Source organism: Homalodisca vitripennis, chromosome 4, assembly GCF_021130785.1.
Source record: "Homalodisca vitripennis isolate AUS2020 chromosome 4, UT_GWSS_2.1, whole genome shotgun sequence".
Classification (NCBI taxonomy): Eukaryota; Metazoa; Arthropoda; class Insecta; order Hemiptera; family Cicadellidae; genus Homalodisca; species Homalodisca vitripennis.
This window is the reverse complement of record NC_060210.1, coordinates 22,226,087-22,298,175: the sequence shown is the minus strand read 5'-3', so window position 1 is coordinate 22,298,175 and position 72,089 is coordinate 22,226,087. Positions and strand designations below refer to the sequence as shown.

The window sequence follows — 72,089 nt, the reverse complement described above, 5'->3', positions numbered from 1 at the left end:
TAAATTTTTTAAGAACAAACCTGCCTACCCTCTTGGAAGATATTCCTGTTCAAAACAGAATAAATGCATGGTTTATGCACGACGGAGCACCTCCACATTTTTCTAATGATGTGAAAAACTATTTAAATGATACATACGGTAGACAATGGATTGGTCGAAATGGACCAGTAAAATGGCCACCACGTTCTCCTGACCTCACGCCAGCAGACTTTTTCTTATGGGGTTGGATGAAGTCAATTGTTTATTCAAAACGGATTAACACCATAGAGGAGTTACGTAATCGCATTACAGAGGCGGCAGAAACTATCAAGAATGCTCCAAACGTTATGAAACGCGCTAGAAAAGAGTGGATTCGTCGTCGTGCGAAAACGTGCATTGCTAACAACGGAGGACACTTTGAGCAACTATTATAGGTGATTATTACAGTTTTATAAAGTTAAATATATTTTATGTTAATGTTCAGTCTAGAATAAATGATCAGCTGTTACTCACAACCTAAACATTAGTTAATATTTTATGCAGATAAGAATATGCATTTTTGTGCGTCTGTTTTATTTTTAAATAAAGCTAAATTTCAATACCTATTATTAATTTTTTTCCTAAGTAATTCACATGAATCTTTTCAAAATTAAATGTTCTACAAATCTGTTTAAGAAAAAAATGACCTTTATTTAACATTTATGGAAGTAATCTTACGTTAAACACAAAAATGTGTTATTTCTTTGCACCAATTCTTGTGTTTTACGTAAGATATCTCTGAAAGTATTGCATTTACAGCTCTGGGACGAATTTTAATAAATTTGTCAGATATAAAAACATAAAAAAACAATCGTATTTGTATCTTTGTAACTACCTTTACCATTTTTATACGGCCTGACTTCACCAAGGGTTCTGAAATCCGGGCGAAATCTTTCGCTAGGCGTAACTCGCTAACGAAGCGTTTCCGGGCATATGGTTATATGAACTTTTTTACTTGTTTTTAGCTATAGAATAAGCTCCCGAGAGATTGCCGTTTAGTTTTGAATCACCCTGTTTGAATCATACAAATAATTATACAAAATTATTTGTATAATAAAACAAATAATTTACTAATTATAACTCGCCCGCACGCACACTCACGTGTGGCATTCACATGAACTGTTTTCAACCTCTTCCCCCTCCGCGATATCTTAAAAATCTGATTGTAGTTAGTAAATATCCATACTACACATGGTTGTACTTTTGTGTAGCTAGAAAACTACACATACATTTACAACAAATAAAGGTAGTTATTAAAAAATCACGTACTGATGTACGAGCTATGTTGTACAGACCCTGAAGTACAGTTTTCTAACGTGTTTCCGGTTATTGAATGCGGCACTCTTCGAGTCGAGTCTCATGCTTTAAAGTAATTTATATACTTTAAATATTATTCAATACATAAGGGATTTTTTCTAATCTTATGCTAGTTACTAATATTTAAATCCCAAATTTTATCATTTCAATTGAGGCCTAAACGAATTATTTTGAACAATAAGTGTTGATATCGTTTGGTCGCAGATTCATCATTCGAATATCTAAACAATTCTTTTTGTTCAGGTATATTCATGAAATAATTCTGCTGTTTCATAAAACTAATTGCCACTGTTGCTTGTAAAAAATACTTTTAAAATTCTGCCATTTTGACATAATGAATAGCAAATTGCCTTGATTTTTCTCAGCCAAATATTTGTATCAATGGCTAAAAAGGAATTTGTAATTATGTGGATTAATTTAATTTATTTCAGATTAAGGTTGTGATATCTAGTGTTCAGGTAATGGATAGAACAAAGATATAAAGTGAACGTTATCTATTTTTCTATTTAAAAGAAATGTATTTATCTCTAATTTTAGCTGTCCATTGATAAGGCTTTCTGAACAGCTGGATACAATGAAACGGCCTTGAGTTATCTCCATGAGAACAATATTATACCTCATGAACTTTCGCGCCCTTAAGTGTTTATTGTAGCCTAATGGGAGATGTCTAATTTTTAAAGATATAATTAATACGTTTTTATATTATATATTTCAACAATAATATAAAAAAGGTTAGAGAATTTTTCTGAATAACATACAAATATCGGGAAAACCAAAAAAGCGTTTGGATGTGTATTAATAGACAGATGTATCGTTAAAATAAGACATCTCTCACAACTTTACGTCCAAACATGAGGTCATAAGTTTGCATGAAGTTTAACATTGTTCTTATGGAGGAAACTCAAGTTCATTTCACTACAGCCAGCTGGCTCTAAAGTTTAAATACTGGATATATTTAGAATTTGGATGCCGTTAAAAATTATACATTGGAACATGCGCATCCAAATTTTCATTTAAAGAACTTATAAATAAATTTACACTTCAGAAAAAGATCATGAATTTGACCGTAAGTTTTTACGCAAATTATATAAAAATGTATTCAATTTATTAGAACAAGATGTGAAGGTGATAAGGCTTTAGCGAAGAGTATGGGTGCAAACTATTTCATCATTTGTAAAGGAAACAGGATTTTTCTGGACATTTGCCATCGTTTAGTGATACAAAAAATCAGTAACACTACGTTTCGAGATCTGCAATGTGATATCTTCTTCAGGTAAAAAAAACCTAATACATAATTACAAACTAGGTTAAAATAAACGAATCGTACCAGAAAGTTGTGACACGCGTAAGTCAGGAATTACAACCACCATGTTGTGTGTCAACTTCACTCAATAAAAAAACTAAATTCGACACTAATTTTTAAAACTGAACTACAGAATAGAGATCACAATACGTCTGCATTGACCAACCAACCACCTACTACTATCACCGTCGTCGGACCACAACGTTGCTAGGTTAGTTATTTACCTGAAGAAGAGATCAGATTGCAGATCTGGAAACGTAGTGTTACTGATTTTTTTGTATCACTGAACGATGGCAAACGTCCGGAAAAAATCCTTTTTCCTTCACAATAATTTCGTTGTCAAAAACAAACTACATCAATTGTCTATGGTTCTACAAATCAAGAGAAGAAAAGCACCCTGTTACTACAAGGAGTACGGGTAGAAATTGAGTGATAAAGGGAAATGTTTTCATTAACGAAAGCTCATCTTATTTTGCTCGTCTCACTTGCATATACTCGCTTCAAGAAAAGAGAACAAAAACGCAATTTCCTGTTTTACATAAGGTGACAAAAGATGTTTGTTATCAGCAGATGCCTTTGTTGCCCCAGGTGCAATAAACCCTGACAAAGCGGGGCTGAGCTGATCACACCTTCCAGTCGATTACACGAAGCACTAATAAAACCTTTTTAAGTGTTTTAAAACTTCAATCACTGAATTTAAAGAAGGCAATCCCTGCAAATCCTTTGTTCTGCTAATTTATAAAAAACGTAAAATATTTCAAGCTTAATTAAGTATAGTTTTTTTTAATGATTTCAATTTAAATAAAACTCTTCTCACAAATAAAAACAATTACGCATGTAATATATACTTGTATTTTTTTAAATTAATGTTTTCTTAGTGAATTAATTATATTGCATATTTTCTAATAAAATAAACCAACCAAACTGGAGTTTATAGAGCGTAGTTGTTTTCTTTCCTGCTAATTATGATTGAAAATAAAACAAAGACGTAGATACTACCTCAGGTTAAACAGGACTTTGGCATACTTAAAGGTTTACATTGTTACATTGTACCTATTTTTAATGGAAAAGACATTTCTTAGATACTTCCACAATCAATTTATTGTGGAAGTATCTAAGAAATGTCTTTTCCATTAAAACCCATCTACTTCCACCAAGGATACAAAGCAGAAAACATTGTACCTAGGCGAATGAATATCTCAAAATACTTAATCGCTACTTTCTGGTGAGTCCATGAAAAGAGCTGGGAAATAAATGTTCAATTTGAAAAATAAAAATGTTTTGTTGGGAATTTTGAAGTCTTTATCTTAATTATTTTTTTTTACATTCCAGATAAAATATTGATCTGATATAATATATAATATTGAAAGATTTAACATGTTACAAGAAGATATGATGAAAAGCTACAAACCTACAAACCTTCTCTTGGAAATGTTCAAAGAGTGTCATGTATTTTCAGCACTAGGGTGTAGAGGGAAGTACCAAAGGACTTTACCGAATGTTAAATGTGAATTGATATTTTTCTCTCCGAAAACTACACATACATTTACAACAAATAAAGGTAGTTATTAAAAAATCACGTACTGATGTACGAGCTATGTTGTACAGACCCTGAAGTACAGTTTTCTAACGTGTTTCCGGTTATTGAATGCGGCACTCTTCGAGTCGAGTCTCATGCTTTAAAGTAATTTATATACTTTAAATATTATTCAATACATAAGGGATTTTTTCTAATCTTATGCTAGTTACTAATATTTAAATCCCAAATTTTATCATTTCAATTGAGGCCTAAACGAATTATTTTGAACAATAAGTGTTGATATCGTTTGGTCGCAGATTCATCATGATCTTCACATCTCAACAATTAATACACAGAAATATATCAAGTTACAGCCATTATTTGGTTTTTCATTTATTTGGGTACCGATGGCCGCACGGTCTAATATGTCGGACTTTGGTTCTGGGTTAGAGATAGTGCAAATTCAAATCCTGTCTGTTAAGATATATTCACAATGGCACAACCAACAGATTTAATATATAATAATTACATTCTTTCAAGTTATGGCAGTCTACTAGCTGTTATAAACGAAGCAAAGACATGGCTTTTTATAAAAAAGCACACTACTGCACGACAACTTTATAACAAATTAACAAATTATAAAAAGACCCAATATTATTTTTTAACTTAATACATTGCATACACTGCACATTGATTACGTCAAATATTTGTATTCTCTGATGTTCAATTGACAAGGTACTTAAATTTTTAATCTGTTTAATACTGATTGATAAATAATTTTTAATTGGCTTCAGTTTACTCTCCACCGAACCGACAGAGACTGAAGAGTATGGAATATTTCGAGTTTCGTTGTGATGTTTGGGGTAACCTTCGCCTAAGTGTTTCGAAATGGATAATTCTCTGATATTTTTAGGTTACGGAAGTCATAAAAATATGCCAAGACAAAAAATGTACTTATTTATTTATAAGCAAAGATTACTCACTCAACAATATTAATTTTGTTAGCGACAAGTACAACTAATCTACGATCACTACAACCAACCAGGGATAAAATGCATTTTTATCATACATTGCCAACTTTGTAATAATAAAGTGATGTCTTCTTTAAGGACTAGACAGGGCCCTATTGAAATCCCTCACTAGCCGTCTTCGTACTATCACCACGATATCTCGTCAGAAGGGAACCACGACCCCCATAATTACACATACTGGAAATAAGTAAAGTCCTTACTGTGTCAGAGTCTCGTCACTTTAATCAGGACATCCTCTTACTCCATCCTTCTTAAAACGGAGTTGGACTTCTCTGAATTTCTTTAAAAGATCTGCATGTTATAAAGTCCTTATTTTAATCAGGACTTCGTCTTCCTTCATCGCCTTTTTAACATCAAGTTGGAATGCTCTGAGTTCCTTTGAATGATCTGCATGGTGTACATTCCTTATCGTGTTACAATCTCTTAAATCTTAAACCAAGACATCTTCTTACCCCAGCGCCTTCTTAACACCGAGCAATCCAGTCTGAATTCCTCTGAAACAGACCTTGTTGCAGATTTAATACTACAGTCATTGATAATATTTGCGCTATTGTTGTTATTATAATATTATTTTTAATTCCAGTATCTAGTTTATTATTGTTTTTGTCCTAGAAATGTATATTTCTGTAGTTAATGTTGAATTTATGGTTATGTTATTCGTGACAATATATTATTATTCCTTTATCACTATATTAAAAATAATATGTTACATATCTGTAGTTTTAATATTTATATGCATATACATTATATAGCAAAATGATCTGTTTGAAATAAAAATAAGTGCTGGAACCCAATTACCCAGCTATAAAATTTAGCTCAGATACTTTAAACTTCATGTTAATGGGTTGTCAGGCGTCCCTAATAATGTTAGATGGTCTTTGATCGTCTGTGATTGGAGCTTGCAGCTACCTAAGAACTAAAGAGAAGATGCCACGAGTAAAAGATTCCACAACTGTTAAAGATTCAAGACAGACCAGCGCCATGAAAGAATATTCTTGCAGCGTCTTAACAGTGATTAATTAATATTGGAAGGAAACAGCTGTGTTGACTTGATTTTGTGAAGAAAGGGGAGAGGAAAGGTACTGATTGTTGGGACAAATTACTTAAAACTTCCCTGACAGAAGACGGGACGACGTGATTCGGTTACCAATTAATGGTTCAAAGGAAAAAGAGGAGAAAAACCCGGAATTTGCTGAATTAATTGGATTTTTAAATAGAACTCTTCCGTTTAAAGATACACAGCTGTTTCGTTTATTTGGTTCATTACAATTTACTCGTTGGACGTGAAAGGATCTTCAGTTTGGGTTTTGTTCTCTTTTCAATGCGATTAGTATTTTATTTAACCCGTGTCAGGTTACATTTTAGTAGAGTTAATAATTTATTGTTTCTAATGTCGCAGTTCTATTTGCTGTGGATTTCTTCTGGTAAACGCCTTCAATGACCGATGTGGTACGCTCAGCTGGCCGATGTCACCAGAACAAAAAAACAAAACAAAAAAACGCCACAACATAGGTCAGTGGCATTGTATGCTTTATAAACCAGCTGATAAATTCCAAGATAAAAATTAATGTACAAACTAATCTAGATAGGAATAATAAAACGCTGTAAAAACAACTAAGATAGGTTTCATTTAAATGTATAGTAAAAGTTAGAATACTTGGTTTTTTATATCCTTTTTACCCGCTGCTTTTAACGCAATTTAGTAGACGTTGCACTGTGACACCAATGATGAGTTTCCCTTGGTTCCACTGTCAAGAGAATACGTCGAAAAGTGCATATTTGTGGCTATTTTAATTTACTTCGTTCTTACTATTTTGTATTCCATAGTTGATTTTGTTTTGTTTCCCAATCAAGAAAATATATATATCACATATTAGAGAGGCCTACTTCTGTCAAAATACAACTAAGATGGTTTTATAAAAGTCCTTAAATGTATAGTAAAGGTTAGATTACATAGTAACTATCTTTTATGTGTAATGCTTAATATTTGCTAAAACTGTATAGTTAAAATTACATCAACAATGACACTATTTATGTGTTTGTTTCTATATAAACTGGATTTTTTTAATTGCAGAACGTTAGAGCTGGAATTGGTACATTAGTTCAAAAGCGCATTCCAATTTCGAATTAAAAATTTCCAAACAGTAAGAATATCCATGTAAAATTTCAGTACAATCGGTTGAATAGTTTACACGTGAAAGCAAATCAAACAAAGGCACTTTCGCATTTATAATAAATATTATTAGGATGTATACAGGGTGTTCACAAAAGGGTGTTACAAACTTCTGTGGCTGATTGAACTCATACTTTAAAAACGAAAAATATTGTTTTATTGTTTGACTTTAACAATTTTCAACTGACAACTTTTGTTGATATTAAATACAATAACTCAATTATTTTTTATTAATTTTTCTTTTATCTATTGTACCATATGTGTCAAATTTAGTTTCTTCAGCATAACTAGTTTGAGAGATAACATCTGTTTATACAAAATACAATATGGCGGCTAGCGGCTAAACGAGACTTTTCTCGAATATGACATTTTTCAATACATACAGTTCAATATAAAAAAAACAAAGCAACTAACTTTATTTAAGAAAAATGTCTCGGAATGTAAAAAAAAAAAACAATTATCAATAAATCAATAGAATTAAAGACACACCTACTGAGGGATATAATTAATATAGTTATTATAGTTTTTTATAATATACTTGGATATTGCTTTAAGTACAGGAAATCAAAACTCAAATCAAAAATCAGTTTTGAGTTTGTATCTTATTAGTTTTCTAACTTCCCAAATGTTCTTCACAACATTCACAAATTAAACATGCATTAGACAAACCCCAATGTCATCAGTTAACACATATACACAACTCTTTAAATTTCGATAGATAGGAGTTCTCTACAGTAATAAAAATAATATAATTGATTAGCTCGTGCAAGATTTTATCAAGATGTCCAAATCAGGATTGATTAATCTCCTGCCTCTTTAAACATTTGCATTTTATTCTGATCAACATACAATTAATTTAGGAAATGAAGTCACAAGAAGCTTTAAAGAATTTTATTAGTTCTTGATTACAGACACTTGAAAGGCTTCTACCAGTTCATTTCCCGCTCTTTGTGCATCAGACCTGAGTTTAATTCACTTCAGTTCAAGGCAGAGGCATTCATAGTTTTTATGTCCTGTATTTTAAAATCTCAGCAAAAAGATTTTATATGATACAGTAAATCATCATGGAAAAAGTAAAAAAAATACTGAATTTAAAGTAATGCACAACTTTTCCCTACATCAGAGATGTAAATTCTCTAGAATAAATTCTATTGCAAACTTGCCTTATGATTTATCAAACATAACATAATAATTTTATTGTACAATCATATTATACAATTTACTTTGTAGCTGTGCTTTGTAAAATTAGCCACTTTTAAGTATAAAGTTGTTTGTGTTAAATTTTCAGGACAATTAAAATATACACGAACACTGATACAAAAATGTTTTTTCTCTAAATATCACCCAATAGCTATCCCTAGATTTTCCACCTGGCGCTCACATCAGGCAGTATAATTGACGATTTCAGTTACAGTCTTTTAAGATATCTGTCTTGAGGATAGAAAAACCAGAAACAGATATTTTGACCCAGGCGTTAATCGGATCCAAGTAAAATTGTTACAGTACTTCCATGAGTTAATTTTAGGGAGCGATTTGTTTTTTTACGATTTATGACTTTAAAATTACTTTTTAATGAAATGTAATGTTAAAAATCGTATATCTCTGAATTTAACCTGTTTTAAGGGAAAAAAGAAACATGTAATTTTCTCCAGTCATCTTTCATACATATACTGAAATATATTCATGTCCTTTTAAACCTACTTCACACCTCGTGCAAAGATCAAGATTTTCTTTTTCTTATGTCTTGTTATTTTGTCTTTTCAAAAATATATCAAGGTTTATAGCCAAAGCTTTGCACCACTATAAACTTCCACATTTAAGCTGACTCGTATTTTTATACAACTCACTGGAACCCATATGGCGTTAACACCAAGTTTTTGTTGTTATTTTTGTTTTAAAACCCATAAAAAGATAACCGAATTTCGTACTTTTGGACAAAATATTTTGTTTTCAGTAAGTTTGCATCACCACGAGCCTGCAGCGTATTTACGAAGACAGAGGTGCTGATAGAATTAATGAATTATCGATAAAAAAAATAAAATTACATGAAGAAAAATTAAAGTACTAGAAGATGAATTAATTCTGTAGCTAAATGATTATCAATTTTATATTAGTAGCTTCGTACTTGAATTCTAACTTGCAAACATTTAACTTCGTATTTTGCTATTTTGTATTGTTTTATTTTTTCAGAGACTATGAGAAACTTACCGTTATGACTTGAAGTGTTATTGAAACGTATTGCTTTCGATCAAATTACACTACACCTATTCTTCAATATCTTTGGAAATTCCTGGAATTTGGCCTAAAATACATGTAAATCTCAGGTAACCGTAAAGATTAATCATATATAACATTTTTCAGTAACTAATCAACATATGTAATGAAGTTACTTTGGTTGGTTTCATGCAAAGCTTGATTATTTTACGTTTTCAATGTTATTTTCATAACGAGCTAAATGGTGAAGGGATCTCTTACCGTGTTATATTTACTGGGACCACTGATGAGGGATGGACGGAGCATACATCTCATGTATGGTAGTTCAGAATGTTCTATTAACTCAACTTCAATTTTTTTAGGTTATTTAAATACAATATGTTTGTATTTATTTTAAACTGACTTTGCAAAGGCCAGAGTCTTGTAATATAGAACATAGATCAGAACTAAATAACATTGCAATAGTTAGCAATCTATTGCCAAAACCCCCTAATACGTAAACACGCATTTACAAACTAAAACGTATGGCAATGAACTGTGTCACTCAAAAAGGTTTTACATAGCACCTAACTGGTACTGGTACAGCAACAACAGGAAATCCAGGCTGGGGAGAATTAACCTAAGCGATGTCAGTGAACAGACTATAAGAGCACAAACATCATGTTACACACGCACAAGCGAAAGTGGAACCTGATGAAGTGTTATACTTTTTGTAACATATAACAATCGCAAGTGTTCGAAATACTATTAGTTTATTTTCTGGTGGAGGTAGTTTTTATCCCAAATATAATTACCAAAGTATCTTTATCCAGCTAACCTTTAAAAGGTATGTATGGATGTTAAACATAAATCAGTTGACAAGAAACATGGTTTACAAACTTTCTCTGTCATAAATTGTGTGTCAACGTTATATTTCTACGAGCAAGAGCTCTCGCAAATATAGATGATTTAATATTTCCTGCTTTCAAAACGTTTACTTAAGAGCGCTAGAATCCCTTTAATAAAGTTTCTCATTAAACTTACCGTGTTTATCCCAAGCACATTTTAATATTGTGAAAGTAAAAATGCAATCATAATACTTTGACGTGATTGTCTTTTACGCAAGTTACATTATTGTAGTAAACCTTTAGGTAACTACAATAATGAAAAAGACTTTTTCATATTACCTTACTCAGTCTCATTTTGTAATAATATTTCATTTCATAATAATAATCTGGTAATTAACATATAAACGGCCGGAGCGGCAAAATACGAGTTTTGCGTTATTAACTTATTGGAATCGTCCTATATAAAACAAAAAAATATAAGGTTTGATGGGGTGGAAAGTTCTACAACATAAAAAATGGAACAACTGTTCACGCGCGGAGTAATATTTCCATGTTGTACATCGACGTCGAACCTCACGTGACCTTTTTGTTATCGAAATGAGACGAGTGCCCCCGGCCATCAGCGCGGGGCAGGTGCTGCCCCGCGCTGATGTCAATTAAAGAAAAACATCCCTCGAGATAGTACCTATCAGTAAAATACAAAATTCTAGAGGGGCTGATCAGAAATATAAATTGAAATGTAATGCAAAGGCAATTATGTAAAGTTAAAAAACTTAATAAATCGTGAAAAACTCAAATATAAATATATAGATGGATATTAACAGAGAACGCTTACCATTAGTGTGTTGGCGGATATAGCTGAGTAGCAGCAACAAAAAAGTGGATTTTAAAAAATTGCAACATTTAAAACTTCTTTTCTTACTAATTTTGTCTAATTTTCCTATCGGAACGAAACAACAAAGTCTCCCGGTTTAAAAACAACACGCGACTGCACGACGAACAAATACACTCATTATTAAAAATTCCGGTATCAATTTAAATTAACGTGACCATGGAAAGGTATGTTCATTTTTTTCCTGAAAACTACAATTCTTCCTGAAAACAATATTGAAGAAAAAATTCGTCGGCAACGAAAATCAAAGGAGCTACGATTTTTTTAAATCCTCTGAAAACTCCGTTTTTGACAGTTTCCTATAACTCCGCGTCTGCTCAAACTCAGTATAACCAGATTTTATAAACAGATTATCATACCAACAACGAGAAATTATCGTACTTTCATATAAAATAATCGTACCAAACACATTTAATGAACAAGTATGTTATGTTCGTATAATAAATTATGTTATAATTCACTTTTGGTTTGTTACTTGTATAAATTTGTCAAAAATCTTTCATGGTACGATAATAACTACCCATCGTGTATCTTACCGGCGCATAAAATCAATGAAATTATCGTACCTTTACGATAATTATAGTACCTCTGGCAACACTATCCATATTTGACAGTTTGGTATTACTCAAATAAAGAAGGGACGCCATTTTGAACTACCGTTCTTCCTCCACGTCTATTCTTAACCTCCTAGTTCAGTAGTGGTAATGGCACACCTTTGTGTTGTATGTTCTTTATCTCACGTGGAAGCAATTCGTAAAGACGAGTCTGACTAATACGTTAATCCTGTCAACGATGCCTGCCCGCTGCGCACTGCTTGCTCTTTTAGAAAAAAATTAACTCGAGCTTGCAAAAGTCGAATCCCAGATCACGTGATGCCCCTGCTCCTTAAAGCAATAATGTCCGAAAGGCATCAATATAATACAATAATATACTTTCCCCCCAGTTCATATGCACCTGTGATAATAATACTTGGCTATAAATGCCCAACCCATGAAATAAAGTCCATTATCCATGGTCACGCTAATACCAAAATTCCATGTTCAATTAAAAAGGAAATAATTTCGTTTCGGTTAAAACGTAAACTCTTTACGTGCCCTACTAAACACTCCGACACACACAATTCACTAGGGTTGGTCGAACTAGTGGATGGATGATTCATGATTGCAACGCACTCACTCAATCCAATCTACTGAACACGATATCTTGTGAAGCACTGACTCTGCCCCGGAGAACTCAGATAACAGATACGTTATCAGATGCAGGGGCATACGTTTCCTACTACAGGGGCATGCATGTTGATAAAAACTGCTTCTTTATGATTTTTTGAATACTTTCAAGTCTCAAGCTGTCAAGTTCTTAAGCTGGAATTATAGATAATTTAAGCTACTCCCTGGCCATTAGTTTATTCGGATACTCAACATTTCCTATTGCACTCCAAAATATAACAAACTATACCTTCCATTACTTATTGAATTGACTCTTGTTAATAATTAGATTGCAGTTTAAAGAGCTCAGAAAGTTAACAAAGAATGTAGTCTAAAGTTTAATAATAAACAAGGAACTTTAAGTAATGCAGTATTAATTAAAAATGTCCTTAACTGCAAGAAAAGTAAACCTTGATCAACATCTTGCGGCATTCGAGAGCTTCCAATTAACAAGTTCACAAGCCAATTATCAACTAAATGCCAATGAAATGTTTGTATTACAGTTACAAGTTTGTTCCGGAACACAAATAAAGAGAGAAACATCGCGCAAATATAAATATAAACCCTTTCCACCCGCGGTAACAAACAGAATTGGAAATGTTGTTTAAAAGTTCTGTGTACCTCCCTCAGTCCAATACTCGTACAGAACTTTAAATAGACATTCTGTTAATTAAAGAATTTTATTTGTTTACTTCTTGACATGCAGCATAACGTATAGTGATAGATAGACATTTTTTATTTCAAGCTACTCAAGGTTATTATTGGGGAATAAGTATTGCTTGTGTGCAAATTTTTAAAAATTATTTTAAAATTGTTAGTTTTTAGACTATGATTTCCATCTTTTTTTCTACAAAGACTGTATTTCGGCTAAACATCCACATGTTTAACAAAAACATTGCTTTAACAATAATCTGTTGTTTTACTATTTGATAGTTATGAAACAAAACAACGCAAACGAAAGAGCTTCATAAAATATGAACTAAAATTAATATAAGGTTATGAGTGTTAACAATAATAACCAAAACATAAGACTTGTGAAAAATTAAAAACTGTGAATTTTGTTGTAAAGAATCTGGCTATGTTTATGCCTAAATTTCTAAACGATCGATTAAAACTGTAAATCATACTACATTCAACTATTGTCACAACAGAGAAAATTAATACTTTTTCCTTATCATATTACCCACTATTTGATTGCTACAAAAGACATTTTGATTTGTAATACATTACCTACATGTAATGTTAAACCACATAATTTTAACTTTTTCATTAAAACCATTTATTAAGGTCCGGTAAATTATTATTAAACATTTACATTTATTTAGTAAAGTTCTGAATAGTTAGATAAAGAGTCGGCTGCAGTAAAATGATCTTGAGTTCTTTACAATAAGAACAATGTTAAACGTCATGCAATTTTACACCTTTACTTTTAATCGTAGAATTATGAAAGATATCTCATTTTAAAGATATAATTAATACGCATCTAAACACTTTTTTAGTTTTTATCAATATATATACAGGGTGAGTTTTTTAAAGTGATCCAATAGCTAACTTTTTAATTACACGTCTTAGCACCACACTTTAAATTTGGAACTTGCTCAATTTTAAGTTTCACTCAGGGATACACTTTCAAATTTTTTGAAGATGGCTGCCATTTTCCAATATGGCGGTCAACTTTAAAATCTCTAATGGAACACCCTGTATTTTATGTTGTTTTTAGATTCTACTCAACAAAATAATACATTTTTGCTTTTGAGAGTTTTTCAATATCTCTAATGGTTCAGGAGCTACGTGGACTGGAAGTTTTCATAATTTTTGCCAATATGGCGGCCAACTTTAAAATATTTTATGGAAAACCCTGTATTTTATGTTGTTTTTATATTCTACACTACAAAATAAGACATTTTTGCTTCTAAAAGTTTTTCTATATCTCTAATGGTTCAGGAGCTACGTGGACTGGAAGTTTTCGGATTTTTTTCGGACTGATGGTGAAAACTTTCAGTCCACGTAGCTCCTGAACCATTAGAGATATAGAAAAACTTTCAGAAGCCAAAATGTCTTATTTTGTAGAGTAGAATCTAAAAACAACATAAAATACAGGGTGTTCCATAAAAGATTTTAAAGTTGGGCGCCATATTGGAAAAAATTATGAAAACTTCCAGTCCGCGTAGCTCCTGAACCATTAGAGATATGGAAAAACTCTCAAGTACAAAAAGGTTTTATTTTTTAGAGTAGAATCTAAAAACAACATAAAATACAGGGTGTTCCATTAAAGATTTTAAAGTTGGCCACCATATTGGAAAATGGCGGCCATCTTCAAAAAATTTGAAAGTGTATTCCTGAGGAAAACTTAAAATTGAGCAAGTTCCAAATTTAAAGTGTGGTGCTAAGTCATGTAATTAAAAAGTTAGCTATTGGATCACTTTAAAAAACTCACCCTGTATATATATATATATATATATATATATATATATATATATATATGGGTTATTCAGAAAAACTTCAAACGTCATTGTGTGAATATACAGAGTACACACATTAAAAAACAAGTGTTTGGATATGTATTAATCATATCTTTAAAAAGATACATTTTAAATAGTGCTAAGAGCATAGAACTGCATGAGGGTTAACACTGGTTTATTGTAAAAACTGTTATTTTACTACTTCGGCTCTTAAATAAAATTTTTGAGCTTCAAAAACAACATTACTGGTTAAATGTATCAAGTTTATCATTAGTATAAAAAGTATTCCCATTGACGTTTCTTGTTCAAAAACGTGCTGTACTAAAACTAGACGGATTGGAAACATCGCATTGGCCACTTATTCCATGTTTTAACAAGTCCAATGTTGACTTATTTTATTTATGGAACTTCAATAGAGTTTTTTTTATGATTAGTAAATACCTTCTACCTTTCTTTAGTGAATATAATTTCTCTCAATCGTCAAATTAATTTAAAATAAAACAAAAGCGAATCCGAGCTGTAGTACAATCACAACACAAATAGAGGAGACTGATAAAGACTAAGCGATGAATAAGAAATTCAATCAATGAGGGAGAGCTTTGTTGTACGAAGAAAAGATCTGTGCTTGGCTCCCAACAAAAACTAATTGTACCTGAGTCGAATAACAAGGGGTAATTAGGAGTGGTATTTTGTGCCCTTGGATTCATCTGCATTTGTTATCAATCACAATCATCTGTGAAACACAAATATCTTTCCAGGCTACCACCAGTATCACTGGAAATGATTAATGTGTAATTTATTTATAAAATATACACAAGACGGTACAAATAGTACTTCCGGCTCAGTCAGAAGAAGTAGAAGGTGGATTTTGTGACAGCTGAAACAGTATTGATTTATTCTCATGGGATTTAAATGGGCCCAATATCTCGAAAATCGTTTGAGATAACAACACGTAAGCGGTCGCGGTACTGGCCAACAGGTGTCACTACTCTCTTAAATTATCTGGAAACGGTACTTGAATCCATTGTAAACTGATAAAGTAGGATTTATTTGTTTTTTTATTGATTAAAAACAAGTTTTGTATATCTTGAATAATATTCTAAGTAGGCTAGTGTTCCGATAAACTGTATATTGTTAGTCGAATACACCATATTTTTAAACTTTCAAGTCATGTTTAAATCATAGCCTATCACAAACATCACAATGATGATCAAAACCGTTGTCAATGAACTTTATGAACTTTTTAGTAACCAAACTCTGAATGTGCTCAACTATGTGTATTATACCGCCGTGTATGTGTATATCGCTTCCGAGAATGACAATGTTGGGACTGTGGATTATTAGCAAACGATTGAATTTGTAAAGCAGCGTTTGGTGTATCTGTTTGAGGCATTTCCAAATTACTATTGGCATTTCCTTGTTTAATTATTTCTAAATTATCTAAATTTTGTGATTTGAATGTAAATCAAAATCGTTTTGAAGAGGTATGCGATTCTATATATTGAGCGCCAGGCTTTTTAGTTTGCACAAGTAGAATATTTAACTAGGATGGGCCTACAATTTGCGAATTGTGTTTTGATTGGACATTGACAGATGATTTCTTTATTTGTAGGAATATCAGCATTGTTCAAGCGATCTGCTCTTCTATTGTCTCTATGTATTAACGCTGTATAAAACATTCACTGCTGAAAAAATGTGACAATTGTTGTCAGCCGCACCTGGCGCCGGTTCCCGCTTAGTCAGTACCGCAGGACACTGGGTATATTACTCCCAGACATTGTCAACTGCAAAAATAGTGAATAAAATTGAAAACAGTCCATAAATATGTAAAAATATATCTTGAATCTGAATCGTCCTGTTCACTCATAAAGTCTTCCAATAGTTTTATTGTCGTCCTCCATATTGCATAAATACAATAATAAACACACATACACAGTCACCTTACACCATACACTGCACACAATAAACAATAAGCACAGCCAGCGAACCACGAACGGATTGCGAATAAACAACGTATGAAACAGGCACAACACGCGGCAACTGGGCGCGTGCAAAACGTACATCCATAGCCCGCCAAAAGAAATAATCACTTAAATTATTTCCAACAATAAACTTAGAACTCTTTTCCTCCTTTTCTTTAGGTTCATTAAGTAGCTATGAATATTTGTTTAAAGTTAGAATGGCCGTTTTATTGAAACAAAACAGCACACCAAGCTGGATAAACCTGTCAGAAATATTTATGAGATAAATCTTTCTATGATGTTTCTACTTATTTGGACTCTGTTTCGGTGTTACTGTTTCCATAAGCAATGTTATATAGCATACAAACGTTTTAACGGGTAGTGATTTTGAAACTCTTGGAGATTATGGTCTGTCAAGTTATACAGAAATTGTCAGTAAATATTACCATGACGACAACTGCAATGGACTGTTTTTTGTATACGAAATTGACCTGAAATAAAATTGGAAGTACAATGTATGTTCGTTAAACGTTGAAGTTTCTGTACCAGACAAAGGATTTCGATGAGAAAGGCCAAACATTTAACTCAGAATGCATAAACCAGTAATATTATATGAATTAAATTTCAAATATAGTTCTAGCTCTTGGCCATGGTTGACAAGTATTATCACAAATTAAGTTTAGCAATTTTCAAAATAACAACGTAATATTCATTGTTTCAATAATTAAGCCTTTCTACTCAAATAGAATGTATTGAGAAAAGAGTGTCAGTGTCCTCAGTACATTCACATTAGCATGGGGGGGGTGGGGGGGGGGGGGGGTGGGGGGGGGGGGGGGTGGGGGGGGGGGGGGGTGGGGGGGGGGGGGGGTGGGGGGGGGGGGGGGTGGGGGGGGGGGTATTAAAAATTAAAAAAAATACTTTCTCCTACTATGCTTAATTGCAAAATGGCCAAGATAGAAACTATGGAGCATGTTTTTGCTGGAATGCCTCAAATATTGTTATGCTATATAACTTAGCTTCAAGAGGTCAAAACAATCACAAAATTCTGTTAATCTACATACTTCAGAAAACATGCTCGTCGACTTGCTGAGAAAATAAGACACTTACATTTTTAAAGAGATAAATACATTTTTAATCAGATAAAAAAGAACCAAATATTCGTATAGGGTACGCTTAGATTACATTTAACTTAGGTACTCGTTCCGTTACCTTTCTTTTCGGGTTAGGTAAATCCCTGATGGATATCTGGTAGAAAAGAAGAGTTAGAAAAATCCTCCCTAAAAGTTCCTATCAAATATATACTCTTTATATTTTCTTTCTTTTTATATGTTTCATGTAACTTATTGATAAATATTGATTTTCAACTAACAATATTACACTTATGGGTTACAAAATTGTAGTTTGAGTTAATCTAGCAGCAAAGGAATAAAAACAACTAAACATAAACAATCTTAACAGATTAGGGAAACTTCTTTCTTTCTTCTTGTTTGCTGAGTTTCAGCAGGTTCTGCTTACTTTGAGCATGGAACCTCGATAAACATTCTTGTATGTAACGTCACTTTCAAGACTTAAGTTATGTTAGTTTGTGTTTTTATTTTTGTTATATTACCTTATTTATAGATTTAAGAAAACTTACAATTTCCAGTATTATTTCCATATCAAAGCTTGTTAAAAGATCTTTCAATATATAAGGTGGATCTATTTTCTTCGCTTTCTTTCAGTTTAGTGAGCAATTCATGTCTGAAGTCGTTATATTGCACACAATCAAAGATTAAATGTTGAAGACTTTCTATGGTACCTGCATTGCATTTGAGGCATAACGGAGTGAACTTCAATTTAACTGATTTACAAAATAATCACTCCATGGAGAAATACAAATCCTAACTGACAATTTTAATTATGTATTGTTGTGGTATGACCAGTTAACTGTCAACATATTAACCCACTCTGTATGCGACTAAATACGGCAATAATTTATCAATTTCAATTAATCAAATTCAATTCAAATCAAAGTATTTATTACTCAATTTATGAATAATTACATAAGTAATACAAACAGGTGCATGGTCAAGTATAACTAAAATACAAGTGTTGCAGTATTTATTGCATGTATTGTCTATATTGTATTATGTCTATAAAGAATAACAAATCATCCTTATTTTACACAGACTGAATCGATAATATGGTGTAATAATGAATACTTGCATGGTTTGGGATTTAAAAATTAATTAGTTATTTTTTTACTTATTGTTTTGAAAAATCTCTTTCAGCATTTAATTTACACTGTAATAAGCTTTTTCTCTGAGGTTTTTAATACTATTTTTAAAATTATTATTTTTAAGCTGAACTTTTTCAAATAATGAAGTTTCATGAATTGGAAAGGCAAGAATATTTTTGTGTCTAGTAATTAATGTTACAGGTAACTACAAGGCATCCAATTAATAATATTAAATTAAAAAGTAAAAGTATATAGACAAAAAGAAAGTGAAGCAAGTGTGCATTGAAACCGCATTATACAGTATTTTAAGCCGGCCAAAAGGCAAATCAGAAAAAAATAATTTTGAGGTTATGTTACTCGCCTGGCCGCCGACGACTGTTCTGTTTCCGAAGTTTCCGTGTGTATGTATGTTAGTTTTTTCCCCATCGTCTGTACATGCCTGGGCTGTTGCACGTGTTGTAAGTCAATTCGATAAAAACAGTGTTTTTCTTTCGGTTTTAAAGTAAATCTTCACAGTAGTACTTAGTATTCAACATATTAATCAGTAGTTAATGTTAATTCGAAATGGGGAAAAATCGTCATAGGCTGAAAGGTTCCAAGGGAAAGAAGTGGGCTAAAGGGCACAGTTCTAGTTCCAACCCATCAACATCAAAACATCGAGATGCTGCAAAATCAAGATTCTTTCAGGAGAATTTAGGTAAAGTATTTGTCAATGTTATAACTCAATTCTTTAGATAAATGTTTACTTTACTTCACATAAATTGCTCCATTTTTAGAAGGAAATTCTTAGTGGGCTAAATTAATAGAGAAAAATCTAAGAAGTGCAGAAAACCCGCTGGTATCAATTTACATTAACGTGACCATGGAAAGGTATGTTCATTTTTTTTTTTCCTGAAAACAATATTGAAGAAAAAATTCGTCTGCAACAAAAAATCAAAGGAGCTACGATTTTTTTTAAATCCTCTGAAAACTCTGTTTTTGACAGTTTCCCATAACTCTGCGTCTGCTCAAACTTAGTATAGCCAGATTTTAAAAACCGATGGTAAATCTTAAGCTCAGCGACTACCGCTCCGATCGCCGTAATTTTTTGCATTCTAACACAGGTTAACGTAATTTCACCGAAAAAAATAGTCCCGATTATAGCCGTAGCCGTTTACTCCCCCCCCCAAACAAAATTTTTTTGGAAAAAATAAAATTAAAAAAACCTGACTGACAGTGCATTTATTCGTTTTTTTGGTGTTATTAGTTCGTAGGGCACGTAATTTCACCGAAAAAAAGTAGTCCCGATTATCGCCGTAGGCCGTTTACGGTAATTCTAAGCAATATATGGGTCAACCTCGATTTTTCTCATATTACAATATAATGTTCCAATTTAGTCAATTAGAAAAGGAAATGACTAGAATTGCAGTTATAGGGAGCAGGCAACTCATATTACAATATAATGTTCCAATAGTCAATTAGAAAAGGAAATGACTAGAATTTCTTGCTGGAAAGCAGTTATAGGGAGTAGGCAACCGCGAGGAATTACCTATTAGTGATCAGGGGCACTGACGTGATCTGGGCTTCAAATTTGGAACTACTCGAGTTAATTTTTTTTCTAAAAGAGCAAGCAGCGGGCATTGGCGGGCAAGCATCGTGCGTGGTCTTCGTCTATACTGAATTGATTCAGGCCAAAGGAATGACACAGATTCCTTTACCAGATTTTTACGGAGATTATGTATTGGGCGGATTATATTGGTTTACTTTGCTTTCCAGCATGTAATTATGTGTTTTAAAATTGTTTTACATACATTACCTACAATTATATTGTAATATGTAATAACAATTTATCATAAATTTTTAATAAAAAAAGGATTACGCACGACGCCTGCCCGCTTCGCGCTGCTTGCTCTTTTAGATAGGTAAAAAATTAACTCGAGTAGTTCCAAATTTGAAGACCAGATCACGTCAGTGCCCCTGATCACTAATAGGTAACTCTAAGCAATATATGACCGTCTGGCGGTTGCCTGCTCCCTATAACGGCTTTCCGGCAAGAAATTCTAGTCATTTCCTTTTCTAATTGACTATTGGAACATTATATTGTAATATGAGAAAAATCGAGGTTGACCCATATATTGCTTAGAATTACCCCGTTTACTCCCCCCCCAAAAAAAAAAAATTTGGAAAAAATAAAATTTGAAAAACCTGACTGACAATGCATTTATTCGTTTTTTTGGTGTTATTAGTTCGTAGGGTAGTAGTCCATGTACTAATTCTAGTATAAACTCGTCTTATCTTATCAGTAATAAACGCGTGCCGCTTATCTTTTGCCTGTAATGAAACCTGCGTTAGTTCTGTCTGAGTGTTGTGTGTGTAAGCAGTCATGCGTGATCTGGGCTTGGACTTTGCAAGCTCGAGTTAATTTTTTTTTCTAAAAGAGCAAGCAGCGCGAAGCGCTGCGCAGCGGGCAAGCATCGCGTGATCTGAATTTTGAATAGGCAAGCTAGGGTCTTTTTAGCGTGTGACAAGAACCATTGCAAGCCATGTCAATAACTTCACTAATTATTCCTTGTCCATGTGGGTTTGTTTGTGTACGTCTGGCGGTCAATCGAAGCCGTCCTATAGGTCACGTGACCCGTCCGGCCAATCGGAAACCTTCCTGTTTGTCACGTGGCAACTGTCAATTCATCAAAACGTCCATGGTCGGCCATTGTTTTTTAGTTTGATAGTCGAAAATCTTGTTATTTATGTGTTTTGTATTGCCAACATTGTACTGCCGTAAAACTGGTTTTTATATGTTAGCGATAATCGGGACTATTTTTTTCGGTGAAATTACGTTAACCTGTGTTAGTACGAAAAACCTTACGGCGATCGGAGCGGTAGTCGCTGATCTTAATATTTACCAAACCGATTATCATACCAACAACGAGAAATTATCGTACTTTCATACAAAATAATCGTACCAAACACATTTAATGAAAAAGTATGTTATGTTCGTATAATAAATTATGTTATAATTAACTTTTGGTTTGTTACTTGTATAAATTTGTCAAAAATCTTTCATGGTAAATAACTACCCATCGTGTATCTTACTGGCGCATAAAATCAATGAAATTATCGTACCTTTACGATAATTATCGTACCTCTGGCAACACTATCCATATTTGACAGTTTGGTAATACTCCGCGCCTTCTCAAATAAAGAAAGGACGCCATTTTGAACTACCGTTGTTCCTTCACGTCTATTCTTAACCTCCTAGTTCAGTAGTGGTAATGGCACAGCTTTGTGTTGGATGTTCGGTATCTCACGTGGAAGCAATTTGTAAAGACGAGTCTGAGTAATACGTTAATCCTGTCAACGATGCCTGCCCGCTGCGCAGTGCTGCGCACTGCTTGCTCTTTTAGAAAAAAAATTGGTACTTTGGGATTATACCGACCACACTAGTATGAAGAACACAAAAATAGAAATTTATAGAAACAAACATGATAGAACGAAAAAAACAACTCTTCAATTACAAAATTACAAACTTACAAGCATTTCCAGGTATTGTGATCGCTGTTATCTTATCTTTCTCGAGAATCCTGATTACGGCAGGCCGCGCGGCATCACGTGATTTGCACGGTACATAATTGCCTTTCCATTACAATTCAATTTATATTTCTGATTAGCCCCTCTAGAATTTGATATTTTACTGATAGGTACTATCTCGAGGGATGTTTTTCTTTCGTCGACATCAGCGCGGGGCAGCACCGAAGGTGCTGTCAATGCCCGCGCTGATGGCCGGAGGCACTCGCATTTTGGGTGGCGGAATGTGATCAAGAATAAAAACAAGTTTTTAGTGTTTTTTTAATAAAGAGTTTAGTTTGGTAAATGATTGTTTTTGTTGAATTTTTGTGTTTGGAGAAATGTAGAGGTAAAACACGGAAGTACAACAAAGCGATGCACCAGCTGAACGGGCGGCGAGACTGCAATCACGTTATCTACTAGACGCTCGACTTTGACCTCTGTCTGAGGATGGGGAGGGGTTTGCGATAAGACAATTCCTGTTTTATATTGACGAAATATTGTTCTACGCTAATCTAGTAATCAGTAGAAACGAAATGTGAAATAACGATTCATGTCTGGGTGTGGTCGGTATAATCCCAAAGTACCAAAAAATTTACTCGAGCTTGCAAAAGTCGAATCCCAGATCACGTGATGCTCCTGCTCCTTAACGCAATAATGTCCGAAAGGCATAAATATAATACAATAATATACTTTCCCCCCAGTTCATATGCACCTGTGATAATAATACTTGGCTATAACTGCCCAACCCATGAAAAAAAAAGTCCATTTTCCGTGGTCACGCTAATGTAAATAAATACCGTAAAAACTGCTAAAAAGATACTGGTATCTGAATTGGCTGACTGTAATGCCTCTGACCATCAGTGATTTTTATGAATGGAAAACAAAACATCTTTACAGTGTAGCTTATAGTCAAATACCAAGATTGTACTGAATTACGAATGCTTGGGTGTCTCAAATGTGTATATAAAGTTTTATAAAAATCGATTCGTACGTTTTTTATGTACAGCTATCCATAAATTGGTTTTGTCAGCACATAGCCTGTAAAATCGGCGTGGCTCCGAAAATGACGCGGCCTAAGAATGAGGACTGTATTGTACTATAGTAGACCATGTATTGAATGTGTATAGAAAGTTTTATCAAAATTGGTTCATATATTTTTGAGGTACGGCCATCCATAGATTTGTTTTTTCAGCACATAGCCTGTAGAATCGGTTTGACTCCAAAAATAGATGCCGCCTAAGAATGAGGGTTGTATTGTAGTATAGTAGACTGTGTATATAAAGTTTTATCTAAATCGGCTCGTACGTTTTTGAGGTACAGCACCATCCATAGGGTTTCTCAGAACTTGTCTTGTTAAATGAGTATAGTCCTGAAAATGGCCGCTATAAATGGCGATTAATATCATAAAAGTAGTCTTTGTTCATTTAAAGTCTTTAGCTTATGTAGTATTTATCTTTATGTCATTAAATTATTATATATTTTGTATGGGTTAAGTTGATGAACTAGGTTAGGATTCAGTTAGGAACTAGGTCTGGCTACTCGTTCTTTCTATGGATGGAATCTGTGGCCAGTTTCATGTTGGTTGAAAATGGCAGGTGCATGGCTCCATGCCTATCACTGTTGATAAGCGAGTATTTATAGACGACCTTCACTCCATGGCAGGGAGAGGGGGTGTCTTTTGTCTAGCCTACTTGCTCCTGCATGTATGTTCTGTGTGTCCTACAGATCCACAACCAAATCTATCCCTTGTCTGCCCAAATGATAAGATAAGATGATAAATCTTATCTGTAAAACCTTAGATAATGACATGTTCTAATATAACTAGTAGTTTATATAACATCAGTTTTATTAGTTTGTACGAAGAATTTGAATTTATATAAAATTCACAGTATGGTAAATTGTTATTTTTAGATTTTTATTGTTAAATATGCTAATTTTAATTAAAATTCCCTATTTGATATTTTTTACGTTTAGGATACCTCTTATAGCAAATTTAAAATTCAAAAATAGCTTTGAACTTAAAGAAAAATATATTGTATAGATGTCTTGACGTTATAGGGAAATCAATGGATTTATTAGCGGCGTACGAAAGGTTAAAGTGTACCTTTAAAAAGTATTGAATAATTAAGGCAATGGCTGCAGTATAATAAGAATCCAACACATGAATGATCAATATTCATGAATAAAGAATCCTCAATATAAACTACTTAAACTAAATTAGGTTATAGGTATTTTAAATTCCAGTATAAAAAGTAATAATGTTATGGTGAATAAAATCAATCTAGGCTATATGTATTTATAAAATACAACAAACAAAACAGTATAGTATTAACTTACTTTTTTACTATTTTGAAGGAAACGTGTCGGACAAAAATAAAACCATGTATATATAACCATTGTACTTGCTGCCATTACAAATTTACAGTATTAGATTAGTGTCAGTAACAGGTAATTCAGTAATTTATTACCAGGATACTGTTGATTCAGTAATAGCTGGCCTGAATGATTTGGTGTTCTCATAATGATTTTCTGGTTTTAGGTTACTTGGTTAACAAGTAACAACTGAAGCAATTTCGTGCAAGTAATGAGGTTAGGAATGGAAATATTACACTATGGGATGTTGTGCGATATAAGTAGGTTTAAATGAAGTTATCGTAAATATGTCGTCCTTACAAGTATACAAAACCGAAAAGAAAAAAAGGAATTAGAGTGTTTGACGCGGAAGCTGACAATTTGAAGAATGAATTTCTAAGGGCTCAGTCATAATACATACTCACGGGATTGTTAGAACATAAGCAAGAAGCTGCTCTTAATAAGAAAGACTACGATGTCAAGTTGAAGGCCTTAAGGCGACATGCAACAGCTGAACAAATTGCCCTCTCTGAAAACAAATCTAAAGCTGTATGGACAGTAATAAACAGAGAAAGAAAATCCAAAACTTCACCCGGTCTCCATAAACTTATAGGCCCAATAGGAGAAGTGATTACTGATCCTCAGAAGATGGCAGATTTGATGAATATCACTTTTATAAAGCTGGCTGATAAAGCACTTGCAGCTAATCCCCAATCAAATCAAGTTGTAGCAACTAGTAGTTCCAACACTCCAGACCTCTACCTACAATCTACTACAGTTAGGGAAGTAAAACATATTATAATGTCCTTAAAAAGCAAGACATCTGCAGGAATAGACGACATATCCTCCAAACTTCTCAAGGCCTGCTGTAATGAGCTTGCACAGCCACTGACTCTTCTCATAAATTTGTCACTTAAGGAGGGTAAATTTCCCATGTTACCTAAAATTAGCCAAAGTAATACCTTTGTTCAAGGAAGGCAACTCTGCTGAAATTTGTAATTATCGCCCAATATCTTTAATATCAACATGGACCAAAGTTTTTGAAAAAATTGTGCTGTGCCGCTTCTTGGAACATTTGAAATACTACGATCTACTAACAGCACAGCAACATGGCTTTATAAAGGGCAGATATACAACAACAGCAATAGTAAGTCTAGTAGAATGTATTATTGACAAGCTTGAAGCTGGAGACACCACCACTTCAATTCTACTAGACTTCAGTAAGGCATTCGACTGCCTCGACCATCACCAATTATTAATGAAGATGGCATATTTTGGGATGAGAGGAATTACGGCTAGTTGGTTTCGAAGCTACTTAGAAGGCAGACAACAGATGGTTGAGCTGAAACACTTGGATAAGGGGTGTACAAGATTAGTGAGATCAAAGCCCTTAACAGTCACAAGAGGGGTACCACAGGGGTCCGTTCTTGGCCCTGTACTGTTTATTCTTGTCACCAGTGACCTCCCTGGATTTCTGGAACAATATTCAACTACCATCATGTATGCTGATGATACGGTGCTTCTACTAAGTGACAAAATGCCTAGTAGATTAGAGGTTTCATCACACATTGCCATGGAGATGGCAATTCAATACTGCCACAATAACAACCTGGTGGTAAATGAGGCTAAATCGAAACAACTAGTTATGGGTAGAAGGAAACACGAAGTAGGGCTATTACCCAATATTGTTCCTGTGGATGTAGCCAATTACCTAGGAGTGGTTATTGACAATGACCTCAGTTGGACTCAGCTCATAGACAACCTATGTAAAAAACTCAGTACTGGACTGTATGTGGTGAAAAGAATAAAAGAAATTAGTGACAAGAAAACAGCAACTGTTGCATATTATGCAGTTTTCGACTCCCATCTCCGATATGGTCTTTGTTTATGGGGAAATTCTAGTTTACGGAATTTGCAAAGACCTCTTGTTTTACAAAAGAGGTGCCTGCGAATTTTGGCTGGAATGCAACCAAGAGAGAGAGCTGTCGAACAGCTTTTGTCGAGTATGGTATCCTTACCGTAGTAGCACTCTACATTCTTCAATTGATAATGTATGCAATAGACAAAAACTTGACAAGAGGCAGTAATCTCCACAGTGCAAACTTCAATTTGCCAGCTCACAGGCTAGCATTGTTTGAAGAAAAACCTTCCTACATGGGAGCAAAGTTATTCAACATGCTGCCTGATAACATCAAATCTCAAGAAGGAAGCCTGAACTTTAAGAAGGAACTAAAAAGATGGCTGCTGAGTCATCCCTTCTACACCATTGAAGAATTTCTGAGCTGGAGAACTCAATGGACTACATAAACCATTATGAAAATCTTATTATTTTGTATTGACGCTAATGTAATTCTCTAAGAATGTACAAATAAAGAATATTGTCTAGTGTCTATTGTCTATTGTTGTTAGTAGTACAAATATTAAATATAGCCTGTACAAGTACTCATGTAATCTGAGCTTGAATTTAGGTACTATCTCAAGGGATGTTTTTCTTATTTTGCCAGAAGTGCAGGTGGTGCCAGGCGCAGAATCAAGCAATCAGCTGTGTTCTGTGTTACTAAATATAGTTTTATATTGTCAGCAAACACTGAGTATTTTACACTGGTGTTATTGACAGTCATTAATTAATAAATATATTAAATAAGAAGTGACTTAGACTAGAACCTTGGGGGACTCCCGGGCACACCTTGAAAGATTTGGGTAGAGCATTCATAAATTAATCCTTAAATTTTGTGTTTTGAAATAAGATTATAACCAACTTAATAGTCTTCTGACAAACCATACCATTGCAGCTTGAAAAACAGTTCATAACTAATACTGTTAAATGCCCTTGAATAGTCTATGGAAATGCAAAGAACCTCAAACTAAATTAATGCTGATGAGTGAATTAGTTCCTAACTTGGGATGAACCTACAGAAATTCCTTTATTGGCAGGCTGTTAAAATTTAACAACTTAAAGCATTCAAAATTTTTGAAACTTTATCATTCAGGATGTTTAACTTTTATATGAATAGCTTGATATTTGTACTATTGCAAAAAGTATTTTAGAATCCTAATATTAAACAGTGTTTAGGAAATTCTAACTGCCTACATTAATAACTAGTCTAACAATCATGTTAATTCATATAAAACTCTGCAAAATCTTTAAAACCATGATTGTAGTTTGAAGATTTGTGCTGGTAAAGGCCCGATGGTATGAGAACTAGTAGTAAGCAAATTGCCTGGCAGCAAGACAGTTAAACATTTTTTTCCGCAATATAAAAATTAACAGAATTGATCCAATGGTTTTAATTATGTATTTGTGGATTTGTATTAAGAATGCAGATTATTATGGTATAAATATATTTATAAAATACTATCATATCCAATATTGAAATTTTATAATGAAGTGTTGTGTAGGTTGTTTGCAATGTGAATAAGAGAAGATAAGTTTTAATCTAGGTTTTAACTACATTCCACTATGATGAGTTCATAATGTCCAGTAATTTCAGGTCTATCAAATCTAACGACTGATGCTCTCAAGAAACATGATGCTTTCACATTTGAGAAAAAACCGTCCGATGCCATGGACATGGAGGAAGACGCACAAAGCGCCAACGCTAGCACGTTTAAGACCTTCGACACCTTTGCCAGTGACTGGAGCGCTTGTTCCAATCAATCATTTGGCAAGTAAGTTAACGCTTGAATTTGTATTATCAAAGTAGACCTAGTGTAATACTCTACTGCAGGGGTTCTCAACCGGTGGGTCGCGACCCCCAGGGGGGTCGCGGGACTGGTCTGGGGGGGTCGCGAGATAGGTGATATAAATGAAAAAAAAAACTAATAATAAAACTCAGGCCATATATACCATATGAGCGGCGAATATCAAATGAAGCGACCATGTATTATTTAGAAACTGAGTTGAGTCCGCTTGTTAAATACAATACGTATATTTAATCAATTTACAATTAAAATTAATCAATACTATTTAAAATACAACTATAATTAACAAAAAGGAACAAATGGAGCTCTAAATGACTCAACATCGCTGCTAAAAAATGATGGTGCCTGCCGCGCCGCTTGTATCGTAACGTAGGCCTTATTGTTGTGAGACAAAATTTGTTTATTCTAAAAAAAGGCACCACTACACAAAATACATTGCAAAAAATACATTTTTTTAAAAGTCCAGCAGAAATGACTTAATGAGAAACTTGAACTTGCTTTGAATTAACTAACTGTAGAATGTGGGGGTTGATTTTTGTCAAAACACAAAATAATATCATTTTCCAGTGCCAAACGATTTCTTGAGTTGGTTTTTAAATTCACCATTGTGGAAAACCCTTTTTCACAATTGTAAGAAGTAGAAAAAGGTATCAAAAATCTTTAATGCTACTTTGGTCAATTCTCGGTGTTCCTTCTTTATACTTAGCCAAAACTTGTCGGGACAAAACATCGTCAAAAAGTTAGTTTCAATGACTGATCACTTGATATATCTATCAGTTCATCGTGGAGGCCAGCATTCAATTCTGCTTTTTGAACAGCTTTTTCGGGAAAAATGGTTTTGTTTATCCACACAGATCCACTTGTATCTTTAACAGGAATATAATCATTCAACTGCTTTATCAAGGCTTTCAAGGTGTGATGATATGAGTAATGAGAGAGATGATGTGTCAATGGATGTGTCACAATACTTGAGGCATTACTCCTTGAATTCTTGTGTAAGTTGGACATTTTCAAAGTCTTCATCTTTTATTCTTGTATTCCAAAGAGTAAGTTTTCTTACAAATGCATTTACTCGGTCTTGAGCATACAAAATAGCTGTTTCTGGTTCTTGTAGGGATGAGTTCAAAATGTTGAGATGAGAAAAAAATATCAGCTAAGTAAGCAAGCTTTATTAACCATTTTTCATCGCTGAAAAAATGGGAAAGTTCATGTTTAGTGTCCATTAAAAGAAGCAACATTTCTGATCTCAATGAAAACAGCGCTACTTCAACACGTTGCCCCGGACAGCCATCTCACTTCGGTGTGGAATAGCAAATGTTTGTGAAGGGCTCCTACCTCTTCACACAAGTTTTTAAGTAATATACTGTGCAATGGTCGACTCTTGACGTAGTTAACAACTTTGATAGCCTCAGCCAAAACTTGACGCAAGTCATCCTTTAGCTGCTAAAGCTTGTCTATGTAAAAAACAATGCACCCAGTTTGCATTTGGCATTGACGTTTTCAACATGGCAATCAATCCGCTGTTTTTACCCGAAAGGGGCTCTTGCACCATCACTACAAATTGAAACACATTTGTTCCAATCAATTTCAAATGGTTCAGTTGCCTCAATGAACACTTTAAAAAGACTTTCACCTGTGGCATGGTCTGGCAAAGATTTGCAAAAAAAAAATACATTTTCCTTAATAGAGTGACCGCAATCATACCTAATAAAACACAAAAGCTGAGCACAGTTAGCAATGTCAGTTGATTCGTCGCATTGAATCGAAAAAAAACGTGCTTTCTTTTATTTGCATCTTTAGCTGGTTCTGAACATCTTTCACCATGTCTTCATAGTCGTCGTGACACAGAGTCATTTGATAGTGGGATTTTTTTAGCTTGTCAGCTTCTTGAGGATTTAATCATATTTGAAACCATATCGATTGTGGCAGGAAGAATTAATTCCTCAGCAATGGTATGTGGCTTCCCCACTTTAGCAATCTTTAGCGCTACCTCGTACGAAGCTTTGAGGGCATTTTTGCTATCATCAGTATGACTTTTAATATTTACCTGTTGCTGCGAAAGGGACAGCAGTTTTCTCTGGAAAAACTCGACTGGTTTGTTTTTCAGCGCAGAATGCTTAGTTTCAAGATGACGCTTCATTTTTGAAGGTTTCATGCTTTCAACTGATAAAACTTCACTACAAATAACACACTGAGGTTTTGTTTTCAAGTTCAGTAAAACCAAACTGTAGATATGTATTATTATACTTTCGGCATTTTGGTTTTGAGACTTCGGAACTACTTTTGCTACATGAAGCTTCTCTTTTTAAAAAACTTATCCATTATTAATACTAAAACTTGAGTGTTCAATTTGAAGATCAAAGTACGGCACTATTTCTCAAGACGTCAGGCAGTCGACTGGCACACTGGCACAGTGGGCTTGTCGGAGGAACGAATTGCGCCGTGCGATGGCTGCGCGCGCAGCTCCATGTCAGGCTGTTCCTCCGCGGCTTTTTAAATACACCACGCGTCAGTTCTGTAAATACACTGCGCACAGTCTTTGCCTGCTTTGATATTGAAGAATTGAAAATGATTAAAATTACTTTCGTTACATTTATTACCGGAATCGTTTATTAATTATTAAGAAATTAGTGCTCACTAACGTTTTTTACATAGTTTTGAATAGTGTTTTTTTATGTTTTTTAAAACTAATTATTGCTGTCTTTTTGCATACAAAGGCTTACTTTACGATGTTACAAGAAGTGGGTCGCCAAAATTCTCAACCTAAAAAAGGGGGGTCGCAGCAGCGTTGAAAAGGTTGAGAACCACTGCTCTACTGTATTGCAAATTAAGTTAAATAGTTAAAAAACTAGTATAGGTCTGTTAGATTGAAGATGAGCTTATTAATTGTCCTCCAAATCTTTGTCTTGGAGGCCTCTTGGATTGTGTTTATCATACCAGATACAAACGTGGAGGAAGGTGCATACAGTAAGGAATGCTAGCATGTTTTAGACTACGTGGATTTAGGATACAATAGTACGTAATACTAAACTGTGAACTCGTTTATGATATTTTAAGTATTTTTTAAAAGTGGGCTGTGCAAGACTTGCTGTTTAATACCAACTGATACTCAGAAAGGATAGCTTATTAGTCAAATGATAAGAGAAAATTGGAATGGCTTGTATTAGAGAAAATTGTTATCACTGACATTAATTGTAAAGCTCTCTAAGACCTGAATGTGAATGATGCCCCTAAGTAATCAGGAGAAACCCGTATTGTAAGAGTGGTAAACCACTTAACCAGTGAGAGTGCTGACCGGGTAACTCAAATTTTCCAAATAATAGGGCTTTGTATTGTATTACCTCAATACATGGTTAGTGCAGTCCTGTGGTATTTCACTATTAAAGTTGAAAGTTCAGTGCTAGTTATCAAAGTTTTTATGTATCTAAAATGTGTTGGCAGGTTGATTAACAACTTCCGTTCGGATTCGGCCATACACAAGGAAATGCTGGCGGTGCTGGCAGCAGTAACGGAGGTTATCAAAGACCAAGGTGGAAAAGAAAGCAACACTGAGTACTTTGGAGCTTTGGTAAATTTGAAAAAATAAAAACACATTTTTATTATAAATTTGTTTGTTTTATCCTGGTTATTTCATTTCAGTGAACTTATAGGAAATGCAGTGTATTGTTACATTTTGAACAATTCATTGATTTAAAATGAAATCATTAACCATTTGATATATGCAAGTTATGTAGTAGGATTTAATGAAGAACACTAGTTTAAAATTATGATATCGTTTTATTAAATCTGGGGAAAAGAAAGTAATCAAAAAGACCCAAATGATCTAATAAGCATATCTATGAAAAAATCAATAAAATACAAGACTAAAATTTTAGTTTAATAATTTAAAAAACATGTGCAGCTAATTTTGAATGACATCCCTGATTTTTTACTTGTTAAGTTTTGTGTTGTATGGTAACACCCTGTTATAACATGACCTGCATATAACATTTTCAGCTTATAACTTGTATTTTAAGTTTCAACAATGAAAAATGGGTCCTATTAGTGAAAATAAGTCATAGACCTACCCATGCCATAGACGGATATATTATAGAATGGTAAACTTTGACCAAAACGCCAATACAGTTATATCCATAGATTATGTCTCTTGGTGAGTTTTTAGTTCACAAAAGGCCTTCAAAAATGCCCTGTTCACGCTTAATGCTTATTGCGGTTGCCAAGGAAGTATTTAAAACGTCCTCCACTTTATGACAGGGAGAGGGAGTGCCCTTTGTCTAACTCCAACCACTTGCTCGTCAGATCTGCGTCTCCTACAGAGCCAGAACCAAACATATCCGTGGCGTGTATTACTGCTTTCTCGGTTGTCACGAGCACCCGCATCTACTACGTATCTCGTTATTATGCTTTATCTTGTGGCAGTGTTGTGATGTAGTTTGAAATATTTATCCTGTTTTATAGTAAAATGTAATTAAAATTTTCAGCTTACTTGTATTTTACAATGAAATAAAAATTTATTGGAAATAAACAGTTTTTAAAATAGTACTTTTTTAATTTTTATCAATAAATACGCTAATTTTAAGTAAAATTCCCTGTTTTATTACTTTTTTGCTTTTACCTTTTATAATTTAGTTATAATAAAAATTATCTTTGAACGTAAAGAAACAAAAATTGTTTACTTGTTTTGGCGTTATAGGAAAGTTAATGGATTTATTAGAGGTGTATGAAGAGTTAACATTCCTTGCTTGTAACAATTGCCTGCTTATGTAGTCCATTTTTCAGTATACTGTGATCACTTATGACAGGTTTTGTTGTAGATGACAACCTTATCGGATGTTGACTTGGAAGAGACGTCAGTAGCTGCGGTTCTCAATCTACTGGGGATGGGTATCAAAGGGGTTCCTCAAGGGGTTCTGCAGGCCAGATTCTCACAGTGCAGCAAAATATTTCTTGACCTTCTTGCCAAATATGCAGAGTCTGACAATAATGTAATCATGAAAGGGGTGAGTTGCACTATTAATAATTAAAATTTTTCTTTTGTTTTCCTTCGACAGAAAGATTATGAGTGTTTTTGAAACTGATTTAATTTCAGATTAACTTAAATCTACGATGAAAAATGTATACCAACATGTTTTATATATATATATATATATATATATATATATATATATTAATATAATTTCTCTAAGTCCAAAGATCCATACAAATTTATCAACCATATTTGTTGTCAAAAACTAAGTTAATGAGTACAAATTCCAATTATTTTTACAAATGATGAGATTGTTACTATTGCAACCATAAACATTTCCTTTTTATAATAATGTAAAAGTGGTTTACCAACTTTAAACATATAATTAATGAAGCTAGTGTTAATAAGGATGAAAAAAGTGATTCAGGTTTGGCCCTGCAACACTTTGTTTATGTTAATTTATATTAGTATTCAGTTTATCATTTTAGCGAACATAGAATGTTTTGTTTATGTACCCATATTTTATCCCAAAATGTGAAAAATAAAAGTAAGTCCACGGTTTTAGAGTTGAATTCCCATATTTTGAACACTGAAGAGGAATTAATTTTCTTGTATCAAATCAATGGGCTTTTACTTGTAAATGGACCAATTAATTGATAAAATATGATTTGTGTGTTTCAGTTACTTGGTTGTATATCAGTCCTGCTGAGAGCGCAAGAATCAGCTGTGTGGAAAGAACCATCTACTAAAAATGTGCTTGACTCCTTACTAGTCTTTACTGTTCACTCAAAACCTAGAGTGAGTAAATTGTAGACTACAACATATTTGTTACACAAAATACAGCTGCAGTGTATGTATCTCAATTGAGTGGTTACTACTGTTCACTCCAAACCTAGAGTGAGTAGATTGTAGACTACAACATATTTGTTACACAAAATACAGCTGCAGTGTATGTATCTCAATTGAATGGTTACTACTGTTCACTCCAAACCTAGAGTGAGTAGATTGTAGACTACAACATATTTGTTACACAAAATACAGCTGCAGTGTATGTATCTCAATTGAATGGTTACTACTGTACACTCCAAACCTAGAGTGAGTAGATTGTAGACTACAACATATTTGTTACACAAAATACAGCTGCAGTGTATGTATCTCAATTGAATGGTTACTACTGTTCACTCCAAACCTAGAGTGAGTAGATTGTAGACTACAACATATTTGTTACACAAAATACAGCTGCAGTGTATGTATCTCAATTGAGTGGTTACTACTGTTCACTCCAAACCTAGAGTGAGTAGATTGTAGACTACAACGTATTTGTTACACAAAATACAGCTGCAGTGTATGTATCTCAATTGAGTGGTTACTACTGTTCACTCCAAACCTAGAGTGAGTAGATTGTAGACTACAACATATGTGTTACACGAAATACAGCTGCAGTGTATGTATCTCAATTGAATGGTTACTACTGTTCACTCCAAACCTAGAGTGAGTAGATTGTAGACTACAACATATTTGTTACACAAAATACAGCTGCAGTGTATGTATCTCAATTGAATGGTTACTACTGTTCAGTCCAAACCTAGAAACCTAGAGTGAGTAGATTGTAGACTACAACATATTTGTTACACGAAATACAGCTGCAGTGTATGTATCTCAATTGAGTGGTTACTACTGTTCACTCCAAACCTAGAGTGAGTAGATTGTAGACTACAACATATCTGTTACACAAAATACAGCTGCAGTGTATGTATCTCAATTGAGTGGTTACTACTGTTCAGTCCAAACCTAGTGTGAGTAGAATGTAGACTACAACATATTTGTTACACAAAATACAGCTGCAGTGTATGTATCTCAATTGAATGGTTACTACTGTTCACTCCAAACCTAGAGTGAGTAGATTGTAGACTACAACGTATTTGTTACACAAAATACAGCTGCAGTGTATATATCTCAATTGAGTGGTTACTACTGTTCACTCCAAACCTAGAGTGAGTCGATTGTAGACTACACAACATATTTGTTACACAAAATACAGCTGCAGTGTATGTATCTCAATTGAGTGGTTTACTACTGTTCACTCCAAACCTAGAGTGAGTAGATTGTAGACTACAACGTATTTGTTACACAAAATACAGCTGCAGTGTATGTATCTCAATTGAGTGGTTACTACTGTTCAGTCCAAACCTAGTGTGAGTAGATTGTAGACTACAACATATTTGTTACACAAAATACAGCTGCAGTGTATGTATCTCAATTGAATGGTTACTACTGTTCACTCCAAACCTAGAGTGAGTAGATTGTAGACTACAACATATTTGTTACACAAAATACAGCTGCAGTGTATGTATCTCAATTGAATGGTTACTACTGTTCACTCCAAACCTAGAGTGAGTAGATTGTAGACTACAACATATTTGTTACACAAAATACAGCTGCAGTGTATGTATCTCAATTGAATGGTTACTACTGTTCACTCCAAACCTAGAGTGAGTAGATTGTAGACTACAACATATTTGTTACACAAAATACAGCTGCAGTGTATGTATCTCAATTGAATGGTTACTACTGTTCACTCCAAACCTAGAGTGAGTAGATTGTAGACTACAACATATTTGTTACACAAAATACAGCTGCAGTGTATGTATCTCAATTGAGTGGTTAACGTTCTGATCAAAGGTTTTTTACCATTTAAGATAAAAATTTATTTGCATTAAATAAAATTAGCAAGCATAATTTGATCAAATTAAAAAAAATATATTAACACGGTAGGAGATTAAAATTTCAAAAAAGGTAAACAGTTTAATGTTTTAGTTTGTTTCTTTGACCTTTAACATTTTCATTTAATGTTTTTCAAACCATTTGCCTGCAACTCATTGATTTATAACTGTAGCCTAATTTGAAAAATGATTGCATATCATTTAGGTGGCAAGCGTTTTGTATAGGTAAGTAAAAATAATCTGTCTCCGCGTTTATTATAGGAATGTTTTTTCTTTCAGAAAGGTTTGATCTGTAAAAATCACTCGGCATAGAATGAGTGTTTGTTAATTCCAGCCCAAGTGGAAATAAATACACCACATGTAACATAGTTTATTGGTTTTGTTAAAATGTGACTTTTAACCCTTGGTACATAATAAGTGGACTAACACGTTCAATACTGATGGGGCCACTGTGGCATGGTGCACTTTTCACACCACCATTAAGTAGAAACTTCATCAGTCTCATGAAATAGTTGTTAAGTACTCAGTTATGTTGTAGTATAATTACATTTGTTGTGAAAGTGTTATGTTGTCATAACATAACATTTATAATTTTAAATAAATAAATTTGTTAATTAATTTTAGTAATACCTCGCTTACAATATCGTTTGGACCGGAAATGATCCAAATTTAAAAAGATCTGGATAAACTGTGATCCGGGCAAATTAGATTTAGATAAACAAAGTTTTACTGTACATTATAACAACGTGTTAATCTTACAATTTTCAAAATTTTAGTACAACATTTTTTATGTTTATTATATAGAAGTCAAATTTAATTCAGATTTTATATATATATATATATATATATATATATATATATATATTGTACTGTAATATATCGGACATTAAATTATACAACTAAAACTATTATCTACAAACATGATGGGGAACTGTACTTTGTTAAAATTCATTTAACTGAATTACTAAATAAAAGTTGACTAAATGATTTTAGTCGTAAATAAATACTTGTGATAAATTTTGTCAGATTAATAGTGGATACAAAAGTAACAGCCTTTCTTTAAAATAAAGAGAATTTCTTCATTTTATTCATACCGATCATATAACAGCAGTTTTGGCCGTAACGAAATCATTCAGTAGCACCACGACAAAATGACCTGCTCCGAACACAAATGCTTGCAGAAGAGTCTAGATGGTATTCAATATGATTTTCTGAAATCAACATAATCAAAGGGTAAAGGACTAATGTAAAAAATTTAAGATAAAGTTGTAGTGTTTATTTCACTGTTGTTGGTAGGTTCGGAAGGCAGCGCAACACGCGGTCACTGCCATTTTGAAGGGCAGTTTGATGATGCAGGAGGAGAATGCCCCCGCCCACCACCCTGCAGCACCTCTCACAGCGGACTTCTGTGTGCGACAGATGGAGAGCCACGGAGCTGGCACGACCACTCTACACGTCCTCGGGCTACTCAAGGAGATCCTCGCTACTTTTCCCAGAAGTCATCTTAAGGTAGGACTAATTTAGTGGTTTTAAAATATCAACAATTTCTTTTTTTATAAAAACATTCAAGTTTTGTCCTGAATAAAGTGACTAAATTAGAGACATGGTATAGTGTGTATGCTTCTAGTCAGCGGCTTTGAATGGTTGGCAATATGAGTGTCTTACTGAGAAATCAAAAACATAAATATAGTTATGCAACCGATATAAAGGAATTTTGTATCCAAATTACTGTACTTTAAAGAATTGTTTACGGTTTAAATATAAAAATATTAATAAGTGTGTAATACAAATACATTGTATTCTATTTTATTTGGGTGAAACATGTTCTTTCCTAATATTTATACAGTAAAACTCTGTTAACCGAAACGGTCCATGAGTGGTAATGTATATTTAATAACCGAACAAAATAGTTAAAAATCTATGGCACAACCTTCCATTTTTGGACAGAAAAGTGGGTATGTGTGCGTAATGCATCGCTGTAGCGATTAGCTGGGAAATTAATGTTTCCTTGAGATGATTCACCTTCTCCCTCCCTAATCAACCACCACTGCGCTTCACCGCGTTAGCGTCCACCACTAGCACCTGCAGACTCATGCCGCTGCTGTTACATTAGCCATCTTCTCCACTCCTGCCAACATTCCCGAAGTATAACTTACAGTACGTAAATCATGTTCCCTTATGCACCCATTCTAATTTAGGTTATTTTTAGATGTAATTTGGTTAATTGAAGTAATAGTTGTCCGAAATGGTTACCCCGCTTTTATTTTGTTTAACTGGGGTTGATCGGTAATACAAATTAGATTTACAAATCTAGAGTAATTGGGCGCAAGTGATTAAATTGCAAAATTAAAACCAATTCATCTTTGGCTGTATAGGTTAATTGCTAGGAGTTTTTTTTGTTATTAATCAAACTGGGCAACAAATTTCAACCTGTTTCAGAGATGTAGTAATAGTTTTCATCTTCAGTGCAAGTGATTAAAAGCGCACTCTTCTCTTTAATACATACAAACATGAGTACGAATGAGTAATGTAGAAAATTCATGCTGGTATATGTGGTATACTGTATATGACAGTTGAACTGTAACGTTATTTTTTAATTGTGTCATAAACGCTTCAAGGGTAATTCGGAAATTAAGTTACAAGTAAATAATTGCACGTAACCTTTACGGCTTTTTTATTATATACATTTGAAAGAAAAATTCTTAAACTATTATTATTAACCCATTGCGGATCGTATTGTTTTGGCGCGCGGGCACGAATTAATTTACGTTCAGCGGCCGCACGAACAGCAATGGTGCACCACATCGTATCGCTCACTATTGTATACTAGAAAATTCAGCTGTGCAGGTATTCGTTCAGATGGAACATGGGCCTGCTGGTGTATCCGTGATGTAGGAACGATAACACGCGAGCAAGGTTCCGGGGTGGCAGGGATGATGTCTGAATCATAGTCTAAATAAAGCGGCTCGGGCGAAGCGATTACAACATCCGGCCCATTGTCTAGACTAAACCCGCCAACATGTACGCCTGCGTCTCTTAGTTCTGTGTCACTAACCTCAAAAGTATTATAATAACAACTGAGAAAACACCCAATCAGAAGCGCTAAAAAGCAGAGTAAACTCATATGAATGATTTTTCAACTGCGATCTGTAGGATATTTATAAAACTTTTGAAAACTAAACATAGACCGTTGTTAAACAGTCTTAGTTGACAAGTGAAGACGATCGTCCGATCTATCAGACATTAATAGAACTATTTGGAGGGAAACTTAAAAGCAGACCGCTTTTGCAACCTGAGCTCGTCATCGTGCCATTAGGCCCGGCCGCTGCGTGACGAACCCAGCTCGTCAGTGATCCGCATTGGGTTAATATATAACATTTTTATTTATCATATCTAGGTAAAAGCTTTTGAATTGATTAAAATCTTGGTGCCTATGCACGTACTGCAACAATATGCAAGTTTCTCTATCACAATTTTATACACTAGATCTGTGAGGTGAACCTTCGATTTTCCTCAACGTGACTGATTTGTTTGGTCATCGGTAACCACTTCGCTTTTTGTCGTCAACATTAGTTATTGACGAAATAACTAGCAACACTTTTAACTGCACTCATAATGTCTTCTCCATCCACAGAACACATTTCACGATGAATTTCCACCGATTTCCAAAAGAGATTTAATGATGCTATGAACTTAACAGTTGGTGGGAGATTTGATTGTGGTGGCCATTTTTGAACACCAGTTTAGAGCATTGAAATGACATAGCGACATTCACTGTGACACTGCCACATGCTTACTGAATGTAACTACACGGGTCCACTCAGATTGCGTGAGTAATCCCACGTGATCAGTAACTTACTTTCCGAACGACCTTCGTAACTTTATCGTGGAGGCAAATGTTAAAATAATACACCTGGTTTGATGCAGACGACGTGCGAGACAATTCTGAAGGTTATGACTCTGGGCAACATCCTGATCAACAGCTGCGGTCTGCAAGCCCTGCACGGACTGTTTGTGTCACGACCGCCACTCGCAGTGCTGCCACCCGATCTCAACGCTAAACTGATTGCAGCGCTATACGACTACCAACCGTCGGCTGTGGATTCTCAGCCCACACAGGCCTGGCTGGCTGTCATGCAAGAAGCATTTATAAACCTCAACAAGTAAGAATGTCATTTAGTGAACCTAAGCTAAGTTATGGGATAACCTAATGTGGCAGACACAATGCTGGTTTCTGTCGTTCTCACCCAGAACGATTATCAATGTTTGAACTTGCACCATCTAATACCTTTAAATGAGCAATTGTTTTATATATATATATATATATATATATATATATATATATAATCTGAATTTCGGATACGGCTCCAACAAATGTAATGAAATTTAGTATGCGAGGGTTTTTTCGAGGGCGATAAATCAATCTAGCTAAGTTTCATTTTTATAAAACCTTTTTTCCGTGTTTTCAAGCAATGAAAAACAGCTACAAAGGCAATATTTAATTAATTTTTATTTCTTTGTTTATATTCCATAGTAAATGACATCCAACGTCATAACAAGAGTAGTAAGCCAATCCTCACAGCTGATGTTTCATCAGAAATGCTAAAGAGTAAAATATAAAAATAAACAATAATAAATAAACAAAAGAGAAACACAATATGTAATTTTTACAATAGTATATTTTTAGATGTATGTGACTGATTAATTTTCTTGTAGCCAGTTTGTTTTTACAAAAAAATATGAGCCTTCTGAAAAATATTTAACTAGCCTAGGTAATCAAAACAATGTCACCTATAAAAATAATAATGGTATCTATTTTGTTTTAAATTTTGTTAAATGGTTAAATTTATTTGTATTTTCAATCACAGTAAAGTTTGATTAACAGAGCTAATTGGAACCGTGAATTATCTTGGAAACGGAAAGCTTGGATAATACAAACTACAATAACATTTCTTAATTAACAAGGAAAAAAGTATTTTAGTATTATCCAGGGGTCACTCTGTTCCTATCTACTACTTATAAGTACACAGTATAAGTAGGTTTAGATTAGGTTATTGTAACTATGTTACTAGAAGTATAAAAGTTAAAATTAACCTTTACGAGCGGTCATGTGGTCTGATATTGCAAAGCGCTTGTAATTAATTGTTAACTTTTTCTACTTTATAATACTTGTATGTATTTACCTACTTATATAGCCTGATAACAAATAGTAGATATTTAACAAATTTTTGCTTTCAGTCATAACTGAAAGCAAAAATTTGTTAAATTGCTTTCCATAGAAAGCATGGGTTTTTTACACCTTAGTTTTACCAACAAGTTTCGTGTGATTGTTCCTTACATCAAAATAAGTTCCTTTGAAAATAATTTATAAAACTTCATTACATTTTGCTTGTAATAAAGAACCCGTGATCATCCTCAAAATGGTTTTAAATTAGAACATAGTATGGATTATTCAGGTACAGTAGTATTTTTACAAAACAATATATTTTCCGGTGGAATGGTCTGGAACTTAACTACCAAAATTAGTTTAAGTGCATGATGGAGCTAAAAGGTTTAAGATTTGAGCAAGGAGAAAAAGTATACTAAATATAAATTATATTTAAAATTATTTTAAAATTACAGTAATTTACAACGTTTTGTATAAAATTTCATGACAACTGCAATAAACACACAAAAAGGCAAGTGATACAAAAAACTGTAAAAACATGTCAACACTTTTTGTAATTTAAATGTTACAGATCAGATGAACAATAATTGAGATAACTTAGTTGTACTATTCTTATATTTTGTAATTAAATATTTAACCCCGAAGTTGGTAGTAGTTCAATTTTCAATGACATTAACCCCTGTTGTAGTGCAGTCAATGAACATTGAACCACATGATATCAACAAATGATTCATTTGTTACAACATTTAACATCAAATTCAACTATGATATTTAGGTACCATTGAAATGACAGAGAGTTGTTTTCTCAGCACAAAACAGTTTTTTGTTCTTATCCTCCCTTCTAAAAAGCTGTTATTTGTGATCATTTGTAGTTGCAGTTCTCGTCTGCTAACTGAGTGTACAAGTACTTTGTCCTTATTTTCTTTCTGTAAAACATTCATTTCAATGGTTGAATTTGATTTACAACGAAAAGAATGATAAATATAGTTGTTTGATTGTGTGAGTGATGAAATATTATTGTGTCATTGTTTATTTTTATTTCAAATTTATATAAGTGTTGGTGTTTTGCTGGTAAGCATATCAAAGAATTGTTTTGAACCGACCCATTTTTAAATAGGCCTAAGTTGTAGGCAGAAGTGTAAATAGCTTCTCCTCAAACTTTTTGTTGTACAAACCCTATAAAACTGTATATTTTCTGAAACTAGATATTTTTCCTATCTTTTGGCTATTTTGGAATTATTAGTTTCCGGCTATCTATTAGTTTGCTATGTATGATCTACGTTTAGTAAATTAATTTTTTTTTATTTCAAATTTTATATAACTTGAAAAATATGTATGTCAATGAATTATATTTATTAGTATGTTTTATTATTCTACAAATATTACGGAATAAAACAACAACTAATATTAAAAAAACACAGTATTTAAAGTGTAGAGATAAATTAAAATAATTGCTCGCAAACTGACCAAAAACAGTTTGCCACAACAGGATTTTTAGCTGCCAGCTCCAGGGTTAAAAATTATGTATCTTTCACTAAAGAGCATAAACAATCAGGTGTACTCGACTAATCAGTTCCACAAGCCCCATCATGTTTCATTGTAGCTGCTCCGTAGATCTGTCACCAGATATTACAGAAACCCTGAGTACACGTGTGATCTCTGACCGCAGGCAGGATGCAGAACAGAGTGTTGCGAACGTGCCGCACCTCTTCGTCCTGCTGACGACGCTGTGGCTGTCAGGCAAGCCTGAGGTGACCAGTGCTGCCACTCTCACCATGCGGGCTCTGGTGGAGGAGGTGGTGGGCCCGGCCTCGTGTCTACCTCAGCACAGGACCTCGGTCACCAAGGTCATCGTCACGGTACAAGCAGGTCTCAAGTACCAGTACCACGCCTCCTGGACGCACGTGCTACATATCATCGGTGTCATATTCAAGGTAGATGACCAACCTCATTCATTTTTTAAATTTTTTTATCTATTCAGGATTATTTGATCTTCTAACGCAGGTTATTCTTATAATTTTATCCACTTCCTTTATTCAGTTTTAATTCCAGTTTATGATGAATTTTGTTTCACTCTAGCATGAATACGCTAATCTGCAGTCTACATTTACCTCTGTTAGTATACTATATATATATATATATATAGAACAAGAGTTGAACAAATGGGCAAAAGTGGCGAAGAAATATGGTTTAGAGATGAACATCCAAAAATGTAAAGTAATGAAAATAGAGAGAAGGGAAGGAAATAACAAAGACGTGTTAGTTGAAGGAAAAAGACTTGAAAAGGTGAAGGAATTCTGTTATTTAGGAAGTATCATAACAGATAGGGGCACAATAAGAGAACAGAATAGAATAGAACAGAACAGAACAGAAACAGAATATGGAAGAGTGGAAAGTTTTTCAATATGGTGAAGAAGATTGTGTGGAGTTGGAACATTGGGAAAGAATCAAAAGTATTGATGTATAAATCTTATTTCCAACCAATTTTATTATATGGAGCAGAGACGTGGACGTGGACTAAAAATGATTTAAGCAGATTGCAAGCTGCAGAAATGAGATTTTTAAGAGGGATAGAAAAGACTACAAGAAGAGATAGAATAAGGAACGAAATAACCAGAGAAAGATTGAAGGTAGTTTCACTGCAAGAGACAATGGAAGGAAGAAGAATACAGTGGATGGGGCATGTGAAGAGGATGGAAGATAATAGAATGCCTAGAATAGCACTGGAGAAGGAGGAAGGAGGAAGAAGACCAAGAGGAAGACCGAGAGGAAGATGGGAGGACCAAGTGTGGAAAGACATAGAGAGAAGGGGACTACAGAAAATACAGGTGGAAGAAGAGGAGACCTGGAATGATAGACAAAAGTGGAGGAGGCTGTGTACGACGACCCGTGATAACGGAAACGTCTGATGATGATGATGACGATGATGAGTATACTATATAATTAATTACTGTTGAATTACAAGTTGTAGAAGTTGCTCTGTTTTGATATTCAATTATGAGTAATTTGATTTGAAATTGTTAATAAAACCATGCACATTAATAGCAGACTTGACTCCATAGCTACATTTTGTGTAGAAAAACTCGGTTGCTCCACCGTTCTTTGAGATCGTGTCTAATACATGATAGTGACCTCAATAATTGTGGACCTAATGAGACTATGAGAATACCTCTTCACCTAGATTACATTATATTTTGTAGTCTGGGTGTCTCTGATATTGAAATGATGTAAAGAACTCATTTTGAGCTTCTTTGTCGCTGACATTTTTTGGATCTCTTCAGGCGAACATGACTCCAGATTTCAGGGGTCAGGTTTGTGACAGCATCAGTTTCCAGAAGCTGCACTAAGAGGAAGGTGAAATGTTTCTAAACATGACATTCACGTTGAATCAACCCTTTCCACCATAGCTACGTTACACGTCATCAACTTATAACTTGGGTATAATCAAGTTTGGTTCAACCTAGTCGACATCATTGTCAAATAATTAATGATACAAATTTTTATTTGTTTGTGGACTGAAAAATGTCTATAGTGGAGATTCGATAGTCATATTTATCTGGTTAAATGTTGATTTGAAAATCGATCTTATGACCTATTGTAACTTACTTCCATATCAGATTTGAATTGTTAATACTGACAGCCAAGGGTTATTATTACTGGATAGGAAAACCATTGTGCTTACCTTGAAAACTTCCTTCTAGGGTCTACTGATTTGAAAGAAACACACACAAACACATCAGACTGGCATGCTCTCTACTAGTAGTTGAGAAAAGGTTGCAGTGCAATTGAAAGTGTTTAAATATGTGTTTTTTTTTTTCGTGTCTATGCGTTTCTTTCAAATAAGTGTACCCTAGAAGGAAGTTTTCAATAGCATAGAGTCTTCTTCTAAAGGTCAACATATTGCCATGCACTTAAGCCTCAAGGACCGTTTCGCACCCTGGAAGTATATACAATGAAGCGTAGCAGTTTATGCTTTTAGCAGTGTAACAAACCACTGAAAACAATCAACCAGGTCTTCCTAAGGAAATTCACCACCCTTGTTCAGACTACCAAAGATGGCGTAGTGCTCCCTTGCTATTGTAGGAACAGTCAAAGAGCAGATGTTCAGCAGTTTCCTCCTGTCTGTCACACATTCTACAGAGAGGATCCTCCCGAAGAATGCTGATTCTATGAAAATACTTCCTCCAGTGACCATGTTCCGTAATCAGACCCATAACCCAAAAAGACACCGATGTACTTAAGAAGAGAAGGTCAGGCACCCTTGTGAGAAGGTGACTGTAGGATCATTCTGCTCATTCTTAGACCCGGATGCAGTCTCCACCTTCTCTCATGTTCAGCATGACAGTCCCAAAGGATTGACACCTAGAAATACCGCAGAGTGGTTGGAGTCCCTTCATGTTAGACGTTGAGTCCAAGTTGGCCAGGGCATCAGCTCTTTCGTTCCCAGAGATCTCATGATCAGGAACCCAGCAAACAGTCGTATTGTTGATTTTGCCGAGGGAAGAAACGACTTTATGGCAATCCCAGACAAGTTTGGAACTGAACCAGACTGATTGGACTGTTTAACATGTCTGATGTGTGTGTGTAGGCTTGTGGGGAGAACTGCCTGGAGACACTGATTCCGTGTCTGGAGGCTCTGGCAGATCTTAGAGACTCTCATCAGTTTTGCTTCACCAGTGAGCTCGACTTCGCCGTGGGTCAGGCAGTTCGCTCAATGGGACCTGAAGCCGTCATCAAGGCCATACCTCTGCAGGTATGGTGATTAAATTTTAATTAAATTTAAATCACTTAAACTTAATTGGAGGAACAGGTTATAAATTAGCTATATATTAGTTCTTTCTTTATATTCCTTTTTATATTCAATTCAATTAATTGATTTATTCAAATTAAAATATTTATTGCACATGGCATTTGTACAGGCTGTTACAAAAGTGCCCACAAGCCTGTGCATCGTCATAGTACTTTGTGTCCTAATCCTCAAGTACACAAAACATCAAATTACATAAAACGGTTTAAAAATGATAAAATATTGTCATTGATACTTAATAGTTTGTTGTTAGTGATTTAATAGATTTTGTTTCTTATTCAGTGTAAATAATTTGTTTTAAAAGGATTGCTGTAATGCATGTATTTTTAAGAACTAACTGAAAACTTAAGTACAAGTTACGGTTATGTTTACACATTTTGATTCAGTATTTACAAGTTTGTAATGAAAAGAGCTAGGAAACAAATTACCCATCAATTTAGTAGGGGGAAAACCTATGTAATATTTTGTTACAATCGCATCTGCCTAAGGCTGGTCCTTGTGTTACTTTCTGTATGTACATTTCTGTTTCACTCTTTGTTTATGACAGTAGAGCATCAGATGAAAATAATAATGATAAGTCATTTAATTCCCCAAAATAACAAACTGAATATTACAACCAAATATTAATGCCAGTGCTTAAACATAAATAACACTATGACATAAATTATTTACAATAGTGCCCAAACAAAAAATACACAAAACATTTTATTCTACTTATTTTATTTCCAATTGGTATGTGTGCCTTAGAGTAATAAAATATAAAAATTATGTTAAATCCTTTTAGGTTTTTCTCTCTTTCTTTGATACTAATAATTAGGCCAACAAATTTTACACAATAAGGGAAATGTAGGTTCCCCATAAGACTGTGCCTGTGTTGGGGATACTGTATTCAAAAAGAGTCAAAAAATAAAAATATCAGAAACAAGCAAGAATTACATAATAAAAATTAGTGATTGTAGCTTATGTAGTAAATAATGTACTATTACATTTCAAAGTTCAAATTTAGTATAATTATCGTGCTGTATTAAATAAAAGGATTTATGCATTATTTACAATGAAAATATTAGGCTTAAAGCATGTGACCTTAAATATTATAAACAAGTATTTTATAATGTTCTAACGTGTCTATTTTAAATATTATTTTAACATAGCAGACTAGACAAACCATACTCTAATTTATCATCTTAAACATATACTCAATATCATCTTGACCGATCAACCATACTCTAATTTGTTTAGAAAATAGATTTATGTTCTTACTATTTTTGGCCAAGTCTGGCAATAAATTATATGTCCTCGGAGCTATAAAAGAAAAGAATTTGGTAAAATGTGATATTTAAGACTATAAGTTTTCATATTTTTAATCTGATAAAAATAAAGTAAGTTTACAAGGAAGAAAAATAAATATGTATTCAAGATCAATAAAAATATTTGTAATGTTGATGGTGATTGATTGAAACAGGTTTCCAGGAAGAAAAAATAATGTGTGTGTGTGTGTGTGTTTAGTTGAAAGGAAGTGCGGATTCTGCCCAGGAGTTCAAGCGTTCCTGGATCCTACCGATATTGAAGGAGAATATCCAGAAGTCAACACTGAAATGTTTTATTGACAATTGCATGCCACTGGCTGTGTTTTGCAAGTAAGTACTGTCAACAGATGTAACATCCTCTAGTTTTAACTCTTTTAGGAATTAGTATTCAGCAGCATGCAAGGAAGTAAGATTAATAAGAATGAAACTGGGAGTGAAGTGAAAGAAACAGGATTTTTCCGGACATTGCCTTTGTTCAATGATACAAAATATCAGTAACACTACGTTTCGAGATCTGCAATCTGATCTCTTCAGGTAAATAACTAACCTAACACATAATTACAAACTAGGTTAAAATAAACAAATCATACCAAAGCGTTGTGACATGTCTAAATCAGGAATCACAACCACCATGTTGTGTGTGAACTTCACTAACTCTAAAACATGCACTTAATAAAAAACTATACACAACACTAATCATTAAAACTGAACTACAGAATACAGGTCACAATAGGTCTGCATTCGCCGACCAACCACCCACAACTGACTAGAGGCCAATAGCAACTGGTGATCGTCACAGCAGAAACAAGATGGCGGCAAAAAAACGGAAGAGAACAGGAGTGGGCCTTTTTTATTATTGGTTCATGCTAGATGAACTTTTTAAAACCATACTAATACTCCGCATCGGTTTATTACAAATATCTAATCTGTTTGATGCCTTTGGTTTTCTTTTTACTTCATTTTCAGAATTGGCAACCAAAATGGCCTAGTCTCGACTGATGGTTGACTGATTGGTTAGTCTGCCAATTTAATGTATGTAGACTCGATTAATTCTCTTTTAAAGAAATGTGGTTCCTGATGTATTATGTTGGCTTCATCCCAATTCATATAATGGCTTTCGGACCAACAATAGTGTGCAATTTCTTTTTTTTCTGTGAGACCCTTTCTTCGTGTTTTCTTTGTGTTCTTTTTATCCATACGTTTAACGGTCTTTTCATCATGATTAGTGTTGTGTCTAGTTTTTTATTAAGTGCATGTTTTAGAGTTAGTGAAGTTGACACACAACATGGTGGTTGTGATTCCTGACTTACGTGTGTCACAACGCCATGGTATGATTTGTTTATTTTAACATAGTTTGTAGTTATGTGTTAGGTTAGTTATTTACCTGAAGAAGAGTTCAGATTGTAGATCTCAAAATGTAGTGTTACTGATTTTATTGTATTACTGAACGATGGGAAATGTCCGGAAAAATCCAGTTTCTTTCACAATCCTTCCAGCGTCAAAAATAAACTTCAAACAAAGGAATTAAGTTTTATCCTTTTTTATTAACAGATTGACTGGTTTACAAAGTAAATCAATTAAATGTAAAGTGTGTAATTTTTGTTACAAGTGGCACAGAATAAAAAGAAATAAATACCTTGTATTATATCACAGTGAAATAATGTTATAAGCACCAAATAATAGATTCCAAAAAAATATTTTTGTTAATATTGTTGCAGATATTTTGTACAGTCCAAAACATATTTATTAAACAAAAAGCAGAAGCATGCTGTACATGCTAGTTACAATGAAGTGCTAACCAATTAGCAAAAGCAGTCAACAACTTTGACAGAGCATTGCACAATTAGAGGATTGCAAAGTTGAATTGACAATGTGTATAAGCCACATTGTTGTGACGGCTTGATCACCACTCCACACTCTCCACTATTCAGCCTCATTAAAACTCTTGTTATTGTTCAATTCAAATAAAACAACGGCTGGTTTAAATTATATAAATAAGCATGCAAGTATTTATTTACTCTTTTGAGCCAAACAAATAACGTATTGGTTTAGTATGTTGCTATTAACATTCATTTCTTTGAAATACAGTACTCAAGTACACTCTTCAAAGGTTTAAACATTAATTTTGTGTTTTTATGAACTCAGTTTTTGGTTGAGATCTAAATTGGTCTTATCCTGCCTCCTGAATATACTTTAAAAATTGTTATGTAGTCTAAAATTATTTTCACTAAAATGGTGTATGCAATATTATTGCTGTATTTGTTTCTCTTTATGATATAATTTGTGTGCGTGCGTGCGTGTGTGTGTGTGTGTGTGTAGAAATAGTAATTTACATAAATAAACAGAAATTTTTGAACATGTGATTAACAGCTAAGAGAAATATCATGAACAGAGAAAACGTTTAGAAAAAATTAATACACAATCAATACAATTTATCAATTCATCTTTTATTCGGACCAAAGGGTACTTTTGATTATAATATTAACTGATTCCTGGTGCCTGTTTTAAATTTTCTAAGTAAATTTTGTTTCCATATTCGGGTACTTTGCAAATACCTTTCAATGAATAACATTGTTCAAAATTTTGTCGATGGCCTAATGCATGTTGGGAAACAAATTTTTCATCGTGTTTTTTAGACGAACAACGATGATTATTCATTTTATTCTTTTGTGCAATGGGTTTATTGTTGGCCTAATAATCTATTTCTGTTATTTATGTAAATTTCTATTTACTTATGTTAATTTTGTTTGTTTGCTGTATTATTTTGTACCGAATTTACAATACACATGAGGCTAGATACCGCTGAGGTCTTGGTAATGAATACTCGAAATTCGAAGTTTACGTATATGTTTAATATTGGCAAATAAACATAAAAGCACCACTTCTAGTTGGTAAAATAAAATAAAGTATTGCCACGTTGTTGCCAAATAGAGTATGAATGAACTAAAATATGATACCACGGGATGGGCCTAAATATTCTAATGTTCTATGGATTGTACCTTTAAAATTAATAATAATTATTAAAACTTTAAAAATAACTTCCCTTTACTATGAACTGATCTCACAAACGCGGGTGTCAGCATTCTTGGCTCGACAATGCAGCTGTAGACGGAAAAGGGGAAGTCTAAAACATGAAGTAATTGGGCTTGAACTCAAGAAGTGAGCTCGAAGAGCGAACTGCAACTCGCCTAAAACAAAATCACGACGGTATTAACCATTTATCAAGACAACTTATAATCACGACAATGTGGTCTCTTCAGAATGACATCGCCACAAATATTATCCAAGTTGATGTGGCAAATAAAACACATTCAAGGTAAGTTACTTTATAAGTTATAATTTTACTTTACATTACACTCAAATTAGATGTCTTGCATGAAAGGGTTAACTTATGATACGAAAATATAAAATTTTACCTACGGACAAGGCGTGCGAGATGTAGCTTTGGTAGCGAGGTTCGGCAGCTACAAAGTTCCTGAGAGAAATAATTAGGTGTCCCCCTAATACGCGTGCCAATTAGCTTATGAAACTGCCAAGAATATAGTACCAAGAACATCGGATGTAACTTATACTAACCAGTAACAAGTAACTGGGTTGCGAAAATATGTACTATATGAAGTAAAACTAATTAACGGTACAATTTTTATTATACCTTTTTGAAAACGGTAAATGCTGAAATATTGAAGTACCTTTGTACTGAGAAGTCTAACTAATGTTTATTTATATATATAGGATTTTGACAAAATCACCTTGGTTAGCAAAAAAGTTAGCCAGTGAAGATTCAAACATTTTATTATGTACTGCTGAAAACTATAACAATGTTTTTCCATATATTCTTTGAACAGATTCAAGCACTTGAATTTGAAATACGTTTTGCGTAAAAATCTGCTGCCTGTGAATGTAGCCAACAAGTAACAGCGTTTTGAACTTCTTCATCATTGGTAAACTGCTGAGATGCAAGCCACGGCTTCATGGTCGGGAATAGGTTAAAGTCGTTAGGAGCAAAGTGTCAAGGGCTGTAAGGGGAATGATAAAAAACTTTCTATTTGAACTTTGTTAAAAGTTTCTCCTTCAGTGTGAGGGCGAACTTTTGGAACCCAACGAGCTGAGAACTTGTGGTAGCCTTGTTTCTGTCACTATGTCGTGAGGAAGACTCAAAGAAATTTCAGGAAAATTATTGGAAAGTTTCAACATTGTAGAGTGACGGTTCTCACAAACGTTTTCATTAACCCCGTTGACGAAAAGACATACTGCTCCTTTCTTCATCATGTTTAACTTTTTCATAAAAAACTGCATCCATAGACAGACCACACCTTCTGTTATGATGTTGGGGCTATAAACCGTGCATAATTTTATGATGAATCTTGACTGCTGAGTGATTTTTTTTCCGAAAGAAATATTATAACATCAGGCAATTTTCATGGGGGATTTATATTACACCACTTGTGTTATAAGGTTATAAATTAACAGTGCGCCCAATAAAGGTATGATTCTCTGCCTTGCACAGTTAGAAGCTTACTAAAACTGTCACACCGAAGTGAACATGTGAGCGCTGCCTCCACTGCTATGCATAAACGGCAGTGGATCACCCCCGAATGTATGCACAAAATTTAGTGAAATAATTAGACTAAATAATTATTTTCATTACGCTGCAACACTGGTGTGCTAGAGAGGTTTTGTTGTCAGGAACCAGTCGGCGAAGTTGCGCGCAGAGAACAACCAGGTACGTTCTCTCAGCTATGACCTGATGCAGTCCCAGCTGTGGGCTCTACTGCCTAGCTTCTGTACACAGCCGTCCGACATTGCTGTCTCGTTTGCGGTAAGCACCTTATTTCCTAACATTCACATTTAGTTAAATTTTCCACATAAAAATTTAAGTACAGTACACAAAACTTGATAGGTCTGAAAGTACACATTTTTCTGAATTAAAACATTTCAGTTATTTTACTGAAATATTTAAAATTACGATTCAAACCCTTAATGTAGATTAGTGTTGTGCTTAGAGGTGTGTCAATAGTAAAATTATTAAAAGTGGATAAAGAATTGCAGAAAAATGAAAGTCTAAACACTATTAGTTATGAATTTTAATTGATATGTTACAATCTTAAGCAGGCTAACGTTTAACATATTTTAACATTATTCCTCTTTTTCTTCACATAGAAGCATTGAATTGAAGCAAGATGGATATTTCTTGCCCATCCACTCACTTTGCTACCCAAAGGGTTTTAGTGTTCAATTCAATGTTACTATGTCAAAAAGAGGAGAAAAAAAATCTTCCAATCTAGTAAAGGTACATCTGCTCTTTGTACCCAATCAAAATTTTCACACTAAAATATTGCCTTTATTAATCAACAAAACAAATACTGACTGTAATTGATGATATATTGGTGGATTCATATTAACCCGTCTACATGTTTACTTAATCAGTGAAAGTTGTCCTAAATTAAATCAAACTCTTTGTTGCCATTGACTACAACAAGGAACAAACAACAAGGGCATTGTTAATAAAATTAAATGTCTACAAATATATAGCCCAGTGAAGCCGAGTCAGATTACATTAGTATATGCATTTATTTTATCTATTTTTTTGTTTTTTAAGTATATATGAAGCCTAATGTGCGTTGCCATCAAAACTGAACATCCATTTTAGTGTCCAGAAATTGAATAGCATGGATTATTCTCAAACCAATAAAAATGTTGCTCTTATATGATTTGTTAGTAACATCTCCAACTATACTTGGAAGTATATTGGAAAAGTCTACGACAATTGATCTGAAATAAATTACCTATTTTGGAGTATAATTTAACGCTAAATAATATTAAAAAGTCTTATATCACAAAGAAATAAATCCATATATTGAAATAAAGAGAGAAATAAAAATAAAAATATATATACCTAATGAAAACAGCATTTATGATTCAGTTAATTTGCTACCTAATTTCTGTATAATTAAAAATAACATGGGAAAAGAGCTCACATGGGCCTTAATGGCCTGTGCGTAGACTCGAGTTGAACATTTTAGGATTAGAATTTTATCTTGAGCAGTGTGTAGATTAGTTTTATAAAAATTTTAACTAAAAGAAGTTGTCTGAAGTGGAATAACGTATGGATATGACTTAAGAATTTTGATAATTAGCAATATTTTAGAGAAAGTAAACAAAACAAATAAAAATACTGAGTGAACAAAAGTTAAGTTTAAAAGTTAATAAATATAGGATAATTACTTAGTGAAAACGGATTTTTGTATCTTTAGTGTGGAGAGAAGAGGAGACAATTCCGCCAGTCAGTTGTAGTTAGTCTTATGTCCGTGTGTAGTCAGCGGAGATAAGTGACTCAGCCTCCTCACTGCCGATGAGAATCAACAGTCTGTTGTGTGTACATGCAGGTAATCGCTAAACCACTGGGGAGTCTGCTCAGCAACCAGAAAGACCAGCGGTTGTCTGTGATGTCCGCACTGCGTCATCTGGTGACTTACGCAAGAGATAACAACCGGACCCAGGACGTGTCAGAGCTTGCGAGGTTCGCCAAGAATTACCTGCCTATCCTGTTCAACCTCTACACAACGCCTGTGAAGGGTTCTGATGAGGAGGGCATCAGGCTTGCCACCCTTGAAACAGTTAAGGTAGGAAAGTTTGAAGTTTATATAATTACAGCTATAGTATGCCAATGGCGCAGTGTAGTGGGTACAGCGGTTATCGCAAGATAACCAGATCAAGCAACGCCGAGCGTGGCTGCTGCTTGGACAGGTGACCGCTGAGCGATCCTGTCCTTGCAAGCGGCCCGTCTGCCCGGCCATTGGTGGTGGTTCGGAAGTCACCTTTAAGCCATTGGTCCCCAGGTTAAGTGTTAGAGAGGGCTTCTTAGCCCTAACTTCGCCTGGTAAAATAAGACATTCTTTACTTTTTTTTACTTTTAGTATTTGCAGTGAAATCAAATCACAGAAATATTATAAAATATTTGAGTTGTATATCATTAAGTCATTAAAGAACTCAAGAACTTAAATCATTTAAGAACTTAAATTCAACAGCTTTATTCAATTAGTATATATATAATACATACAACAAGAGTACATAACAGAAAATACGAGATATATATATTTCCTGTATATATATATATATATACAGGAAATAGAGAAAGTTTAGAATACAATTATTACAGTTGTTAAAAGGTTATAATTAAAACAGTTACAATTGAAATATAATTATTGAGTAATCTACCTCCAAAATCATCACAGGAATTCATTAACACATTCAGTGCTGCCGGGCCGAATATGTACAGGCTTTCCCCCATGTGCTGCACTCTTGATTAGTATTTATACATAATATATTTATATAATATCATGTATATATATTAAACTATGTCATTCTCACAATATATATACATTAATATATGATGGACGCACATGTGCGTCCATAGCACATGACCTAGAATTTTCATTGTCATATGCTGAAAGCGCACTTGTGCGTCCATGTTTATTTCACCATGACTACCAAAATTTCGTCTTTGGGATTTTCTATTATTAGCCAGTTTATGTAACAACTAATTACGATTGATAAAATGTTTGGTCAGTAATGTAAACTTTGTTCTCTTAATGAACAAAATCGTGGTATAGATTTTTTAAAATACGCGTAGTTTGACAAATGGGAAATCAAAATAAAACATTCTATAATTTACAAAAATCTATTTTATATATTTACAGTAAAATATATGTACAACAAATCCTTGAATTTGACATCTGAATTTAGGAACTGGCGCTTCATTTGTGGTATTCCGTAAAACATGCCAAACATTAGTCCGGGATAGCCGGGACAAGCTAGGCAGTGATAAATTGTATCCATCCTTTTGCCCTTGGATTTGCAGTTCCTACACTTCTTCCCTCATCGTTTTGCCATTATTTCCTGAAATTAAAGAGTTTATGCAACATTCTATAAAAAATGCTATCAAAGTTATGAACAAAGTGGGTTTATTTTCACTAATATGGTACTAATTTGCTTATTGCTAATTGTAAAATTATATAAATGTATCTTACCTTTTTGGCATTTAGATGGGAAATGATCCCTTTTCCTTGGGGCTTAGAGCTAAAGCTAAGCGGGGTTTATTGGCCAATAGAGCTTTGATAACAACAAGTCTGTAATCATACAGAGTCATTTTTGTGCCAATAGCATATTTATTGCAAAGCAAATATCCATTTATTATCATCATCTGCAGGTAGTGTACAAAAAGCTTTTTGTACCAACGTAATGTTTTTACGCTCACAGGGATAGTAGGCCATCAATTGATCCTTTCTATCTACCCCTGACATGGTATGTATTGTATTTAATTATGGGCAAAGGTTTTTGCACTCTAGCTCCACGTTTGTTTGTTGTAATCAGTAAGTTCATTGCTGTGTTCAGTAGAAATATAACATCACTGTCCTCTTGTCTTGCCATTTTCCTACCATAACATGGTCCTCGGAGTACTGAGCAATGGTTTCACCTTTCCGCAACTTCTTCTTTATAACAACAATTGATCTGTTTTCCAATAATCATTTATACGTGGAATGATGATATTTCCCATGTGAAGGAGTAATCCTAGAAAAACCTTGAATTCATTCATTGTCAAGTCCTTCCATTTATTTATACGGGAATGTACTGCCAAGTCTGCATTAGTAAAAAAAACTTCAGAGGCATAATTGTTTGTCATGTCAATAATCTTTTTGCATGAAATCCTCATCAGCTATCAAATTAAAATAATCAATAGGTGTGCCATCCCCTGGCAAAGGTACAAGTAGTTCATTTGGTCTGGTATGGTGTAAATTAACAAGATTGATTTGCTCATTCCATTTTACCTGAGGTAGCCTATCCGCACGTCTAGGCCTAGGCCTAGGTCGTACAGCTTGATTTTTCATTTTGGTTCTCATTACAAGCCTCATCTTGTATGTCATCATTAGTGTTAACATTACCAATATCAGGCTCTAAAATCTCTGATTCAATTTGTGGATCTTCAAAAAACCAAATGTTCAAAGTTTGTTTGCTCAAAGTCATCTTCAGATTTACTGTTTGAGTCTTGTTCTGGCACATATTCATCTTCCATTCTCTGAGTAAAAATCTTCATCGGAATCCACATACAACTCGTCCAATTCACTCACTGTAAGATTGTTTACATCAATGTACTTATTCACTGTACGAGACCGTTTGGGCCCGGTAGACGGACCCGCTTCTTCATCACTCATTTTCAATATTTGTACTGACACTGAATTATAAGCAAATTGCAAACGAATCACACAGTAGCACAGCCAACAACCTAACCAACAAGTTTGCATTACCCATAATCCCACGAACTGTCAGCTGGATATGAAAATGGCGGACAACCACGACGCTGCACGAAGCGCGCAAGTGCGCCTGCAGCACATCGGGCGAGCGTACGCCAAGCGCGCATGTGCGTCCGCAGCAGTGAACGTGTTAAAGGAATATATAGCCTTGTTGATGAGAAACTTTTTAAAATTGTATTCTAAATTACTGATTGTAACCTCTGACTTAATTTCAGTAGAAAGATTGTTGTAAAATTTTGATCCCATATTCTTCGCTTTTTTAATTTGTAAGGTATGGAGGCTTATTGCTGTATTATTACAATTTCTTGTGAAATGGTTGTGATTAACTCCTACCAATTCCAGTTCCTGAAGTTTACTTTTGATTGACAAAATAGTTTCAAAAATATACATCCCATAAACCGTCATAATATTTTCTTGTTCTTCTTTCTTCAAATACTTAACTTTCTTCTTTTTTAACTTTATTGAAACAATACATTTTGGTTTCTTTCATAAACATAAAATATTTGTAGCAGAATAGAAGACATCATTATGGTCATCATCTTTACGGATGGTGAAAAACTGCCTTAAAGTTGAACTGGTCATTGTATTTTTTATTTAATTAAACATAAAAGAGAGTGTGATCCCTTTTTGAGCCTTATTCTGGCCACCCTCATAGGCCACTGGCTGGGCTAAACAGAAGAAGGGGAAAGTTAACAATACTAAAAAAAGTGCTTCAACCACAGACAGGATTTGAACCTGTGCTATCTCTCAACTAAATCCAAATTCCTACGTCGTATACTGCTCAGCCATCTGCACTACATACCACACATGGGGGACATATGGGGTGAAGTGAATAAAACCTAGCATTTGCTAAGTCTAAGAGATTTTTAAGCTACTGCTTGGTTTGGTGTGAATAAAAAGCTAGCAGTTGCTAGGATTTTTCCGGAAACCTAGCACTTGCTTACAATACCGAGTGAATAAAAAACACAACTTCTCAATTTAAAAGCTAGCAACTGCTAGGCTTTTGTTAAGTCAGCACCGAGGCATGCTAGCTTTTTACTTAGTTGTTTGTTGGACATCAGCCATGGCGGGAGTTTATGCAAGTTCGACAGCATAAACATTATGGTGCTCGACGAGAGATAAATAAGTGTAAGGAACTGTTAAGGTTTGAGTCCGAAAGTATTGATTTTTTAGCCGCGGAGTTTTTTGAATGAAACTGACACTCGTGGCGGTGGACTTTCTCCAAGGAAACAAATGGAGGTTTTCTTTACGTTTCGTAGCCGATCCTGGTTTTCAGTCTGGCATAGCCGAGGACGTTGGCGTTCACAGAACTACAGCATGCAAAAACTGTAAGCTATGTTATGGATAAGATTATTGATAGAGCTAATTTTATGGATACATTTTCCAGCAACAGTCGAAGAAATTAATGAAGCAAAAATTCAATGGCAGAGAAATTTCCGTTTACCAACTGTGATCGGGGCGCTAGATTTGCACTCACGTACAAATTAAAAAGCCTAATCTGCATGGGGGACGAATATGTAAATAGAAAAGGGTGTATTACAATAAATGTACAGGGGTACATGTGACGCTCTTGAAAGATTTACTAGCATAAGTGCAGAGTGGCCAGGGAGTGTGCATGACGCACGAATTTGGCGCAGAAGTCCAGTTAGGGAGATCATGTCACGTTTTGATGGTTAGAGTATGTCTTCTTGGCGATTCCGGGTACGGAATATCACATGGTTAATAACCCTTTCAAACCACCAACAAATGAAGCAGAAAGGCGGTTTAATTTGTGTCATTCTAGGGAAAGAGTTGTGATCGAAAGGTGTTTTGGACAGATAAAAAGAAGATTTCCGATACTGGGTAACTGTGTTCGTGTGGCTTCGGAAAAAGTGCCTAAAGTAGTCGTCTGTTGTGCAGTCCTACATAATATTGCCAAAATATCTTGGTGATGTTTATGATGACAATTTTGAGATCAATGGTGACGATGAAATTGAAGAAATAGACGTACAACATGAGAATCCAGGAACTATGGTCGAGGTGCTGACAAGCGAAGAGAAATGATGTTTGTTTGTAAATCAATAAAGTGAGTATTTACTCGAATTACCCATGTCTTGTGGGACCGTTTTACAAAATACACAAATGGGAAAAAGTTGGGCCCAGTTAGCTGGTACTGTTTAATTTTTTTTGGTTTTTTTTTTGGTTTTTTTTTTTTTTTGTTTTTTTTTTAGGGATTAGGGATAAAAGGTTGAGTGGTATATTTATTTATTATTTCGATAACAATTTACTACTTAGCTAGGAAATATTAATTTATAAGTTTAGGTAAACATGAAAATCTTCATTATTCAGTTTGAGAAGCAACATCTTGAGAAGAACTTTTCTTCTCATTTTCAAGTTTATTTTTTTCTCTTTTCAGTTTCAATTTGTTCAAACTGCATTTGCTGCAGCAAAACAATCCGTTGAAGTTGAGGTATAGAGAGGTCCTTTGTTTCATCACTTTCATAGGCCATAACGGTTTTGGCACTTTTTCTCACTTTAGTCACAGTTTTTTTTTCCGCCACAAAAACAGTTCCTTCATTGCTAAGGTTCTCGTCGTCGGACTGCTCAACTTCAGCTAGGGTTTTCGTCGCTGATGTTGTAGGATTGCTTGATGTTCCAATAGAAATACTCCCTGGTACTTTAGAAAATACAGGGTTGTTTCCTTGACTTAAAAAAATCATGAAATTCGGTTTCCCATGATTTCATCTTTATTGGCTTGTTCCCAGTTTGTTTTTTGTCTGTTTTTATTTTGATATTTCGACTTCATATTACTCAACAGCTTATTTAGTTGAACAACTGTTACAACTTTCCCTGTAGCTGATGAGTAATCCTCACTGACAATTTTTCCAGGCATCTTTTTTGGCCTTAACAGCAGATGGAGTTTTGCATTTTTTCAATTATTACTGGGTGTTGAGTCACCAGTTTGACAAACAAAGCCCTGTCTAACATATTTATCGTCACCAACATCTTCGTCGCTGGATGACATGATGCTGTGATGGTAACTAATTTCCAATTCAAACAGTCGAACAGTCGAAATAATTATCCTGAACACAAAGCGAACTACAAGCGAACTGACTAGTGAGTAGTGACAAGAGACAAGACTGCATCGAAAACGGAGCGGCGCGGTGCGGCGCTGCGGCGGAGGAGAGAGGAGGGGGGAACAAGTCACAACATGAAACCTAGTTGTTGCTAGGCTTAGCAAGTGCTATGCCTAGCAGTTGCTCAAGTTTTTCCGGTTACTTCTTAAACTAGGGTAGATGTTTCTACCTAGACCTAGCATTTGTTTATTCACTCCGATTTGAGGAAAGAGCTAGGACTAGGGGCTAGGTGCTAACCAGTAGATTCTAGGTTTTATTCACTCCACCCATGGCTCAAAGTAAATGTTTAGGCGTATAGAAATTTGATTAAAATTATATTTTTATAATTATTAATGTAAGTACGGTACATAAGTCATATATTAGTTGAGTTTTTGGTATTTTAGCCTTAACTAGCACAGCTTCTTAACCTCTTGAACAGAGTTAAAAACATTTACTGCAAAATCAGTAACTGTGCAAAACATAGTTTTATGTATAATTTTATTCAGAAAAAGATGCAGCATATTATAACAGAAATAATAAAATTGGGTTTACTTTTATGTTCATGGATGTATGAAGTTATAACTTTTATTTTCTATGAACCATTTTTTTATTTTCTGCAGCCCAGAGAAATAACTAAACGCCTTCAATTTAAAAAATACAAATTATTTGGATTGTTACGCTGCAAGGAAATTTCTACTTATAATACAGAACGAAAAACAATGTAAAATTAAACAAAACAGAGTTCAGCTGATTCAAACAGCAACAGCTGTAGAGATTGCATCTTTAGTTTTTTAGCAGCCAGTAAAATATCAAGGAATCTGCCAATTACAATATAACTCCTATTACTATTTGAATGAAGATTGTTCATAAGATGACATAATTAGTAGATAATGTTTAATGCGTCGCAAATTACGACTCTGTACCAGTTCCAGTCAGGAAAAAATTGTTGTAAAATTACGATTCTGCCATTTCCAGAGTTAACTGAATTTAATATTTTCCCTTAGTCTATAGGTCTTTATTTCTTTAAAATTAGTTTTTTTTTAATAAATTCCAGGTGTACTTGTCGGTGTCACCCAGTGAGCTGTGCTCGGAGCTGTTTGATCGTGCTCTTGTAAAGCTAGACACATTGGAGAAAAACGAAAAACTTTGTCCGCGAGAGTGTTTTGGATCTGTTGCGATCGTTGGCCGTATACCAGGACATGGACAAGGTGAAGGATCTCTACACACGGACTGTTGCCAGACTCAAGGAAACCACAGACCACAAAGAACAGAAGAAATACTACAGGTAGGATTTAGTCTTGTTGTTACTCTACCTTAAAGTTACATTTTACTACAATTACAGGTTTAGTAATCTTTGTTATTGATCCCGTTAAAAAAGTTTTACAATATTAGGTATTCAAGCAAAAAAAATTATTTCTACACATTTTTATGATTTTATTTATTTTTGTTAAAATATTGTACAATATATTTTATGAATTGTTTAGAATTCCATCTCATCTCATGTACAAGTATGTTTTTTTTAGATAAGAGTAACTTCACACATTTATCTATTTTTTGTGCATAATTTTGATCAATAATAAAATACTTCAATATATAAAAACAACCTTTTCCATACCTTTGTCATAAAAGATTGCTGCCAGAATTAAAAGTGAGTACAATTTGATGTTTGATGCTGTTGTTGTTGCAAAACGGATCATCAAGATGTCTTTTCTGTTGAAAAAACAATTGGTACTCTCTGGGTGCTAAATTGTGGCTGTTGTGGGGATTATCAATTGTTTGTAGCAAAATGCTTGTAATGAGATCTTGAGTTTTTTTTTTTTTGCTGCATGTGAACAAAAATGTGCAAAACGTGTTTTTCAATAGATTAAACATTCAATAAAAAAATATCATAGAGAACAAACACTTCTTGAAACAATAGGAAACTCCATTGTCGTTGATTATTGGGGGTTTTCCACTCTACTCCTTATTATGAACATTATTTTGACCATATTTTACCCATTTGAATGCCATTCCATCACTTATAATATTTCGTCCATACACCTCACAATGTGAAATATGCATTAATTTGTGTACAAAGAAATGTGTTTATCTGTTGCTTGATAATAGATGAAGTTAGACAACACACAATTTCAAAGTTGTACACAAAAAGTACATCTCTTAAATATTATAAGCAAAATGATAAAAAATTCTTACCGTCTTATTAAAACAATATTTCTCCTGTCTTCATGAAATTTATGTAACTAAAACTTTTTTTTTTAAACAGATAAAAATTTGCAATTTCATCACCTTGATGGGGTTTCCTATTTGAAAAATTTGCAATTACATCACCTTGATGGGGTTTCCTATTTGAATAATTTGCAATTACATCACTTCGATGGAGTTTACTATTTGACAAATTTGCAATTACATCACCTCGATGGGGTTTCCTATTTGAATAATTTGCAATTACATCACCTTGATTGGGTTTCCTATTTGAATAATTTGCAATTACATCACCTTGATGGGGTTTCCTATTTTGAATAATATGCAATTACATCACCTTGATGGGGTTTCCTATTTGAATAATATGCAATTACATCACCTTGATGGAGTCTCCCATTTGAATAAGTAATCTTTTGCAGGATGCTAGAGGATCTGTGTTCGAGTGACACAAAGGGATGCAAACAGTTTCTGAACGAGTATCTGCCAGAGATTCGAGATCTTCTACTGGAGTCACTTTCGACTTCAGCTCCTAGCAGTAAAGGGGTGAGTTATTTTATTATATTTGCACTTGATGTAGCATGGCTTTTGTTAGCCATAAGTATGAAGTGAGTACAAATCTCTTACTGATAGACTGATTACTCTGTAAATCGTGTTTAAAGTTGAGATCTATAAATATTTATACTATGAGGAATGGGTAAAATGTACCATTAGTTTTAATTTGGGGAAGATCAAATTTAATTTCTTCGTGAATTAATTGCCAGTGGCGTGAAATAAATAGATATTTGCGTGTTAAATTGTTTGGCTATATGGTTTTCATCCAAAAACTTGAAATCTTTACATTTTTATTTATTTAATGTTTATATATTATTTTTATATGTATATAATTAATTTTGTTTTTTGATGAAAACGATATAACTAAAAAAAATTTCCAGACAAATATCTATTTATTTTATGTTAAATTTCATTCTTAATCCAAGGAAACAAAAAATTATAGGCCTACTTTATTCCCAAATTGAGTAATATAAATTTTTGTAAGGACGTGTCATTTCTCCTTGTCAGGGTTGTATATATATATATATATATATATATATATATAAAACAATTTCCAAGATATTATTTGCTTTTTTATATGTTTGTGGACTACATTTAATAAGAAGTAAACCTAAAAAAGAAATAGCTTGATATCTTAAAAAATAGCCTAGTAATGAGTTGTTTACAAAACTACATACATTTTCTCCGAAATGGCTTGGAATTTTAAATACATTACTTGATATAACGGTCGGGGATGAAAGTGTTAAGTATATAGATCAATTCATTTTTGAGATGTCTCGCGGACAGAGAGCCAGTTAAACAGAAAATACATTTTTACAGCCCCCTGGCAGACAGAAGACAATGTCTGGCAGCCTATTGAATGGTAGACTTCAATGATGCCCAGGGGAGGTACATGCACCATCATCGGGGCTCGATGTTCCTCATAAAGAAATGATGCTAAATACAAAATTTCAAGTCCATAGATCAGTTTGTTCTCAAGATATCGTGTAGACAGACAGACAGACAGATAGCAATTACATTTGTCCATACTCTTGAGTGATAGGCTTCACTAACGATCAACCAATGATACATCTCCAGTAATTCTGTTGTTAAAAATACACTTGTAAAAGTGCATGAGGTGGGGGGTGGGGGGGGGGGGGGGTGGGGGGGGGGGGGGGTGGGGGGGGGGGGGGGTGGGGGGGGGGGGGGGTGGGGGGGGGGGGGGGTGGGGGGGGGGGGGTGTGCCAAGTTGTACGAGCACTGCAGTGCATGTCTTGTTATCGATATTCATAACAAGTTACAAGACACAAAAGTATCATTGTCGACTGCAGTCAGATTGCTCTTTCTTAAAGAGGTGGAGTTGCCACGCGTCTGTTGGTTCTTTGAGAATGAGGAGGTGACCTACGAGCCTCGGCTATGTTTCCGGTGGAAAGAGCGCTAAAAAGCATCACAGCGGCCTGATACAAAAAGCTAGTAAATAAGAACCCAACTCGACAACCTAATTTTTCACTCCATATCTCAATCATGGAGGGGAGAGTCTTTATGATCTAATTATTCTCCTATTGATTAGATTAAAAAGGCTACGAAAGTAGTCTAGGAATAGCGGTACGATTTTGAGGAAGTACCTAATTATGGTTTTTTTTTAGCAGGCCGTTTCCAAGATTAACAGTACCTAGGGGTATTGGTAAAAGCAATCAATTCATCCAGTTAGGGACGACTTAATGCGTAATAATGCTCTATTTACTGAGAATACTTATATAACGTTATATCAGACATAAGATGACTAAAGTTTGCGATTTGTCTTTGACTAGGGCAAAGGAAGCTCGAGGCCATGATCTTGGAACCGTCCCGAGGAACCCTGCATTGGCAGGATCATTTATGCCTGAATAGTGCTTTTTCACGGTGTACGTTTGCCTTATACCGTAAGGAATCTAGATGAGACATAGTGTTCCAGCCTGCAACTAACAGGTAGAACGTAGGTTATATTTTTTTGGAAACCCTCCGTCATCAGGTTCAATTAGACCCAGGATAGACATCAAAACTGAAGAGTCAATCGTCGAATTTTAGACCCCTACGATACCCAATTTAGACAGGTGAAAGAAGGGCAAATCGTTTGACTAAAGCTGACACGAGATGTCGGAAATTTCCGTCACTTTAAACTTTATATTAATTCACACTGGTATTTCTTTTGGAAGATGCGGCATGTTATAAATTTTACCGATCATGGTGCCCATTCTGTTCGGAAGAGGACAGTTTATGGGGGAACCGCAGGGCTCACTCTTCCTGCAGCCCAAATACACAACTTGGAGGACTAAAGGAACGGCGACGGTAACAGGTAAGGTCGGTGAATACTCAGGTTGACGGGAGCCTGTAAGTAACGAAAACATCTACAGGAAAATATCTTTTACTGGTCATGACAATTTTGCCAGATCAATCCAAGTGAAACAAGTTCCTTATGAGGGCTGTATCACGACATCGCTAACCACACCTACTTGTCGGCAGGAAAACATTTAAATGATTTAAAACGTAGGCCTGCGCAGTGGATACTAAATTAAAGGTATTTTATTCATAAAGCCTGCATGCCCAAAATTTTTCGTCCCAAGAAATTCAATCTTCTACAAATAAAAACATCGCTTCCTTCAGACATCTTCCGTATACTAGTACATACTGTACAAACTTTATTTTATATAGTTTTTTTGTGGACCTGATTACAAGTACTACTTTGAATACCTTCCAGTCCAGTAGTTACAATACTACCTTCCAGTCCAGTAGTTACAATACTACCTTCCAGTCCCAGTACTTACAATACTACTTTCCAGTCCAGTAGTTACAATACTACTTTCCAGTCCTCTTGGAAGTAGGTAATTGTTTCTACGTTTCTTGGTTTTAAGAAACCTTAAAGGGCTGTAACTAATGTATTGAATTAAATACTAATTTAAAAGATTGCACTGTTTGTATTAGTTTCCTTTCTAGACTATATAATGAATGTTTATTTGAGCAAATGCAAGCATAATATTAAAATCTTTAGGTAAGCGTTATCGAAGCCACTCAAAGGGCTGAACAAAATTTCATTTATCACGATGAAAAATCAAAAATGAAATGACCATACACTTAAACGTTTGCATGAAGCCTTATTCCTATCTATGCATCACTGAGTTAGATGATGGTGGATCATTCCATCTGATTTGGCTGAGTGTTAGCAACCGTTTTTTATATTGGTTTATGATTAACCATGACACTAATAAATAAATCAGAAATCAATCAATTTGTAAGCAAACTGAGAACAACTATATGACATTTTAACATGAGATATTTTATTTATAGAGTAAAAAGAAAACAATTTTAGATTTGATTTCAGCGTATCCTTGTACCCTATTTAGCTAACCGGAAAAGTTATTATTTAAGTAAAATCTTTTTTTAATAAAACACGTTGTTATTATTACTATTCAAATAATCTTAATAGAAAAGTTAACTAACATGCGGCAAGGCATGTAGAGAAATATTTCATCTGAATTCTTCAAATTTCCATGAAAACCCTATGCGCATTTCCAATTGTGCAGTATGGCTGAGCGTTAACTGTAGCCGGTCACTCAGTTGGCTGACACAATTTCTCTTTTATCTGTCTGGGGGAAAAATCGATACGATTGTCAGTCTGTCTCTCTGTTAGTTGGACATCCAGAATGAAACGATCTCTAGATTTGAAATGTTGGATGTGACCACAGCGAAGCCTGTTATGCGACACTGTAACTAAAATAAATCTCCATAATTGATTAATAACAGGACTAAATCCATGGTCAATTACACTATGAGAAAGTTAACTTTGTACATATTTATTAAATTTGATTAAGTTGGTTCGACGAGTTTCCTACTTGATGGATAAACTGCATAGAGAAATTTTAATACTTAGATTTGGTTTGAAGTTGGTATTTGAATCGCCGATATTTCCAAGTTCTCCACACAGAGATTGTGCCGCGCACCTGTGTACACAGTGTATGTGCTCAGCTCGTGCCCCAGAGGCTAAACAGGTGCGCTGGGTAATGAAGGACTTGTTGGGTTCAACCCGAAGGTCACAAAGGTTTTGCCACCTCATTCTCCAGATTATGAATCCTTGTCTCAACATGTTTCATTGAAACTTCATGCGTAACACTTTGGTGCATGAGTATTTGGAAAAATCAATAGTATACCTTAGTCGGGAGGGGTGAGGTGGTTAGAATCCACCCCAAAAGACTTAAAAATAAAAAGTCAGTATACCGACCAACCGATTGGTTTGAAATACAGTATTTTACGTTTAAACATGACATATTCAAATTTATTTTAATTTATTCAGTTATAGCGTAACAGGTTCGTTGATGCAAAGTTGTAAAATTTCAAGTATATAGCAAATTATAATTCTTGAAATTTATACAGTCAGACAGACAATCTAACAGAAAAAATATCTTTAGATCTCGGCGATAAAGAGAAATTGTGTTAGCCTACTGAGTAATTGGCTCCAACGTCTCCCTCCCCCCCCCCCACATCAGTCGAAAGCAACGTTTTCATCACACCTGCACCTACCTAAGAAACTCCATTTCATCTTTGTTAAGGGCTAAATATCTACGTAATATAAAACAGCAATCATTTTAGACACAGTAAAAATTCATAAATAATTTTAAATTTGGATCATTAAGTTTTTGTAACATTCTATCTCACACAGGGGGTTTTTTAAATAAATCTTGAAAGAATTTTTTAACTCCTTCTTTTTGAAGTCGATTAAAACTATAATTTGTATACATAAAATTAACTAACAATTCAATTCAGTCACATATTTCTGTTTATATGTGTAAAATGGCATTATACATCAACACTTTATTTTCGCCATTGACTTATATTGGACTTATTTACATTGAATCAATAAGAATAAATCATTATCAATCGTTTTAAAATAAGCATTTAAAATACCCCAACGACAATCCCCATAACATGATAAAGTGTTTGGTACATTATCTGCTAGGGTAAACCTAATTTAGAAATAAAAATTAATTGTTTTGTGTTAAATATAGAACTACAATTATGTTGATATAATATTTTATGCAAACCCACAATCAAGTTAACAATTTTCAGTGAATATAATGAAATAATTAACGACAAAAGATAATATTTAATTTCTTAAGATATGTTGAGAAATTACTGAATTCTGTTTTTAACTTTTTACATAACCATTGTTAAAATTTATCTACATGTTTTGTATAACACCAAATATCATTATCTCGATCATTCTCAATGTGATCTAAAAATATATACAGTATTTATGTTTTGTTTCTAAGATATTATTAGAATTCTCGATATTTTAATGTTGTATTTGCTGCTTTCGTTAAATTTTAAAACCCCATATAGCTGAAACCAGCAGGTAGCTGGTTTACAAGCATTTCATTTTTGCCTAGACCAATTAAAAGTTTATCTTTTGTAAGTTACAGTTTGTAGATTGTTTTCCTTAACATCCTTTACAGGACAAATTGTACTAGGTTTTTAATATATTTGTTAATTTCGTAAAATTTAAAGACAAAGAGATAATTTTTATCAAGAAATCAAGAGAGTTCCGATACCTCTATTATATAATAGTTTGAAGATTAATAAGATCTGACTTAAAATTTAAAGTTTATAAAGAAATATTGGATCTAAATTTGTTTTTTCTGTAATCGCTTTCTTTGTATTCAATCTAATTTAAATGTATTCAAGTTAGGTTTTATGTAAATTAAGAGTGGTAAAATCTGATTTACTACTTTTAAAACAGTTTTCATAATTTTGTATTAAGATAATATAAACTAAAAATCTGCATAGCTATTGCGTTAAACGGTGTTCACATTGTCGTGACCAATTTACAAGGATAACAAGGCCTTAAGTAAGATTATCTTGTAAGTATTATCTTGAGGTCAGTAAGATTAGTTTATCACGTCCAAATTACTGGACTGTTTATGCACACTAAATTTGTTTAACTAAGTTTTTGCATAACTTCAAGTTCAACATGACATGTGACACAGCCTATTACCTATTTCATGTTAGTTACGGACAAAGCAATGAAATGTATTTTAAATATTCCATTAGTGAGCAGTGCCAACTGAGTACTTGTTTTAGGGAAAAATGTATCAATACGGAAATAAAGGTTTGCTTAGTAACGTTCGAAATTATACAGAATTAAAAAAAACGTGAGGAAACTTTTTGGAATATGGTTTAATAAGTACAAATAAATCGAACTGTTCCTCTAATCGCCCATTTTCGCTTCGTTTGTCTCAATGTTTTTTTAAATTTTTTACGTAATTAAAAACTGTGTATTTTACGGCGCTGTAATTTTTGAATTTTTTTAGTTCTATTATAACGCTACTGTGGCGATGAAAGAAAAATATACATCTTTTTAAAATGTTAACGCAAAATATCATGAATACCTTTACCAAGAGAAAAGGTTTTCAAAACACACTAAGGGTTATGGACGGATTATATAATACGAAATAAATTAATGTTTTCTATTAACGTGCATCTTCTCAGTCAGTAAATATTGCACGAGCGTCAGTTCGGCAGGTCATTTCGATCTAATATAACGACTTAAAAAAATTCACAACTCCATTACATTTGGGTTTAGAGAATAAATTAAAAGTGTTCTATAATGGTTAAAAAAAACTTTCTTAAAAGTTAGTATAATTATTATTTTTTTGTACCATTGCTCATGTAAATCCTATAAAGAAATATTTTTATGACCTTGAATTTAGTAACAGAAATACCAAAATAAGTACTACCTTGGTACAAAAATTGGTACACATAACTCGACCACCCTGGTACGCTATTTTATTTTTATGTGACGGCTGTTACAAACTGAACAAGAATTTATTGCTCCTAATAGACTAATTAAGGACCTAAAGAGTAAATCAAATGTTTTCTAAAATACTTATATTTCCTAAGCTTCTCGTAATGAACGAGTTGTCTTCGAGATGTTGATTATAATGCAAATCTCATAATAAAAATTATTAATATTTAAGTTGTTGCAAAATGTACCTGTTTCTTTTCGACTGAGTTGGAAGGATTATTATATTTAATAGTACTGCGTGTGGTTTCCTTTAATTATTATAAGTCTGATATTATAATTTGAATGGAATGGTAAAGAGCAGAGGTTTTGGGCCAAGATCCAGTCCGAACTAGTTAGTTCTATCCGTTTCCGGAACTGGTTACATGTCCCAGAGTCTAACTTATCACTCCGCGAGGTCAGTGGATTCCTCGGAACTAGTTCTCTTTCCTGAGGTCCGTTCCCAGTTTGACTGGTGCTGCCTTCATGCCATATTGTGTGTCAACATTTGGCCTATATCTCTGCTTAAACACTGACCTTCGAGTTGGGTTGGTAATTAGTTGTTTACCTCCTCAACAATTCAGTCAGTCCGACTGAACCTTCTGGGTGTGCGAGCGTGTGCGTGTGTGTGGTGTGTGTGTGTGTGGTGTGTGTGTGTTTTGTGTTTTATTGTTCTCAAATATATCTTATTTTGCTCAAGCAACGGCATATCCAGCGTACTGCACCATGTACTTCGTGTACATCGCCCGTCCATTTGTACTCTTAACCACCCATCCGCCCCTAATTTAAGCTTTTGAATTAATCTAGACACAAAATTTAAACGAACATTGGTAAAGTCTAAGGTATTCCATTTGAGGAAGGCATTTTAGTTCCTTTTCCCAAAACAAAAATGGGCGGAAGAACAGCTTGGAATAGTACAAGTGATAATTTGAAAGGATGATAACACATTCGCAAGATAACCGTATCAAGTACCGTCGAGCGTGACTGCTGCTTGGATAGCTGGCCGCTGAGCGATCCTCTCCTTGCAAACAGCACGCCTGCCCGGCCATTGGTGGTGGTTCGGGTCACCTTTAAGCCGTTGGTTCCCAGGTTAAGTTTGAGAGGGCTTGTTGGCCCTAACTTCGCCTGGTAAAACAACACTTTTTTATTTTACTTAAATTTACATTCGCCACGTTACACAAAGTATAACTGCATGAGATTTAACGTTTTCGTATGGAGAAAAACTTAAGATCGTTTTACTGCAGTTGACTCTTAAGACAAGCAATTTTCAAGTAAACGGTAGTATTTTCAGAAGTTTTCAGAAGAATCTAGAATTTAAATATGATGAAAACAAATAAGCAAATTTTTGTGATTTTGTGTAATTCGCTCAACAATTAAAATTAATTAGTTAGGTTCTAGGTTTAATTTGTCATGCCGAATTTTCTGAAAGGACCATTAGATACTTCTGGTATTTACCATATATCTTTATGAAAATTTTTGAAATCAGATTTATGAGTATATTTAATAACTTTAACCTTCTAAGTTTAATAGACTAAATATTTCTCCTTCCCACCAAACTTCAGTAGTTGTGTCCTATATTGTTAAAGAAAGTAAATTTTCTTTATGTGCTTTTCTAAAATTAAAAACCAGGATAGTAAGATCAACCGTATAGACTTAAGGTTTTATTACTACTTTACATCTTGTTTTGAAGGTTTTTCAAATTCAAATATTAATTTTTAACATGCCCTCTGGAGGTATAAGACTGAAAAATTCTGAAGCTGAATGGTGAAAACAAATGCAACCTTGTTCAAATTTTATTTGTTAGGTTTCAGTATTTTTATATTACCACATTTTCTCGCTTGACTAATCAATGAGGATTCAAAACATGCTAATGTGTTACAACTATACATAGACTCTGGCCTGGCCGGTAAACTATAGTCTGTCATGTAGGATTGCAAATGTGTTAGTTTACATTCCTCATCAGATTTAAATATGAATATGGACTAGACAATATTTGGGCGAATACCATTCTTTAATAATGTTTCTTCCATAGCCTTTCTTGCGTCACTAAGCTATTGACCTCCTCCCGACAAACGAGCCTGTTCCCCCTCGCGCCCTCCCAACCCATACATTCTCAGTGTTTTACCTCGCCTAAGATCATTAAACTCCAGTCACGCATTCGTTTTCCTTTACACAATTAAAACCGCTGCAGTGTGAAAATACAGACCAAGTTTGCCATATACATCATACTCTGAAGGGGGGTGGGTGAGGGGGGGGGGGGGTGGGGGGGGGGGGGGGTGGGGGGGGGGGGGGGTGGGGGGGGGGGGGGGTGGGGGGGGGGGGGGGTGGGACATACTAAAATAATAACAATCAAATAAAGTCAATAAAGGTCACAATAATGGTGCAATCTGAAATGAAAGCTTGTACAGAATATGGACGTTTCTATAGCA

At 34.2% G+C, this 72,089-nt stretch overlaps 1 protein-coding gene across 1 annotated transcript; it reads left to right on the top strand.

Moving 5' to 3' along the window:
* The first annotated feature begins 19,499 nt into the window (after nucleotides 1-19,499).
* On the top strand, nucleotides 19,500-62,942 carry LOC124359029 (RRP12-like protein). The gene is given in 15 exon segments (XM_046811377.1): nucleotides 19,500-19,837; nucleotides 28,530-28,707; nucleotides 32,182-32,308; nucleotides 33,555-33,740; nucleotides 34,388-34,504; nucleotides 37,726-37,938; nucleotides 40,357-40,592; nucleotides 43,266-43,530; nucleotides 46,185-46,349; nucleotides 47,910-48,040; nucleotides 52,397-52,529; nucleotides 54,097-54,333; nucleotides 61,171-61,251; nucleotides 61,253-61,401; nucleotides 62,738-62,942. Coding segments are annotated over 15 exon segments (2,541 nt in total). The 5' UTR covers nucleotides 19,500-19,704; the 3' UTR covers nucleotides 62,928-62,942.
* Nucleotides 62,943-72,089: the final 9,147 nt, after the last annotated feature.